The 72,089-nt window shown below is 32.4% G+C and overlaps 2 protein-coding genes across 3 annotated transcripts; both read right to left on the reverse strand.

Annotated features, from left to right (window-relative positions):
• Window positions 1-18,116: 18,116 nt before the first annotated feature.
• LOC139484301 (putative nuclease HARBI1) lies at window positions 18,117-22,077 on the reverse strand. The gene is made up of 2 exons (XM_071268036.1): window positions 21,886-22,077; window positions 18,117-18,434 (listed from the first exon to the last, which is right to left on the reverse strand). The coding sequence occupies exons 1-2, from the start codon at window positions 22,075-22,077 to the stop codon at window positions 18,117-18,119; spliced, it is 510 nt and encodes a 169-aa protein (XP_071124137.1).
• A 3,464-nt stretch (window positions 22,078-25,541) lies between these two features.
• On the reverse strand, window positions 25,542-55,452 carry LOC139486132 (sodium- and chloride-dependent glycine transporter 1-like). 2 transcript variants are annotated; one of them, XM_071270850.1, is made up of 16 exons: window positions 55,202-55,452; window positions 52,571-52,603; window positions 45,326-45,446; window positions 44,466-44,597; window positions 43,805-44,029; window positions 43,361-43,526; window positions 41,110-41,248; window positions 37,731-37,865; window positions 35,529-35,632; window positions 34,467-34,591; window positions 31,441-31,553; window positions 30,331-30,462; window positions 29,595-29,694; window positions 29,265-29,374; window positions 28,057-28,209; window positions 25,542-27,152 (listed from the first exon to the last, which is right to left on the reverse strand). In XM_071270850.1, the coding sequence occupies exons 1-16, from the start codon at window positions 55,214-55,216 to the stop codon at window positions 26,949-26,951; spliced, it is 2,007 nt and encodes a 668-aa protein (XP_071126951.1). In that variant the 5' UTR covers window positions 55,217-55,452; the 3' UTR covers window positions 25,542-26,948. The 2 variants fall into 2 exon arrangements, with proteins under 2 accessions (XP_071126951.1, XP_071126952.1); XM_071270851.1 differs by lacking the exon at window positions 52,571-52,603 and having other exon boundaries at window positions 55,202-55,386.
• Window positions 55,453-72,089: the final 16,637 nt, after the last annotated feature.

Raw genomic sequence — 72,089 nt, forward strand, 5'->3', positions numbered from 1 at the left:
GTTACCTGTCGAAAAGAAAACGTAATTAGCATTTAATAGAACTCAACAATGTCAACATTAGCTTCAAAGATTTAATTGATTTCATTAGAACAACTACAGAAGGTCCACAACAAATCACTTAAAAGGTTGACATTGTAAACTAAAGAAGTTAGTCAATGTACCACAACCAAACATCTTTAGCATGCTCAAGTTGTTGAGACAAGAAGAAGCCTTCCATGCTCTCAGGTTAGAGGGAGGAGTGGCGCCTTCAAACGACTTTAACACCACCACATCCTGAGTTTGCTTGTCTCAATTCAGTGGTTGCCGTTTGTTGCTGCGTAACGTTTTGTTCATTATTTTGTACATAAACTAGGTGATTAGTTTTCTCGTTTGAATTGTTTTACATTTGTCCTTTCGTGGACCTTTTAAGATATGTTATCAGTTTTGCTCATAGTTGACGGCCATCTGGTGACCTATAGTTGTTATTTTCTGTCTCATTTTGGTCTCTTGTGGAGAGCAGTCACATATGGAATCAAGCCACATTTTCTTATTTTTGTATTCAAACACTGAAAACAAGGTTACAGAATGATGAATTTACACCAATCTAATATGTAGATGCTGCTTCTCATCTACTTGACATTGATTCAGACTTTGTATTCTCTTGTGTTTTTAATTAAGAGAAATTCATTACTGAATAAGTGCTCTGCTTTAATATAAATCTGATGTACTTTTGGTGCTTTATTTCAATGAATATGTAGCTCTATATAGTGTAACTCAAAATTTAGTTCTTTGTTTTAAAAAAAATACTACATGTATAATTTTGATACATATTTATACATGTATTGCAATTGATACCATTTACTTGTATAGATTAATGTTTTTTCACCTAAATAGTTTCAAATACTAAATTCATTTTGTATTTTTATTATTATTTTCCCAAAATTTGCCTTTTAATTATTTTATGAAATATTGTAATAGAAATTATTCTTTTTCTTTATTTTCAACAAGATTTTCCTGGATCTACCTTGGTTCATTCGTTGATTGTTGTTACAACATAATCCTACATAATCCCATTGTTTACATACAAATTATGGGAACTCCTACATAAAATTTTACTGTTTTACCTATAAAATTCAAAATGTAGGAATAGCCAGAATAAACCGGTCACTGATATATGACCACCGTTTTTATTTATTATCCATTTGCAATTAAGCACACTTCTGTAACGAAATATATTCTTGTTTTACTAAAATAATGCGACAAAGTTAAATTTTACTAGCTTTTCATACAAAAAAAAAATCAATTGAATGATATATCTTCAATGATTGCAATTATAATTTACTACTAAGAAGACAATTTGTGAAACAAATATACATTGAAAAACACACATGCTATTTGTTTTTAAGATTAAGTATAGCTTGAATCACAGGAACTTGTTTAGTTGGTCGAATTAAATTCACATAGCTATTAGGCCAAACATAATGTCAATTTACTCAGACACAGTTTAATACTAAAAAAGCAATCAGATTTAATAAAATAGTGTTTATTAAGTGTAAAAACAACATAATCATAGTTTCTTTCTATTAAGTTAAATGATGTGTAAAACATGTTACTAAACATGTATGCCATCATAATTTTATTCTTCATTTTAGAATAGTGTACTGCATGTGTTTACCACAACTATTGTATTTATATTGACTGTTATGTTTCTCTGTAAACTTGTTATTAGTTTTTAGAGAATAAGATATCTATCTATTTATCTATGTCAGGTGTGGTTAGTCTATATCAGTCGCTATCCTATATAAGACACATTGACAGTAAAACCTTGTCTGACCAACTATACACGTGCTGGAATCCAGACTTATAGCAGTAGGCTTTACAACGCCTAAGTTAACCAATATTTGTGCTATCTGTTCTTATAGAGTATTATCAGTTCACCTCATCTTAGGAAAATTGTGCACATTTCACGTGAGGAATAATGCTCTCAATACATAAAAGTTGTTAAAGTATTGCTAGATGAAATCTAATGAAATAGATTTTTTTTCAAGAAATAAGTTAACAGTGTGTATGGGTTTGGTTTAATAAAGCTCGTGCAAAACAATGTTTGTCTCTATCTTATGAGGAAAAACATGTCTTAATTCTTTAATAATTAGGCTATTATTATTTACATAAGGAATTTAAAGGTCGTCTTAAGTAAATTTGTTATCGCAAATTCGTGTTTTTAGATATTTAAAAATGAGAGTGTTTGTTCTTAAGGTTTGCTATGTCTTTATATGAGTGCAAAATTGTCAATGCTTTTAGTTAAGTGGATATGTTTGAAGCAAAATCAATCAATTGAATACAAAAATTAAATGATGTGGTATTATTGCCAATGATACAACTCTCCACAAGAGACAAAATGACACAGAAAAAAAACCAACTATTGGTCACCGGACGATATTCCGACAACAATCAGGAAAACCAATACCGCATAGTCAGCTAGAAAATACCCCGAAATGACAAATTTTAAATAATTCAATCGAGAAAACTAATAATTTGTGTACAAAATAATGAAAGAAAAACAAATATGATACACAGTAACAAACGACAACCACTGAATTACAGGTTCATGACTTCAGACATGTACATACATAACGTGACGGGGTTGACCCAGATTGTTGCCGCAAAAACATTTACCAAACTATGGACATTGGCGTAACGGCACACAACATAAGTATACAAACTATGCAAAGCAATAAACGAAAAACAATTATGAGAATAAAAAAAAACGACATCCACTCAATTATATGTTCCTTATACTTGGTACAGGCACATATACAGTATGTGGATGGGTTTAACTAGATTGAAGAGGACAACCAAATCCCTAACCTTGGACCGTGGTGTAACATCACAACATAAGAACACACTATAAAAATCAGTTAAAAAGGCTTAATTTTGTCGTCAGATGGATACACATAGAAATACATCTCACAAAACCAGAGTGAATGTGGCAGGGTACTTTTACATCCCAAGAACAAAAGACGCAGAGTAAAGATCTGAGAGTAATTGCAGTTACTGACAGCTTGTTCAAAGCCTATAACAACTTATAAAAGGATAATGCATATAAGACTAAAATATCAATTAGTTAGTCTGTACACATCTAACATCCAGTGGATTTATTAAAAAGACGTCATTATCAGTCAGAGAAAACGTGTCCTTGTGCAATATTTTTAAGACCCCGATTGCATATTTAAAAAAAATCGATCTAAAAAAAAAGATCAATCTTTAGTCTATTGTAAACGGGAACTTGATATCGATCCTCAATCGAACTAAAACGTGCAAGAGGTGGTTTTAAAAAGATCGATCTTATTTGAATCGATCTTTCTTCAAGTGTAAACGCTTAAATCGATCGCGATCGATCTTTCTTCAGGTAAATGTAATATATTTAATTAACAACAATAGTAACAAAAGATATTTTCATTTGACCAAATAGGTCAGATATTCAATTTTTTCCATTGCAGTTACCACCCCTCAATTTAAGAATTGACTAAGCTCGATGAAGTCTCCATGAAGTATTTATACTTCATCATTAAATCGTCATCATTATGATGGAATTTAATTAAAAAAACATGCTTTAATAGTGTTTTCTCCCCTTCCGTGATTGTCAAACAAGGTGTGTTGGTGTGTTCTCATTTCGCCTTAACTGTGAATTCCAGGTAAAAAAGGTAAAAAATATACTAAGGCCAGGTGGGAATTGAATAAGGCGAAATGTGAATTTAGATAAAAAAATACTAAATAAACGAATTAAACCTCTGTGTTTTATAGCAATTTCAATTTAAACAACATGTTATTAGGTAATTGTTTCTCTTGACTGATTATTTTAAATAAAAGTGACCATTTTTTCTTCTTCAAAAGTTGTGAAATCAGGAAAAATCTACAATAAAAACATTTTTGAGTAGGAAAGTTGCTTCTCTTGAAATATTGCCTAAAAATCTAAATAATTTTATCTATCCTTTACATAATGAAACACACAAAAAGTTTAATAGAACATGGTGTCTCACCTTCTTTTGCTGTTAATCGAACTCAAGGCTCAACAAAAAAAAATGAGGAAAAAAATAATAAAATATTCCTCTCTATACTATCTTTTGATTGAAAGAAGCTTCTGTCCAAGTTTGGTAAAAATCAAGGATAGTTTAAGAATCTAATAAATGTTTTACAAACTTTAACTGCAAATTATATGCAATGTAACTGGAAGAAAAGCTTAGTCCATTTATAAGTAAAATACGGAAGAAGAAGATTTTTTTTAACTAAATTTCTTTCTAGATATTAGCTTTTATTTGATCATGAAAAAAGCTTCCGTCCAAGTTTGGTACAAGTCCAGGATAGTTAAAGAAAGCCATTAAAATTAAAAAAAAAAACTTTAACCACAGAGTGAATGTAATGTTTCTTGGCAGAAAAATTGAGTCCATTTTATCAGAAAATACTGAAAAAATGGAATATTTTATTTTACAAAATTTACTTCTGTATACTATCTTATGATCATACACATCTTTTAAAAAGTATTTCAAGGCAGATTTTGACATTAAAATCACAAATATCAAACATAAATGCAATACAAACAAAGAATAACTTAATTCCATTGTTTACACATTGTCAAGTTCCCATTTCGCCTTAGTTTTTTTCTTTTTAATCTGAAAATTTGTAATAAGGTGAAATGGGATTAATTTTATATAATAATTTTGACAGCTGATGCTACGTTTGCGCCACCTGCTTTAAAATTACATGGTATCATTTGCGCCAAAAATAAAATATACGATTGCGCCAATTAGAAGAAAAATGACTTCCCTCCACCTTTATTCTGACTTAGAACCGGCAGTTTACACGGTAAATGTTTCCTTTTCTGAAACATATCTTCTTCTTACTGTTGCTTCTTGGGTATACTTCCAAAATTATTCTATGTAGTTAGTAGCTTGTAACTTCACTTTATTGTCCAAAAAACACAAAAATAGAAGGATGAAATGCATAAAACAGTTCAGTGTAATTCTTGTGGAATGCTTCTGCTCCATCACTGATACATCTTGCGGTAGATACACGCAGTTTCAGCCCATACGCATGGTGTCATCAACATATGTGACTATAACATAATCAGCAAATGCTTCTATGTTCTTCTCTTTTGGAATATCTTGTATTCAATATTCGGCAAAGCAATAAGTTGTCTTCTCCCTCTGTATATGGACTGTCTAATGCATTTTAAGTCTTTTCTCTCCAGATGCTCATCTGCATGGTGAAATATCTCCGAACATATGATACTTTTTAAGCCAAAAATAAGAATAAATATATATTTATGATAGATGCGTGCATGATGTGTACAGGTAAATTGGCGCAAATGAACTCCGAATATTGGCGCAATTGATACATTTGGAAAACAAAATTTGGCGCAAATCATACCCCTGAAAAACAGTAATTGGCGCAAACGGACTGCTGCCGATGAGAATAAGCCGGTGTGTTTACATACATAATCCTTTCTGTTTATATTTTGATAGACTATACCCCCATTTGAGAATCGACTAAACTCTCCACACTGTAAATCTAAGTGTTAATAAATAGAACACTGCTTGAACGCTTTTTTGGTGTTCCAAGTGTTTACACCAGTGTTCATCAATTGAATGTGTGGTGTTCAGTTTTTAATGCCTTTGTGTTTCATTTTTGAACACTTGATGTTCGAGTTCTTAACACTTAGTGTTCGTCAATTGAATGTGTAGTGTTCAGTTTTTAATGTCTTTGTGTTTTATTTTTGAACACTTGATGTTAGAGTTCTTAACACTTAGTGTTCAGCTAATATACGTGGATGTCAAAAATCATCATTTATTCTGTATAACAGACAGACGATCACAGACTGGTTATTCATCAGTTTAAGAAATCATCAGAACAAAGCTGACATTATTTACGTTTTATCTAAATCCTGTTCTTTAATTCGTCTCACTTTATGTTGAATATTGAAAATTTGGATATAGGCCTAACAGTTATGAATATTTGACAAATTATATCTGAAATGAGAAAATAACAAAAAAGCCATCGAACTACCTATGGAGATTATCCTAACGTGTTACTCACTTCTTTCGTGTTCATATGGGATAGAAGTCCCTTCTCCAGTTCTCTTCCTTATGTGTATCCATTCTTCGTTTAACCTCCTAAATCACCAGCCGATATCTGTTTCCGGTATTTGGTACCCTGGTATATTTTTTTTAACGCGAGGTGTTCAAAATTTCGAGCGATTTGAACACTGATTGAACATGTAACGTTAATAAACTGAACGGATCATGAAATAAGATAAACATCGACATATTTTTATTACGATATTATCATAACAGGCCTCATTGATATGCATAATTATGTCACTTATAAGTCAGTAAAACTAGTAATAATAATAAAATAAGTTCATTAACTATACATATATGCCAGCTTAGAAGTTTAATATTTCATAATTACTAAAATATTAGTAAAAAATTCACAAGATCATCATCCTGCGTATACATTCATATTTTTTAATGAATTTCTTTGTAAATTTGCCAATTAGAAGGAAAGAAAATCGGACAAACAACTAACGTTATCTTCTTTTTTAGATCAAAATTTGAACATCGGTGTTCACTGTGTCTGAACACACGTTTTAATATTTTAAACACAAACGTTAAAACTTTGAACACGTCTCTAAGCATGAACATATGACGTTAAAATATTGAACATTCGGTGTACAAATTTTGAACGCGTCCGAACGCGTCAGGCGTCAGGTATATTTACAGTGCATCAGGGTTACTTCCATCGTAAACACCCCTTCATTATCGATTCGACTCGTCTGTTCAGTGATGTATGAAATTCTGGTCGACGGCAGGTGATAGAGGTCATATAGTATACAATGGTCAAATGCTGAATATGGTGTGTATTGCATATTATAGATTCCCTTTCTTTTTACTTTTTTACGACCCTGCATAGGGGGAGTTATGACTTATGACGTTATGTCATCAACAGGTATCATAACACCAGTAGTGTCACTTCCATGATAGACCATTTTAAATGGAAGTCATTGGAAACTCGCAGAAACATCAATCCGAGTAACAATGATTTATAAAATCACACACCAACTTAAAGCAGACGACCCAAACCTTTACCTCTCACCAAAAACACCAGATTCACTACAATATCAAACTTATAGCACCAGAACAGATTATTTTAAATACAGCTTTTTTCCATACACAGTTGTACTCTGGAATGCACTTCCAAAAAACATCATTAGTGTTAACTCTTTGGATCAGTTTAAAATACTGATCCAACGTCAGTATATTTAGTTATCCACCCTGTTTGTACATTAATGTAAACTAGATTAAATATCTACATTGACGGACTAAGCATCTGCAGCACTAGTGTTTGATTTTTTCCTAGTAATATTATATATTTTTTTTAAATTTATGCGTGCAAACATAAAATCTACGACACTGAATTTTTGTAGCTTTTTGGGCTTTGTATCGATTGAAAGAGTTGATCCCTTTTCAAATAATCTTTTTAGTGTCTTCTTATGTTGTGCAGTTACACCAATGTCCAAGCTAAAAGGGAGGAGTGGACACCCGCAAACATGTTAAACCCTCCACATTCTGTCCTCATTCAGGAGCATGTAATTCAATAGTAGTCGTTTGTTGATGTATATCATATTTGTCTTTCGTTTATTGTTTTGTAGATTCAGATCGTAAGTTTAATCGATTGAAATGTTTTACATTATGTTTTTAAAGCTTGCTATGTGTACTAGGTTTCACTCATTGTTGAAGGAAGTGTTGTACCCTATAGTTTCTAACGTCGACGTCATTTAGTCTCTGGCATAGAATTTTCTCTTTGGCAATCATATAACAGCTTTTTATAAATCACAAAGAATCCGTTTACTTTAACTCAGTATGCCTAAAAAGAAACGACTGCATAGTTCGTACTTATATAAAAGGTCAATAAACGCGTTGAATCCGGAAGCAGGTGCAATTACAGACATAGACCTTTAGTCGATATTGCATATTTACACAAAAAGTCGTTCACATAAAATCTTTTCCGTGTAGCTTTCCCAGATTTCGTGATCTATAAAATATTGATGTTAAAATTTTAATGAACAAGCAAAATTATTCTGCAACAATAAAGAATAATGAAATGTTATGCACAGTTTTATAATTTATGCATTACACCCTACTGCGAAGTACCAGGAACAGTTAACTTTCTATAGCAATAAGGCCAAATATGTTGCACGCTGTGTTTCGCTTGTTGCTAGATGTATTATCATGGTTTAAGGCCAATATAGATTTGATTGTATATGTCGTGAATGTCAAAATATCAAAGCAAGTTTTTGCTATACCATCTTACAGAAGTGAAGACGAAAAAAAAGAAAAAGAAAGGTTGGCGTTGATAAAAAGAAAAACGCAAAACTTAATAACGTACTCAAGGAAAGGTTAGATAAAAAGAGTACAGACTTTTTTTTTAGAGAAACAAAGAAGAAACAAAATGGAGAATCAAAATATCAATAAATAGTATCGAAATTGAAAAGAAGGATGAAATGAAAAAAAAAAGCAGCACAACAATATATCAATGTCAATATTAATGTCGATGAAAAAAAAACAGAAAAGAGGAAAAAAGTAATAGCAAAAATATGTCATTGTGTTGTATTCATTAAGAACTAGAAAAGGGTATGTAATTTATTATAATCTGTCTTAGTTATAAAACAAATATCTTATTATTATTTAAACACTGCTTTTAACTTTTATGGCCCCGTTATAGCGGGAGGGTAGTTAGTGTTACCCATGTCCGTCTGCCCGTCCCGAACATCCCCAAAATTCGTCTCCGTTCTCGTAACTTTAGTTTGCCTCAACTAGGTACTATTAAACAGATACACAATATATATTATCACAAAACACAGTTCAAGTGCGGAAATTGATATCTTCACTTTTACCGTTCATGAGTTATGCCCCTTTATTAAATACAAATTGCTTAATTTTTCGTTCCCGTTCTCTGACTTTTAAGTTAATTAGTTTGCCTCAACCAAGTTGTATATACACATTTGCATGTCACAACAACACACAGATCAAGCGAAAATGGATATGATAATCGTCACTTTCACTGTAAATGAGATGAGTTACGATTTTTTTTAAGATCGAAGAAATTTTTCTCTCTCGCGCAAATGGTACCTCCAAGCACAAAAATTAAGATTAGGCAAAATAGATGTTTTCAAATTTTTCTATTTTTGCTGAATTTATTTAACAACAATAAATGATTATTTATATATATTAATTAATAAGGACTCGTGTGGCGTTTATCATCACATAAACTCATATTCTTTTGTCATTTCTTTTTAAGTTCCTATCGGAGGGCGGTTTTTACCGAGCACTCCGGCTCCCTCCGCCAATAAAAACTAGCCGCCACGAAATAGCTTAAATATGGCGCTTAAAAGTGGCGTTAAAACACCAACAATCAATTATAAATCATTACAGTTATATATAAGATTGGAAATTTATACAAGGTGATATTATTGCATTTTGTTTGTTCTTGTAAGATATGAAAATAAATCTGTGCATGTTCGGCGGCAAAACGCGCGTGCCTAAAAACGATGGATGGAACCAGAACATTAATATTGGGATCATTCTTCTGAATCAGTAAATTATATTTCTTTTCTGCAACTACTGATCTTCAAATGCATTGACTTTTCATTTTAAGTGATAGCTACATGTAGCCTTCTCACATTTCTTTGTTTAATAACTTATGACAATCGAACCAAAAAGATAATTTTAAAATAACTGAATACAAAATTCTAATAATCAAACTATTTTCTTCATGATTTTGAAGTGTGTGAGTGTCCTTGCGAGATGCACACGTTATCATACTATTCCATGTTTACGACTATTTGTTTACAAAATGTTAAGTAATCATGTTAGAGACATCTGAGTGGTTCTTTTTATGTATGAGTGTAAACTTGCTGGATCGAATGAAGTCGACCTCATGATCGATCTTGCTTGTGCTATGTAAACGAGAACCTTTTAAGATCGATTCAAATAAAGTACAAGTGTAAACGTAGACATGTTTGCTTTCTTTTAGATGTTGTTTTGTACCCTCTTGTTCTCCTATATTTGACAATTCGGTGATTAATGGGCAAAGGATTATTGCAAACAGTGAAACTGCTACCAATGATTTCCGTAAAACAAGTAAATAAATAATGGACATTTTCAAGTACACTTTTTATTGTGCGTTCGACTTAAGCAGGCTATGGCAGGAGCGAATCGATACAAACGTTTCTTATATAAAATAGCGGTATTGTCTCATATGAATTGTAAATATGCAGATACTACATACGGGAAAAGTTTTTTTCGTCAACACAAAACTAAGAAAATACCAACTTTTAAACACATTCTTCAAATACAAACAACAGTTAAGTCTTAAAGTTTATTCAATAGTTAGCCAAAAGCAAGAGTGTATGTCCGTGTAAAATTTGAAGTGCTGTGTTTTTCTTATGTACATAAATAAACAAATGCTATAAATTCCAATATGAATGCGAGACTTTTAAAATAAGATAGTGGCAGTATTTTTTAATATCAATACAAGTAACATTGTACGTAAATAAGCAGTTTTAAGGTCATTGCTAAACGTCAAAATGCTTTGGTAGTATTAATCCAATTTCTTTATTGTTTTTTTTTTTAGCAAAATCAAGCAAAGTAAAGGTTTTATAAACGGTTCATTCCCTCTATTCCCACTTTTTATAAATCTGGTAAGAAAAGGTAAAATTTCATGTGGGAATAGAAGGAAAACTTGTGCAAACAAAGGATTATACTGTACAAACATTTTTTAATCAACTGTTGATTGACCAGTGTTTGTTTTTATTAGAACAGGTCAACAAACGTTTTGGAAGAAGATAGGTAAGATAGGAATTGCTTCGGAACGCAAAACTTTAATACCAATGGAAGTTGTAGACGCAAATGGTAATGTATCTTCAAATGTTGATGATGTTTTGTTAAAGTGGAAATCGGACTATGCCGATCTACTTAATCAAACAGGTAACCAGGTTACTACGGATAGGAACATTCCAGTCGATCAAAGCCCTGTCGTTTTGACAGAAAGCGACTTTCTTTTAACAGAAGAAATTTCTTTTGAAGAGGTTTTTAATGTCGTATGTAAAAGCAAAAGAGGCAAAGCCTCTGGTGTAGATAATATTCCAGCTGATGTTTTATGTAACCAGAATTGTATTATATTTTTACATAGATTGTTTAATTGGTGTTTTAAAACTGGTAAAGTCCCAGAGATGTGGAATAATATAATTATTAATCCGATACCCAAAAATAACATGTCAGATAAAAGAGACCCCTTAAATTATAGGGGTATTGCTTTAGCCCCAGCTTCATATAAATTATATTGTAACATATTAAACTTGAGGCTGTCTCAATGGGTTGAAGATAATAAGTCCTTAGTTGATGATCAAAATGGGTTCCGGAAGGGAAGGAGTACCATAGATCAAATATCTTCACTTACTAGTTTAGTCGATGTTCGTAAAAAACTACGAAAATCCACCTTTTGTGCATTTATCGATTTTAAGAAGGCGTATGATACGATTAATAGGACATTGTTATGGGAAAAACTCACATCTCTGGGGGTTGATGTAAAAATGTGTATGGCTATTAAGTCCCTTTATAATGGGGTCAGGTGCTCGATCAGAGTCAATAGCTTCAATACAGATTGGTTTACTGTGAACTGTGGTTTAAAACAAGGTTGTCCACTTTCTCCTTTATTATTTAACATTTTTATAAATGAATTAGCTGTATACTTAAAATCATTTGATTTTGGTGTTGACATTGGGGGAGAAAAAGTATGTATTTTATTGTATGCTGATGATATCGTACTGTTAGCAAATACTGAGAATGCCGGAGTTACAAAACCTCTTAGATGAGTTATATCATTGGTGTACTGACAATAAAATGACTATTAATTCATGTAAGAGTAATGTTGTCCATTTCAGACCGACCTCATTTGAACGATCAAGTCACGTCTTTAAGTGTGGGGATATGAATATTGCTACTAGCAGCGAATATGCTTATCTAGGCCTTGTTTTAAATGAGTTTCTAGGCTTTAGTATTACTGCAAAAGCAGTTGCTAGGTCAGCAAACAGAGCTCTAGGTCTGGTTATAGCTAAGTGTAAAGCTATTGGTGGCATGTCATATGACGTCTATAAAAAAATATTTGATGCACTTGTAAGTCCTATTGTTGAATATGGTGCCGCGATTTGGGGATGCAAGAATTTCTCATTTATTAATGCGATTCAAATGAGAGCGTGTAGGTTCTTCCTTGGTGTTGGTAAATATACACCTAATCCAGCTATTATGGGAGACATGGGGTGGATTTCAATTTACCATACTCAATGGAAAGTAATTGCAAGACACTGGCACAGATTAGTAAATATGGAGCCAGATCGTATTAATAGGAAAATATTCATATGGGCAGATGAGGTCAGTCTGAATTTCATTGTTAAAAAAAACATTTCACGGAACTTGAATTGGTTGACTTTTGTAATACAAACACTAATATTAATAAAAATATGTTTATTGATACAGTCATGTCAAGAATGTTTGATATTTATATTGAATAATGGAAAAGTATTGTTAGTTCATCCTCTTCCAGACGGGGAAATGGGCGGAATAAATTGAGAACCTATAATATTTTTAAGCAGGAGTATGTTGTAGAAAACTACTGCAAACTGTTAATGCCTTTTTGTGAAAGAAGCGCCTTTGTAAAATTTAGATGTGGGGTGGCTCCTATTAGACTGGAAACTGGGAGGTATGAAAATTTGCCGCTGGAAGAGAGATGTTGTTTTAATTGTTTTAATACTGTCGAAGATGAATATCATGTTATTTTACATTGTGCTGTTTATAATGATCTTAGACAAGTTCTTTTTACTGAGTCTCTTAAAATTGATGAACATTTTAATAGTTTTAAAGATTGTCAGAAAATGGTATTTTTATTTTCGAATCAAGATATTATAAGATTATGTGCCAAAACCTGTAATTTTATTCTTAAACGACGCCGAGAAGTTTTATATTGTAAATAATAATTAAATACTTTTGTTGTATAATTTTATCATTTAGGTTTAATATTTATTATGTACATATACATATTCTTTTAAGTGATTATCGTCTCTCATAGATCTGTACAGATTGGCTTATGTATACAAAATGTATCTTTTATAAATGTATTGTGTAATTTTATACATAAGGTGAGACGTAAATAAAATATTGAATTGAATTGAATTGGTAATAAGTTATTTTTGCATCTGTATGAATTCTGTTTTTTTTTTAAACAAAATAAATAATGAAGTAAAGTTAACAGTTTTCACCCATTATTTTATATCTTTGATTATTGGTCCAAGTAATTATATTTTAAAGTATACTTTTATTCCACATCTTAAGCCAACAGGAATCACCAAAAGCATTAAATTATCGTTTATTTAAAGTTTAACTTACTTTCGAGTTTCAGAAATATTTATTTTGGATGACCGGCAGATATCCTTATTTATATATCTCTATCCCTTTCTGTAACTTGGTTTGTGAGAATAAAGATATATATGTTGTGTACAAGTTGTAATGTTGTACAAATTATAATTTGTACAGAATTTTTGTACAAAATATCCGTGTTTTATGACCTGCTGAACAAAAATGGATGATGCAAGCACACAGTCTTTTGCTCCGCATATTTCTGTAAATTTTTCACAACTTCATGATACAGTCTAATACTGAGCATTGATACAAAAACATTATAAGACCTCACAAAGATTTTGTATAGATATGAATATGGTATAAGGAAAAAAAGAAAATTAGAATTTAAACCATTTAGGTATCCTCATTTCCAGTTTGAAGACAAGGAGAATAGCACTAAATGTTAGGCTGACGTATACTTATTTGAATTTAAAACATTTCACTGGTACATTTTATAAGTTAAACCTATACCACCTGTTGCAAGATGGTAGGTGTCAAAAAACTTATAACTTGTACAAAAACCCTGTACAAATTATAATTTGTACAAACTTGCATCTTGTACACAACATATATATATATATATATATATATAAGATTATACTTGGTTATAATATTATTTATATCATGCTTTATTAGTAAAGCAGACAATTTTTTAAAGTTACAAATTCAAAAATTTTAAAATAAATCTGACCCCAATCTATTTATCATAATTTTTCTTTATTTTTAAGTACAAATTCAAAAGTTTAATCATAATTTTTCTTAATTTTTAAGTACAAATTCAAAAGTTTAAAAATAAATCTAACTCCAATCTATTTATCATAATTTTTCTCTATTTTTAAGTATTTATTTGATGAAAAAAGAAACATATTACAAATAAACAAGGTATTATACCTAAACAGTGTACCAAATACGTTATGCTTTAAAAAAAAAATACAGGTAAATCTTAGGTGAAATTCTAATTAACCCTGATTGTTATAAAAACAAATTATTTATCAAAACATCTATTGTTATTTGCAAGTGGGAATAGAAGGAATAGTATTTTTAAAAAGTGGGAATAGGAGGAAGACACCTTATAAACATCATAGTAATTAAATAGTTCAGTTTCAAAATTATTGTTCACATCTGATGGTACATTTGTAGGTCTCTAAAGTGCGATGGTCACGCTAAAGTGTGATGGTCACGCTAAAGTGTGAAGGTCACGCTAAAGTGCGATGGTCACGCTAAAGTGCGATAGTACTCTAAAGTGCGATGGTCACGCTAAAGTACGAGGGTGTCTCACGCTAAAGTGCGAGGGTGTCTCACGCTAAAGTACGAGGGTGTCTCACGCTAAAGTGCGATGAAACAATAGGATAATGTTTAAAGGCTAAAACATTACAGTACAGAGATGGTAAAAACAAGTCTTTTTGCAAAAGCTAGTATGCTAAAGAAATAATTGATGCAAGCTATTATACTTTATTGCAGTTTTAACATGGAAGGCAATATATTCGTGATTATTTTGCCCGAGCGATAGGGAGTGCTAAAATAACACGAATGTAATGCCTACCCATGTTAAAACTACAATAAAGTATAGCTTGCATCAATTATTTCGATTCTGATTAGGACATTACGGTAATTTCTATGTCCAATGTGTATAAGTGTACAGCGTTTGTGTAGGCTCTTCTATGAACCTTTATTAATCTAAATTTAGAGGTTTGACCACGTATTAAAGATAAATAATGTAATAGTTTAAACTTTAATTTAAGAGCGAGAAACGGTGGTGTTCGCCAAGCTTTTCCCTTTTCGTAGCGAATACAAATACATGTTATAATTTCCTACAATGAACAAACTGATGTTATAGTCCATAATTTACGCTTGAAAAAAATTACTTTTATTTAACCGACGTTACTTTTAAAAAAAAAAGGACAATATTTTAATGGAGTCTGCAAAGTAACACAAACAATGATTTTAATATATTCGTTCGCTTTCAATAAAAGCAAGATACAGGATATTTATGCGAATACTATATTGTATCTAAGTAGTAAAATGATCGACTATATCGCACTTTAGAAAATTTGTACCGTTAATTTTATTACTACCACTGGGTTGATGCCTCTGCTGGTGGACTATTAGTCCCCGAGGGTATCACCAGCCCAGTAGCCAGTACTGGCATGAAAATACGGATTTTTTTGTGTTATTAAAATTTGCTGTTACAAAATATTAGAAATTATTATAAATTAAGGAATGTATCTCCCTCATGCAAAGCTCTGATTCCTTTCACGGATTTTTCTATACTTTTTGGCCCTTTTGGATTATGGCTCTTCATCTTTTATATAAGCTTTGGATTTCAAATATTTTGGCCACGAGCATCACTGAAGAGACATGTATTGTCGAAATGCGCATCTGGTGCAAGAAAATTGGTACCGTTAATTTTATAAGAGTCCTACACATTTAACGAGTTATTCATTGAATTCAATGATATTCTTGCACCGTTCCTACGGAAAATATCCAATAGGATATTAGCGTCAGGCATTTTTCGAAATCTTGGGCACTCGCAGTGTTAATTCCTGTTTTTAATCAAGTTGACTCGTACGATCGTGAAATCAGTTTGGTCAGTAATTAAGGGAACGTGTTTACATACTATAAATTCATAGCTAATGAAATAGTCTGAAAATAATAATATTATCATCGATGCGCCATTTGGATTTCACCCTGGTAGGAGCACTGTTAATGCAAATTATTGTTTGTTGACACTTGTCCAGAAGGCACTTTTCAAGAGAAAAAAAAGCCGTTTATATTGCTGCTTCGTTGACTCCAATAGTCATTTGACTCCGTATCAAGACTTAACTTATGGTTGAACCTGTCAAGAGTTGGTATAACAGGCTAATTACTGTCTGTTTTAAAATCAATGTTTTCTACAGTAAAAAGTGTGTGAAAATTGAGTGTTTTTATTATCAGCATTTAACAAGTTCAGTTGGTTTTATGCAAGGGGAAGTTCTTTCTGCTTTTCTTTTTTCATTATATGTCAATGACTATATATATATGAAATGTAATTCCTACGTAACAGTATGAAGTACAAGACTTATCATTATTTTAACTTATATATAAAAGAAGAAGATGTGGTATAATTGCAAATGAGACAACTCTCCACAAGACACATAATGACACAGAAATAAACAAGTATAGGTCACCGTACGGCTTTTTGTTAAAAGCCCATACCGTCATCTATAAAAAGGCCCGGAAATGGCAAAACAATTCAAACGAGAAAACTAACGGCATAATTAATGTACAAAAATTGAACGAAAAAAAACCATGTAACATTTCAAACGACAACCACTGAATTACAGGCGCCTGGCTTGGGACAGGCACATACATACAGAATGTGGCGGGGTTAAATGTGTTAGCGCGATCCCAACCTCCCCTCACATGGGACAGTGGTATATCATCACAATATATATATATAAGGACGAACTATAAAAAATCAGTTGAAAAAGGCTTTACTCATCAGATGGATACAAATAGAACGTGGACGTTTCTGTACATTAAAAGATGACCTGTTGGTGGGCGTTTCTGTACATTAAATTTAAAGATGACCTGTTGGTGGACGTTTCTGTACATTAAAAGATGACCTGTTGGTGGACGTTTCTGTACATTTTACCTTTTGCAGTTATACTTCATCTGTTGATGTATACTGGGAACTTTTTGTGCATATTTAAATATATTTACTTATGTTTAAAGAGGAGCATTTGTATTTAATGTCAAATACAAAAAATACAAATTGTTTTATATCTAAGAAAACATGTAAGATTTCCGCTGCTACATTTACTAAATAGGTGCAATTAGGGTACTCGGTGCAATTTGGGTCTAGTACTTATTAAATACCTGTAATCGCACATTACCAAAGAATAAAAAAGATTCAGTAATTTCTCATGATTTCTCGATCTAATCTGATTCCACCTTCGATTTTCAGATATATCTAATTCTGGCATTGAAGATTCAGCCCAATCTACTATAATAACAGAAGCTATTGTCCATAGAAATGACAACTCAGAGAATGAAAGCGTGCTATTCTTTCAAGAACAACCACCATCTGAATGTAGAACCGGGAATGAAAGCGTGTTGTCATTTCATCAGCCACCACCTGCATGCAGTACACTACACGCTCCCAATTGAGAAAAGAAAGACGGAGACTGTTACACCACAAATGCTCATGCAAAAGCAGTACGACGTTTTGACTGTGCAAGAAGAGAAATTTGTGCTTGAAAAAACTAAAATTAAACTGGAAAATATTAAATTAGAGTTGGAAATTAAAAGACTTTAGCAGTAGGTAAATCAGGAAAATGACACATATCTCACCTTGCAAGCTTTAAATGATAATTAGTCAATGAACGCAATCGTTTTGTTTGATTTATTTTTATATGTACAGAAGATCTTTTTTATATACTAGCATTTCATCAACTTTTTAATTGTTACACTTATAAATCTATGAGAAAAATCCCCTGGCTATATGATCTCGTACAATGCGTCCTTCGTCGGGTCCACGGAAACAATGTTTAAGTCATCATTATTTACAATCTCGTTGTCATACTCGTCCATTGGTTTTTTCACCTCAGTGGCTAAGTTATGCAAGACTGCAATGCCATTATTATCTTACAAACCCTTTTCTGGGTGCATTCTGATTCCCTGATGTAGACAACTGAACCTCTTCTTCCACCAACCAAATGTCCGTTCAATGCAGCATCTCGTCTTCATATGAGCTTTATTGAATTTCTCATGACATGGCTCTGTTGGTCTCAGATATGGTGTCATAAGAAAACTCCTACACGCATATCCACTGTCACCTAGGATCAACCCATCTTGCACTGACAGGTGGGATTCTTCTAAATGGGTGCACACTTGCGAACATCTCATAATGTGACTGTCGTGTACGCTTCCTGGCCACATAGCTACAACGTTTGTAAATCTACTCTGAAAAACAAAATTTGATTTACATGTAGTTCAAGCATAAAAAGTCAGTCCCATTAAATGTATACGATTCCGCATCTTCCAAACGGGTAACGTTAACTACATAATAGTTATTGAAAAACACAGTCTTACGGGCAGTTAATATATCACGATAATGACCAGTTTTTCAATAACTATTGTGTTTATTTCCTTGAGGAACTATCTATAATACTAAAATGACGAGGTCCAATTTGTCAGCCGTCATCACGTAAAAACGGCAAATCAAAGAATTCAACTTTATATATAACTAATATAGTACAAAGGTGTAGATTAAAAAATTACACCACTCCAGGCCCTTTTGTTTTCCACGTAATTAATATTGCCAATAATTAAGAAGTTCCGGGTCGAGTCCGATACCGATACCAATAGTATATTCACCTGTTACCTATTACCTTATCTGTACGTTCCGCATCTGACAGGCGCACCACCAAACGGTGTATTCAGGATTTATATGGTATATACACGGGTCATAATCACAGGGTTGACACTACCAAATTGTCAAATTGTTACCTATTGTAGTATTTTAATCAGTAAGACTTTCTAAGATAACAATACGAATACTAAAAATCTGGACTAAAAATAAGGCGTATAGCCGGTACAATTTTCAATTTGTTAGCGGACATGACGTAAAACAGCGAATCAAAGAATTCACCTTTATTTATAACTAATATAGGACAATGTTGTTGATTAAGAAATACTCCATTCCAGGACCTTTTGTTTTCCAAATAATTAATATTACCAATAATTGATAAGTTCCAGTTCGACGGGTTCAAACAGAAAGATTTGAAAGCAGTGTATCTTAGGCATGACTTTATCAGATCACAATACTAATACTAAAATAAGGCTTGCGCATAGTTATATATTTTAATTCAGTCACGGACCCGCGATATCACGGGTGTGTTCTAGTGTTTTTAAAAATTCTCATAAATTCAAATTGTTCAAAACAATCTCGAGTTATTGTACGATTTCAATAGGAAAAAGTGAAGACCAGTCAAAGTGATAACTATAAGTCACTACCATTCATATAAGTGCAATTTTTCAATTTATGAAAACAAAATAAAGTTTTCTATCATTTTATAATTAACGAAAACATATGTAAACAATTCAACAACTTCAATATGAAATTGAAATCAGGAAAATGTTTTATTAAAGGGACATCTTTCTAAACAGAGAAAACGCGCCCAACCGGTCTTTAACATTTTACATCGCAGGAAACCGGCATATTACTGTTAGTATATATTTCCCGGCCCAGTACAATATGCTCAAAATGCAAATGCTACAGGGAAGATGCAAATGCTGTTTGTTGAAGCGGGTCGTCACGTTTAATTCATGATATCATAAAGATTCTTTATTAGCATTATGTTGTATAAAATGTGAATGATGAGGATACTAAATTGTAAAATGTCAAAAGAGGGTAGTCCATGGACAAAAAACAATTATCGAAAACACAAACAAAAACGACAAACAAAAAGAGCATCAACATTAATATGGAAAAAAGACATATTGAAAAACTTAAAAAATTATGGGCCGATCGTTTTTAGTAGAAAAAAAAGAGTGGAGTATTTTTTTTTTGGCAAGATTTTCCCCTCAAAATTCAGGATTATTTATTTACGTAATGACGTTCCAAGTTGTTGTCAGTGAACTGCATCCTTACTGTTTCAAGTCGTATAGATATATTCAAAAGACTAACTATAAGCACTGTGCTTTTAGGGTGGCTGAAGTTATTTAGGAAATTGTAAACGTTTGTGTACCTTCATGATCACATATTGCTTGTGTGTTAATGCTTTCTGTAGACGAAAGATGGTTCGTCGTGACTAGGAGCAGAAATCCTCACATGAGTTCATTAATGCAACCTACAACTGGAAAGCCTCCATTGTCAAAGAACCCTTTGTTGATATCCCCTTTCCTCTGGACTGACGGCCAGTTGATAAACTGGTCAGCCTTGGCATTAAGAGCATTCAAAACCTTCTGCACGCACCTGCTAACAGTTGATTTATCGATGCCTAGGGTATCACCTACAACTTGCAGGAAACCTCCACAAGCATAAAACCTCAAGGCAACAAGCACATGTTGAAACGAAAATAAATAATAATAGATTATGCAACTTAATTTTGCTCAAAATGTTTCGGAATCAGGTGCAAAAAACGGGAAAAACTAGATATTTCTGGTCAATGGACAATTAAGACAATTTAAAAGCAGTTTAAGGGAGGTAATTCTAAAACATTTAACATACAATATGATCGAGTTGTTAACACTGTCAACTATCGATAGTTTTCTTCGACATGATTAGAACACGTAAGCGTGAATTTTATTACAGGTATGAAATTTTAGTGATATTTGGCCTATACCATTAAATCTGGCATGAACTATGATTGTGAATTATGTTTCAGGTTTTCTTGACATGCATTGCGACTTGATATTTTATATGAGAAAACTATCGCATGAGAAAACTATCGCATTTATATTAGAAAAATATCGCATTCATATTATAAAATATAGCAGTATTATTGAATTAATATAGGTGATTTTGTTTTAGAAAAAAATTGAAAGCATCAAATTTGCATTCCACTAAATTTTTTACATGATAGTAACTGATTATGTACATCTACAAATAATAAATCGTGCATTTATGTGTCAATCAATCAATATATCGATTTTCTCGTATTATGATACTAGCTCGTTATTATATTACACAATTTATGAAAAAATGCAGGCAGACGTTTGTTATGTTAAATGGTACTCTGTTTGAAGAATATTAGGCCATAACTTACCAAGAATTCTTCCTTTCTTCATAAAATGTAAAAATTCGTCTGAGATTTCCCACAATGCAACTCGTTCACATAACACACTATCGCTTTTTAATATAAGAAACGTTTTTATTGATTCGCTTCTTCCGTAGACTGTTAAGTGAGCTTTTAAAGCTCAAAAAGTTGTTATTGCACAATATGACCGGTCGGCTCCTTGGCCTAGTAAACAATGAAATCAATGACCATAAATGTCCCAATAGATAAAAAATAAAAACGCGTAACTATTTATGAAAACATACATTTAAGAAGGGAGCATTTATACCATAACAAAACCGTAGTGATAGTCCGACGCTTCGATGGTCCGACAGTTCAATGGTCCGACGGTTCAATGGTCCAACAGCTCGATAGTCCGACATTATCTAAGATTTATCAAGTTTTCATTTGTTGAATATATCAGAATTCACCAATCGTTTTTTTATACAACATATATCTTCCCGCCATGTCCGTTTCTAATGCCCATGGATAGAAACTTCGTCAATATCATAAGGTACTGCGGGTATGTAAGCTAGTCGAGTGCGTGTCATTATGGAACGGACTCGGTGAAATTCGAGAATATGTTCTCGATCTCCGCCTCCTTGTGCCACATTTCTAGCAAAGTTGTTATATACCCGCTTTACTGGGACGCTTGCGTCTTGTTGAATTGCACTCCGCAAAGTCTCTAATGTTGTATCATTTACTATAACCTGATCGTCGTCTTCGTGTGTATGTGGACAAGCCTGCGAAATAGCTATATTAGGTGCTATTCTTCTATGTTGAATACATTTGTTTGTAGATTGACCCTGCACTCTTTCCTCCAACATCGCCAGTATATAGCATGAATTCTCTGTCGGTTTTTGTGGTATTTGAAACCGTTGTATATTACAACTTTGCCTCCGCGATTTCCAGCAATGACCCTAGCACCCATTTTAGAGATATAAAAGAAAAGGACAGCAGAGTCCTTTATATACCATGTTTTCATAGGAACTTTCAACTTACACAAGGAAAACAAAATTGACATTGTTGATACTTCCTGTGTTTGCATCACCAACTTGGTAACGCACACCATGCAACGTTCAAGTATTTCACGTGAAAAGTGTGAAATTTCAAAGTAGTTTAAATAGCTTAAAATATAGGTTGAAATATGAAAGAATATTTTATTATGAAAATTAAACAAAAAGAATAAATAAAGGAAGAGGGGTATCCGCGGCATACGTGTCTGCCACTGTATTTGATTTCATGATAACTTTAATAAATATCAAACAACGATTTTAAAAAAAAAGAAATTATATTTTTATAGAAAAGATATTGAGCGCATTTTTATGTTAATATGGAGCATGGAGTTTAAAACCGACCAAAGGCGGAATCAGGGGGGGGGGGGGGGGGATTTTCTGTGAAACAATAATGGGGATTCAATTTTGGAAAAGTTAAGACTATCGCGTCTAGAAGGCCTGGTAGAACGTCTTGTGCCTGTGATTAGTCTATATCATATATCTGGTTGTATATGTCGTACTATAGAACTGTCGGACTATTGAACCGTCGGACTATAGAACTGTCGGGCGGACCCCTAACAAGACTAATCAAACTTTTAAAATTAACACTAAACAAATGGTTTCAGAAACATGGTGCAAATAACAATTCAAATACACTAAAGGCCTAATTTACGTACAAAATAATGAACGAAAAACAAATATGATACACAGCAACAAAAGACAACCACTTAACTACAGGCTCCTGCCTTTAGGAGAGCTACTAAATCGTGTCAAAATAAATTTTCTAAAATGTGTCACTAGATATTCGATCGTTTCATTTCCTTCACTTTTCGAAGGGTTATCTTCGTGAATAAAATATGCTTAAAATATTTGTCTCTGGAGCATACGCATTTAAAAAACATCATCTATGATTCAACCTATAACTCTGCAAAGTTATATTCTTTTATCAACATCTACTGGACTAAATACCGATCTTTCAAAAATTTGATCAATTCTGTAAACAAAACTAAAATAACAAAAATACTGAACTCTAAGGAAAATTAGAGACAAAAATCAAATATGTAAAGGACAAATATCATTAGACGATCACGATTCTACAACCAAACAAGTACACGTTGTAACCTATCTTTTTGCAATCGAAATTAAAACTTTAAATAAGCCAAGCGTTCGAAATAATGCATTTTATTATTTTTTAACGAATAATTTCATAAAAGAATGCTTTGAATTATGTCAGTTCAGAATCTCGGACTACTGAGCTTAAGATACCCTCGGAGATTAATAGTCCACCACTGAGTTATTGATACCCAAGGCATTTATATATACACATATCCATAAAATGACAATGCAACTTAGAGCTGTTAATCGGTATCACCAGCCCAGTAGTCAACACTTCGGTGTTGATATGAATATCAATAATGTGGTCATTTTTATAAATTTCCTGTTTACAAAACTTTGAATTTTTCGAAAAACTAAGGATTTTCTTATCCCAGGCATAGATTACCGTAGACGTATTTGGCACACCTTTTTGAATTTTTGATCATCAATGCTCTTCAACTTTGTTCTTGTTTGGCTTCATAAATATTTTGATTTGAGCGTCACTAATGAGTCTTATGTAGACGAAACGCGCGTCTGGCGTACTAAATTATAATCCTGGTACCTTTGATAACTATTTACACCATTGGGTCGACGCCACTGCTGGTGGACGTTTCGTCCCCGAGTGCATCACCAGCTCAGTAGTCAACACTTAGGTGTGTTGACTTGAATATCAATAATGTGGTCATTTTTATAAATTTCCTGTTTACAAAACTTTGAATTTTTCGAAAAAAACTAAGGATGTTCTTATCCCAGGCATAGATTATCTTAGCCGTATTTGGCACAACCTTTTGGAATTTTGGATCCTCAATGCTCTTCAACTTTGTTCTTGTGTGGCTTTATAAATATGTTTGATATGAGCGTCACTAATGAGTCTTATGTAGACGAAACGCGCGTCTGGCGTACTAAATTATAATCCTGGTACCTTTTATAACTATTTACACCACTGTGGCGATGCCATTGCTGGTGGACGTTTCGTCCCCGAGTGTATCACCAGCTCAGTAGCCAACACTTCGGTGTTGACATGAATATTAATAATTTGGTCATTTTTATAAATTTCCTGTTTACAAAACTTTGAATTTTTCGAAAAACTAAGGATTTTCTTATTCCAGGTATAGATTACCTTAGCCGCATTTGGCACAACTTTTTGGAATTTTGGATCCTCAATGCTCTTCAACTTTGTTCTTGTTTGGCTTTATAAAATTTTTAATATCAGCGTTACTGATGAATCTTATGTAGACGAAACGCGCGTCTGGCGTACTAAATTATAATCCTGGTACCTTTGATAACTATTTACACCACTGGGTCGAAGCCACTGCTGGTGGACGTTTCGTCCCCGAGGGTATCACCAGCCAAGACATGAATATTAATAATGTGGTCATTTTTATAAATTTCCTGTTTACAAATCTTTGAATTTTTCGAAAAACTAAGGATTTTCTTATCCCAGGCATAGATTACCTTAGTCGTATTTGGTACAACATTTTGGAATTTTGGATCCGCAATGCTCTTTAACTTTGTACTTCTTTGGCTTCATTAATATTTTGATTTGAGCGTCACTGATGAGTCTTATGTAGACGAAACGCGCGTCTGGCGTACTAAATTATAATCCTGGTACCTTTGATAATTATTGATACTTATTTGACATCCTTGCATGAATTAAATCGTACCTGAAAGACAAACTCTTTAAAAAGTTTGCCTTACTTTGGGTCACTTTTTATTAATTTATGCAATACATATTAAACTATTTTTCGCAATTTGTCAAACTATCAGTCAAAGCCATCTTGGAACATTCATAATTTTGAAAAGCATTTAAAATACGCTTTATGTTAAACATAAATGAAATTTTATAAGCAGGAAATTTAAACATTCAGTGCTGGCTAATGCTCTATCTGCCTTTAAAAGATTTGATCACTTTTATAAATAGTTACATGTACATATACTGGGTGTTTCCATTGTATTTCGTGTCAGACCATATATACTGTAATTTTGTCAAGGTTTGCTGGTTTACTGACGTATCCATTGTATTTCGTGTCAGACCAGATATACTGTAATTTTGTCAAGGTTTGCTGGTTTACTGACGTATCCATTGTATTTCGTGTCAGACCATATATACTGTAATTTTGTCAAGGTTTGCTGGTTTACTGACGTATACTCATATAATGATGCTCAAGTGTTGACAGAACTAGGCAAATAAAACAATGTCAATAAAAAAATGATTTATTTGCAAAAGTAAGTTTTCTTAAAAATATATATGCATTAGACTACAAAATAAAATATAGTTAAAAATAATCAACTCTCCTTCATACTTTTACTTAGGTAATGGATTTACAGTGCTTTTTATAAACAATGCGTTTCCATATGCATTCTTTTCAAGGCTTTCATCATTGTTAATAGGTTTGGAAATTCATTTTACAACAATATTGTCAATAGATTTTACCATTAAAAACCAACATGTATAAGATTAACACTAGCACAGTTAATATACCATTTTTAAAGTTGAAGGATTTGGAATTTCATTTTTTATTAGCTGTAATTTTTCATTACATCTATATGACTTCAATTTTCGTTCTAATCATTGTCTATTTGAAATTTATTGCACACTTTCAGCATAACTTTAATCTCAATAAATTTGATGTGTTATAATTCTGTCATTTGAATACGTCTAAGTATTATATATATTGAGTTCATAACCTTAAATTGATAGTTCAAACAATTGGAATCTAAAAAAAAACATATATGTAGTCTAATATAGACAAAAGTAATGGGAACATTTTACAAAATACTTATTGAGGACCTCTCTGAACAATCATAACAGCTACTATTAATAAATGTAATAATTTCTTAGCTATGAAGCATAACAGTTTTTTTTTTTAATTTTACTTAATATAGTTTTGTGTGTATTGATCCGGAATGTGTTTCGTTGATGACACATTGACGACAACTATCCAGACTTTAAAAAAAATAAAAATATCAGTTATCATAAATTATATCTATTCATTTCCAAATATTTCATATTCAAAGCTAGAAATTATAAATTATTGAATGTAGTCCTCAAAGTTATAAAGAAGTGATATAGTATTGTTATGTCCTTGCAATAAAATAATAACATATTGCACTAACAGTTTGTACATGTGTAGTTCACCTGAGGAAGGAATTCAACATATTATACGTTTCAAATAAACATTCCAATGATACTAAAATATATAAAAAAATATCAAAACAAACTTATTTTCATCTAATAATAACTAAAGGCAACCAAAAAAATAAAACCCCTTAAAAATTATGAAATGCACAAAAAGGTGCCAATTAGGTTATTTTAAAATCATAATTATGTTCGTGTATAGATTTTACTCGATGAATATCTTTTTTTGCCAAATAAGAGATTGAAAGGAACTACACCAAAAAAAAAAGTTTGGCTCAATTCTTTCGTAAAATGATAAAATGGAAATATAGAAAATAAAATAGTTCCTCTTTCATAACTACATACAAATGATAAAAATGGAAATATACAAAAGAAAATATATAAATAAAATATGAAAAATAAAACCAATCTATTTTGTTATAATAGTATTTCTTATACATTAGTTTTAGAGTTGTGACTCTACTTATTCTTACATTCTGTTAGATTCAGTTGCTACATATTTAACTTTTTCATCACCAAGATAGGCTATATTTGTTTGACCCTCATTATCATTATAATGGCCGTTTGGTGGGATCTTGTTCTCCCTAAGTGGTCTGTATCTCATTGGATCTAAAGCTCGGTCTTCATCTAAAGCTGGACCCCAATGTGGTTCACTCTGTACTGCTCCTGATAACTGAAAGTGGAAAAAAATCCCGATTAAAAACGTTCTCAGGAACAAGAGAGGTTATCGGTCTTCGAATCACAGAAGAGAGTTGATATGCAGTAAGAGTCATGGTACTGATAATTGTCGAAGGGATAAAGGATAATTATTAATAGATATGTTTTAAAAAAATATTTTACATGAAAAGAGATCAGTTGCAAACGTTTTTTGATTAAACTTAAAACACTTAAGGTACAAAAAAAGACATTAAATTATGCGTTGAGGTGTGCAATTAATTTGCATTCTTCTGGTTTAATGATAGTGAGCTAGTTTCAATGCGGGTGGTTTGATCTTCCACCTATCTTTGAAATTGATATTTGCTACATCTCAGCTACTCGCGAAGTATATCAGAGATAAATTAAACTGTATTTGAATTCAAATCAAATGATCTTTTTGCGTACTAATGCCGTGTATGCTGTGCCAAAGCCTTCAAAAATAAAATTTTACATGACTATCCAGTAAAAATCAGGGAAACTGTGTGTACATATGAAATATCGGTTTTTATCGCTATTTTGTGCATTTTTCCTTGGATCTTTTTTTTGTGTGATAATTTTCATATCTTGCTACTCGCTTGAGATGGAAAATTATCGCTAGAAACTAAGCATGCACGTGTCGTTGCTAACGAAATTGACATGAAATTGACAACGTCGCCATTGCCTTTCTCGCTTTCGCGTCCCGGCTCAAGCGAGAAAAATCAATCTCGTTGAGATGATCACCGATAATCTATAAATATTGCAATATAAAGAATATAAAGGATATGCATATAAAAGCGAATATTTATCATGGAAAGATAACAAATACAGCGAGAAGTTGGATAATAGGAGGGTACGTTGTTGTTGACAGTTCTATCAACATTGCTAAGTGATCTTATACATACCCCTTTTCTGATTATCTGTGCAATCATTACGATAATTATAAGAGCCAGCGGAGAACACACCATTAACCATCCCATAGCTTGAGCATAGCCTGGGAATTCATAATCACCATAGTAGGCTGGCGAATAGTTAATTGCTGACATGATAACGATGAACTAAAAAATAAAATCAATAATTAAAAACTAAAAAGGTTTTAGCATGAATGGTACGAAAAAAAGGCAAGATATACATTCTTACTTCCAAAATGTTCTAATTACATTATATTATGTCAATTTAATAATTTAATTTACCGAATTCAATATTTCAAAGAAATACATAAATCGTCAGTTGCATTTTGATGGGACCGTGGAGGTCGAACCCCGTATAGTTGGGGGAAAGTGTTGACACTCCAGTCCAGCTTGATACAATTCTGAATTTGGATAATGATTAAACATGTGACACAGCATACGTTTCTGACTTAATGCAGTCACAGAACAGAACACCTTGAAATTGGACTTTATTAAACCTCTTATATTCCTATATCCCAAATATATATATACATGATTTAATTCCTATTTTGGTTTTCAATGGAATATTCAACAAAAAGAATCAGCAAATTTCTTGGTAACATTCAAAATTAAAACGACTGCTTCTCATAAGCATGTCTGACACCTCAGAGATAAGACTAAAATCTAAGCTTAAATATTATAAGAGATGCAACTCTAAATGTAAACATACAATTATCAAACAAAAAAATGAATCAAAGTTAATGCTGCACCCAATAATTTGAACCCGCTGGTAACACCACTCAAAATAAATTCTAAATATACGGTAAGATTCAGCATAATAAAGATTTCATGATTAAATGTCATTGAAATAAGACAGAAATAACCATTTCAAACAAAGTTTCAAAAAATTGTTTGTTTGTTGTTGGTCCCTTATTTTTAAACAGATATAACCCGAAAATACAATCCATTCTTCCTTGTGGTACAATTTCTATGCTTATAAAAAAACTTATTGTCCGCAAACTAGATCAATATTTGCTTTTGGCATCTTTCTGTTCTACAATTCTTAAACGGTAATGAAATCAATTATAACATTCCTTGTTTTTAGTATGGAACCTTGTTGAATAGTTTGACAGAGATACGTACATTTCTTTTCAAGTTAACTTTTAATAAGTAGTAGTATGCTCTCTTGGTATAAATTAAAAAGATATTTGAAAAGTACATACCCCAATAGAAACCGGAGTTATAAAGCACCAGGTACAATACCAATAAATCCAGAAAGCCGGGTGCTGTTTTCCTAACATCATCTCAATATCTCTTCTAAAGTTGTTTACTCCTATAATAGTTATATAAAGAAATTGCTATATGTGACCTACAATACACAATCATTTCTTTGTTTTGAATTTTTAGACAAATAAATTCCAAGTTAGTTATATTAAAATGATTATTATTAGAAAAAGATAAATAAAATCGATTACTACTTGTGTAATTTAGAGATGTAATCGAAAATACTTTAAAAAAATACGATATGAAACTTTATTTCACAGTAAACTTACCATAAATGTAGCATATACCAATTAATTCCGCCATACTAACAAGCATAAGGTTGTAACTTCCTGCATACCAGTCAACTAATGTCAACAAGTAGATACCACCCTACAATATACAAACAGGTAAAACTAAATTACAGAATACAAAGATAAATCCAAAATGGGAAGTTAATAAAACTGACAAACTCAAACATTATCCACCAATGAAACGAGTGGAAACAACTGTCATACTCCAGACCTGGTACAGGCATTTTCCGAAAAATACGGCTAGATAAAACTGGTTTTAGAGCTAGCCAAACTTTTCACTTGTATGACAGTTAATAAATCCGTTATATTGACAAAAAAGAGTGAGCAACCGAAAAAGACAAAATAGGCTTAGTTTCTTTTCTTACTTTTTCTGTCAACGGACTCGGACTTCTTTTATACTGAGTTTTACTGTGCGTATTGCTGCGAGTTTCTTTATCATACATTGACTAGAGGTATATGGGGAGGGTTGGGATCTCACAAAAACACGTTTAACATTTTTACGCCTGTCCCAAGTCAGGAGCCTCTGGCCTTTGTTAGTCTTAATAATAGTACAAGCCCTGGAATATATCAACTGGGAGATATATCTTCCGTAGAATGTTGCTACATAGATGGAAAGTTCACAATTGGGAATGCATCACCCCATCAGTATATATGTTAATATCAAGTGCAAAATTCTAACTCTAACTCTTCTGTAAGACTATATTTCCATACATACCTTTGCAACTTGCGGCAATCCTACTAAAAACCCAATTAGACAGCAAAACAAAGTAAACATTTGTTTCTTTGGTCTGAGGAAGGTTGGGAAGGCATCAACAAAACCACTTATAACCGTCTCCATCATAGCAAACTGAAAAGGATTCCACATATTTAGTTTTGGAGTCTTCTTTACATGCATTTGTTGATAAAATTGTCGGCTTTTTTGCATGCAAATTTTTATACCAGTTTTTTTAATGTGATATATATTCACTTTCTAAAGACCATTTTTCTTAAACATCTATTTAGCCACTGAACAAGCTTTAATGAAGAAAGAGGATACAGTTAGCTACCTATCCTAATTATGCCCTATATCAGCTGCCCGATTTTCGAATAATTGATAAAGACTTCAAACTTCAAATATAGAGAGAGCCTTGAAATGATATCAATGGATGTGAGGACATCAGTTTATCATGGTTCGTTAGATGTATTGATCTTTGAAAACAGTTAAGGGCATACGATACAGTTACAGAAGAGGTAATGATGTTGACAACGTAAATTGTTATTTTTTGCGAGGTCTTACTGCCACATAACGGGAAAAGATGCAATGTCGACTGATTTTTATCATTCAGACTGATTAAACGAGTTCATGGACCCCTCTTTTTCTAAAATGACAGTAAGTTTGATTACGTACGAATATGCTCTTAATATGTACAACTGTTCTATGGAAATAATTAAGATTTTAGGAAATTAACGCAATTTTTTGCGTTGTATTTATCAAATTAAAAAAAAAATCATATTGACTCTCTCATTAAAATTGGTACAAATAATCTTCATACATAATCAAATCTAACGCTATTTTAACAAAGGGTGGTTCATGTACTAGTTTTCAAGTTAAATCAGTTTAAAGCATATAGAGATGTAATGTATTTTTATACGTACATTTTGCGATTGCAGTCTTTTATATCAGATTGTAGATAAATTTGTTAAGTTTTTAGTAGAAAATTTTTCGCATATCAGATTATGTCGTTTTCAGATGAGAAGTGTCTATGGAAAGATTATCAATAATCAATGTCTGGTTGAACAGCAAATTTATTTCTATTAATACTTAATATTACTTTTTACTACTAACCTGACTGTCAAGTCCAAGTGTAAAGATCATGAAGAAGAATAGAAAAGCCCAAAGTGGAGCTACGGGCATTCTAGCTATTCCTTCTGGGTATGCAATGAAGGCTAGCCCAGGACCTGGAAATCAATAAAGCAGACATACAGCAAATGGTAGCGATTGGTTCAGTACTTGACTCGTGTATGGGTTGATATAAGGTAAGAATTGTAGCATATGGATGAAGGAGATGTTAACTGTACACATGTGCGTCAATAAAACCATATCGATGAAGGAGATGTTGGTTGTAGACATGTACGTCAATGGAACAGCAACCCATCAACACACATAACCAAAATGAGCACCTGGTCCAAGAGCACATGACACGCCCTTATTAATGATGCAAAAATAAAATGAAACATTCAGGAAGAGTTAATTAGAAGTTTATAAAATACGGAAGCGTATGAGGGACATAGTAAAAATAAAATTGGCAGTGAATTTTTTTTCAAAGTCTTGACATTTCAAATCTCGAAATTTTGACTATAACTTGAAATTTTGACTTTTCAAATCTCAAAATTTTGACTTAAACTTGAATTTTTGACTTTCTAAAATCTTGAAATTTCGACTTTAAACTAAAAATTTCGACTTTTTTAAAACTCGAAATTCCTTTCTAAAATCTTGAAATTTTTATTTTAAACTAAAAATTTCGACATTTTTTAAACTCGAAATTTAAACTCAAAATTTCGCCTTTTTTTAAACTCAAAATTTCGCCTTTTTTTAAACGAAATATTTCGACTTTGAACTCAAAATTTCATCTTTTAAAATCTCGAAATTTTTATTTTAAAGTTAAAATTTTGGCTTTTGAAATCTCGAAATTTTGACTTTTCTAAGTACTTTTAAAACTTTGATGTTGGTATTCAAACACAGTTATTATTTTAGAAGGAGTAGACATGGACGCAAATTATTAGAGCGTCATCCACACATTTTGGCAATTTATATTCAGAAATTGGTTTGTTCTTAAATTAAGACATGGATTAGCATTTAATATTCAAGAGTTTCATTCGGAAAGAACATGCATGTTGACAGAAAAAAAATGTTTCCCCATATTCCATGTTTCAGTTTCCACGACACTGTCATAGGATCGTCAGATCTGAGAACATTTGGCATCACAGTTTCAAAGGCCTGTTTGATTTCCCAATAGCAAGTCACTGACTTTGCCTTATTTAAACAATGGTAAATCAAGTAGCCAAAAATGCCATGCATATTCAGGACGACCAATGCTCAGTTTTCTAGTTTTTGAATTTTGAAATGTTGGTTCTCTTTTCTTAAACATTCTCTACAAGTTAGCATTCTTATGACACAAGTATTAACCCTTGCCTTTATATATTAGACTGTTGAATAAAAGTATGTCGTAATATAGGTGTGTCGGAATAACGGGGTTGTCTTCATACACATATCTGAAGTCCAGACTTGAAATATGTATTTGAACGTGAAACATATTTTATTTATTCTTCGGCAAAAAAACAAGATATTCTATCTAAAATAACCTCTTGAAAATGATTTTAAAAGTTTATTAAAATATGCTTATCAAGTTTATGATGTATATGGCTCTCCGCCTGCTGATATAAATGACTGTGAATGTGATAATCGCAAACGTATAGATACTGAGGAAGTTTAAAAAAAGTCAAAATTTCGAGTTTAGAAAAAGTCGAAATTTCGAGTTTGAAAAAAGTTGAAATTTTGAGTTTGAAGTCGAAATTTCGAGTTTGAAAAAAGTTGAAATTTTGAGTTTGAAGTCGAAATTTCGACTTTTTATAAAGTCAAAATTTCGACTTTTTATAAAGTCAAAATTTCGAATTCTAAAAAAGTCAAAATTTTGACTTTTTAAAGAGTCGAAATTTCAAGATTTTAGAAAGTAAAAATTTCAAGATAAGAAAAGTTAAAATTTCGAGTTAAAGTTAGATTTGAAATGTCAATTTCGACTTTGAAAAAAAGTTCACTGTCAATTTTATTTTTTCTATGTCCCTAATACGCTTCCATAATAAAATGAAAAAAAATAATCTAAAAATATGATTATTGCGTCAAATATTACTTTAAAAACTCCCACAACTCTGAAATGACAAACCCGAACATGTTCATAATCAAAATCAAACATAACAATTCCGTAATAGCAATTGGATACCAGTATATCAAAGGTAGTATATAACATGTAAAACTACCTTCACCTAAATAACGGTCTTAATCCCATAACTTATATTATTTTATTGTATAAAAGCACTGTGCGGTATTGTTCTAAAACTGTTTATGACACTGCTAAATGAAAGCTACTAAGTAGAATTCAACATCCTAAGTGTAAGATGATATAAAAGAAACTTGAATCTGGAGTCACCTCAGTGGTTGTCGTTGATATATCTATTGTATTTTAAAAACTTAGTCATGGGGTCAGATTTTATTGCTGATTAATCAATTCACAGCTCTAATAAATGTTTGGGAACTGGTTCATTTCCACAGGCCGAAAGTTTACCTTCCAAATATAAAAAGAAGATGTGGTATGATTGCTAATGAGACAACTCTTCACAAGAGACACAGAAAGTATAACTGTAGGTCAACATAAAGCCTTCAACAATGAGCAAAACCTATACCGCATAATCAGCTCTAAAAGGCCCCGAAATTACAAATGTATAACAATTCAAACGAGAAAACTGACGGCCTAATTAATGAACAAACAAAATGAACGAAAAACAAATATGTAACACAGCAACGAATTACAGGCTCCTGACTTGAAACAGGCAAATACACACAGAATGAGACGGGGTTAAACACTTTAAACGTCTACTAGTTTTTTTTCTCTTATGGTGTTATCACATTGAAATAAATGTCATTTCTCGTTTTAAACAAATGTTCACATTTCTTAGATATATAATACTAATTATGAAAAAAATATTTAATTTTCACAGATATTTTACAATGTTTCTCATTTTGGTGAATATTCTTTGGTAGGAATTATGGTAGATTCAGATTTATATAATTTGTCATTAACACGTGCAATACGTTACCTGCTTCAACAACATCCTTAACATCCCTGTTCAGCTGAGTGGCCATAAATCCAAGGAGAGAAAATACAGCAAACCCAGCAAACACACTGGTTCCACAATTAATGATTGATACTATAAAGGTGTCTCTAAAATTTAATTTAAATAGGATAATTTAATAAATTCCCATTCAAATTGGCCAAGTTGAGAAAGCTTAAATATTTATTTGTCTTCTTTGCATGCAAAAGGGTAATAATTTGATTTCAATGTGTTTATTAGAGAAAAACAAATAAACATTACTTTAATCGTCTTTTTTGCAATTTTGTGAAATTCAAATAAACATTTTTTTCAGACAACATACGTTTTCAACAAAAATTTCAACCTGAATTCCGTCCTTTTTTCTTTGATTATAACATTAATATCGACAGAGGTTTTATCATCGAATGTGTACTCCCGTCCGTCTACTAACAAAGAACAAGATGACAGGTGCCACGTGTGGATCAGGATCTGCGTATCCTTCCGAATATCAACCATGGTTTGTACTCCGGTTCGTGTTGCCTAGCTTAATTTTTCTATTGAGTGTTCTCTTGACTTGTTTGTGTTTTCGTCGTTTTTCGTAATTTTATATGGAGTTATAATTTTAAAGTTTCGCTGTGACTTATACATGCACGTCTTGAATCAATTTACCCTTGTTATCTTTCGTCCCAGTCTCCCTCGATCAATAACTTGGTTGTGATTCCATTATACTGAACAACATAGAAGTTGTTTTACAAGTTGTTTTACAAGTAACATAAACAAGAATGTGTCCAAAGTACACGAATGCCCCACTCACACTATCATTTACTGTGTTCAGTGGACCGTATAATTGGGGTAAAAACTCAAATTCGGCATAATAATCAGAAAGGTCATATCATAGGATTCATGTGTTCTAAGTTTCAAGTTGATTGACTTCCAACTTCATTAAAAACTACCTTGACAAAATCATGACTTTAATCTGAAGCAGGACAGACGGACGGACGAACGGACGCACAATAAAACGCCTTTATGTGGGGAATAAAAATACTACAATGAAGATTTTCTAATTACCTGACAGTGTTGTTTTTAAATCTGTTATAGCTTGACATTGTAAGAAGTCCACCCCATGCCGGGCCTAGAGAGTAAAAGATCTGTGTGGCAGCATCTCCCCATACCTGTAATAATGTGTGTTTTATGATCAAAATGATTTTAACTTGCTTATTGTTCATCTTGATAACGAATGGATCTTTTTTTATTCGAGAAATCAATATAATGTTATCAAAGTAAGTCAGAGCCTATAAGTTTATAGAAACACATACACACATATTAGCTTAGTAATGCGATACCGTTTGACACAATGTACCTGAACAGAATATTTTTATCCTATTTACATTCAAAAATATTCGTGTACAATAACAAAATGGATTAAGTACACGCGTGGGTACTTTCCAATTTCATATGATATTCAATGTTTATCTGTTATAAAACATTTTACAGTATTATGCATTTTCGTATAAACCTGAGCTCCAAAGTAAATTAAGTTTGAATATAAGTCTTATGAATAGGTTCATTTGATTTATTCAAACTGTCACTAAGCTCAATGAAAGTTTTCATTTTTTTTGTTATGTAATTATGTTTTACATATAGAGTGCACTGTGTTCTGTGTGGTTAATAAGTAAAATACCTGCATAGTTCTCATTTAAGAATTGAATTCTCTTTTTTGTAACTTTATTGGGGTGTAAAAGCGTTAACCGAAGTACATTTTGTATGAAGCGCACGGTCAACGCTTTTACAACCCTATAAAGTTACAAAAAAAAAGCATTCAATACTTATAATTACATTTTTACCTATAGGATCATGAAAACACGCCTTTTATCAAGTTTTTATTTCATTTACATGTGCACTTTATTGTGGGACCTCGTGTCATCATGAATGAAAAGTTGCATTGTGTAATGCAATTGATTAAGGAATATCACGAGATTTCTAGTTAGCCAATCCGAATAACGTATTATAATGAAACATACATCTAATGTAATTATTTAGCCATGACAAGGTGTCAGTATTCTGTGATATTACAGGATAGGAAAAAAATACTATTTTGAATGGAAATTATTAAGTATTAAATGACTATTGTCTTCCCCGTTAGTACCGGGTATATCATGAGGTGTCCTCCTCGAGGATATGACTAACCCATGTTGAAGTCAGCACTTCTATGTTGACACGACTCATCGGTGATATGTTTATAATTATAAATTAATTGTTTTACATAACTTTTAACTTTTCAATTTACTACGGATAGTTTACATTATCTGTCATTATCTGTCATTGGCAAAAAAAAATCGGAATTTTGGGTCCTTAATTCTCTTCAACTTTATTTTGCCGGTTTAACTTTATTTTATTCGAGCATCACTGATAATTCGGTCATTTGTAGAAGAAACGCGCGTCTGACTTCGTGAACAACATGTTAATTCTTGTAACTATATATAATGAGTTTATTGGCCTCTATAGTATGTATGTTGGTTGTGTCACTGACGTATACCCCTTTTATTCAAATGAAACGACAAGTATAAACTGTTATTTGTATTGAACCATAAGACATCCTTTTGCACAAACAACTCATTTGTCAGGCGTTACCTTTGGTCCTTTAGTTTATGTCAGGCTTTACCTATGAGTCCTTTAGTTTATGTCAGGCTTTACCTTTTGGTCCTTGAGTTTATGTCAGGCGTTATCTTTGAGTTCTTTAGTTTATTTCCGGCTTTACCTTTTGGTCCGTAAGTTTATGTTAGGCTTTACCTTTGGGTCCTCAAGTTTATGTCAGGCGTTACCTTTGGGTCCTTAAGTTTATGTCATGCGTTACCTTTGGGTTTTTTAGTTTATGTCCGGCTTTACCTTTGGGTTCTTTAGTTGATGTCATACGTTACCTTTGGGTCCTTTAGTTTATGTCAGGCTTTACCTTTTGGTCCTTTGGTTTATGTCATGCGTTATCTTTGGGTTTTTTAGTTTATGTCCGGCTTTACCTTTGGGTTCTTTAGTTTATGTCATACGTTACCTTTGGGTTCTTTAGTTTATGTCATACGTTACTTTTGGGTCCTTTAGTTTATGTCCGGCGTTACCTTTGGGTCTTTTAGTTTATGTCAGGCGTTACATTTGGGTCCTTTGGTTTATGTCCGCCGTTACCTTTGGGTCTTTTAGTTTATGTCCGGCTTTACCTTTGGGTTCTTTAGTTTATGTAATGTGTTACCTGTGGGTCCTTAAGTTTATGTCATGCGTTACCTTTGGGTCCTTAAGTTTGTCCCAATCCGCTGTCATATAGAATTCAACACCTTTCTCGTGTCCTTCAAGAGTAAGTCCTCTTATCAACAGTGCAATCAATATAAGATAGGGGAAGGTTGCCGTGAAATATACAACCTGAAAAATAAAAGTTATCATTGTTTATATTCAATAGTTTCTAAAATTCCTATAAAAAGATTCTAAAATTATTACAATTTGAGTGTTCTGGTATCCCCGTCAGTCTTGAAGTTAAATTCACAAACTATCCATTGACAAGCACACTCTTTCCATCTCAAAACCTTTTGTAACGTTCATTTCGATTGGAAAACGCTACAAATTTCAAGGCAACACATCTAAGATTGCTTGCCTGAAATAATGCGTGCAAGTTCAGGCGTTATTTGCATTATTTTGGAATGTATGATTGACTCGAGAGTTTGTCTATTCAATTGCAATGAAATTTAGTGTCAAATCGATTTAAGACCTAAATGAAATCGCCAATTGAAGCCTTCAAATCTCCAAATAGTCTTGTTATCTTCTTATTATTGTTATAATGTTTAAGTTTAAGAGGGATCTTATAAAATAGTTGAAAACAAATTATTAATGAGAATTAAGTTTGTGGATACAAAGTATAGCAATTACCATGACAACGCATGGGTAAGGTTAATCCCAAAATGATTCTAATAAAATCACGAAATCGACAATAGCATACATGTACCATAGTTAAGATTGTGAAGAAAACTTAGTTTGAATAAGTTGTAAAAAGGAGTTTTACCGATACAAAATAGGTTTTCTCAAATAAAGCAATAGCAAAGTCTATGCTTCGGTAAGAGATAGGGTATAGTGTAAATATTGTGAAAAAGGTTTACGCAAAATTGTTGAATAATAGCAGATTATAGATGTTCACATGAAGCAAAACCATGACTTTGTCTAATTCCGCCGAATTTTAGCGCATGTCCCAAGTCTGGAGCCTCTAGTCTGTGATAGTCTTGTATGATTTTTTTTATGTTAGTTTCATTATATATTTCGGAGTTTAATATGACGTCAATCATCACTGAACTAGTACACATTTTTGTTTAGGGGTAAGACGAAGCACACCTCCGGTACGGGATTTTCTAGCTGTATTGTAGGGCCATTGGTGGCTGTTTTCTGCTCTTTGGTCGGGTTGTTGCCTCTTTGACAAATTCCTATTTCCTTTCAAGTTTATTGTTTAAATGAATTTTTAGCGAAAACGATTTGGAGTATTCATTGAAGTCCTCATTGTAAAATATATAGACTTAGTCACCACAATCTCAGAATTGCGAGAGGCAGTTGAGAAAGTTCTCGAGAATGTTTGATAGTCAAGGAAAAATGGTTGTATTACCTGGTCAGGATAAAATATGCAAGTTTTACCATATCAACATGGCTGAAGATGAAGCTCATTTCTTACTTACATGCCCTCTATATAATAATTTGAGAATCATAACTTAAGGAAATTGAATAAAGATAAAAAAAAAAATTGATATGGATAACGTCAAATGATGACATGCAATGTATATCAGAATTCAGAGATTATTTTAATTCTTTATGTGAAACAAGAAGGGCAAATTATCTGTGAAAAAATATAGCATGTACTTTAAATTGAATTATCATGCGTCAAAACTAGTAGAAATATAAAGATTAAATATAAAATATAAAAATGAAGATGTGGTATGATTGCCTTTGAAACAACTCTCCACAAAAGACCAAAATGACACAGAAATTAACAACTATAATAGGTCACCTTCTACAATGAACAAAGCCCATACCGCATAGTCAGCTATAAAAGTTCATATTTCTCGTAAAATCCTTTTATTCACAACATTTTATATTTATGTTGATTATCTTCATGGTGTGCTGATATTCAGAGTAATTATTTATATTCATATGGTATTACAGTTATCAATATCTCATGTGTAATAGGAGTTATCCTCCTTTGTATACTGAATAAACTGACAATTATTATGAATTGTCTGTTATGTGTATACTATAAATATGTTGCCTGTTTTTGTAACTCGATTGATATGCTTGTAATGAGCCCTATGATTAGGAAGACATTATATTTATAGTATGAGCCCTAGGAAGACATCCTATATATAGTTATTAAACCACATGCCGATCTGTATTATCTGTCATTTACAATGTACAAACATGTAAATTAAATTGTTAGATGTCATTCTTATAAGTCATTAGAAATTCCCAGCTACTACTGTTTAGACTGTGATGTCTCATTGTAAATTCCCAACACATCACTTTTTTCAAAATGATTCAATGACATCCATTACATATATACTTGCTTGAACCTTTGGTAATAGAAACACGCCAAATGTTTAATAAAAAGGTTTTTACATTAATAATTTTAAAATACAACAGTTAAACAATTGCAACACATTTCAATTTTAAAGTCATCTAACTAATTTTTATTATGAAAAAGACCACTTTCCATGGATTTCAACAATATTGCAACTGCATTTGGTCATTTAATAATTATTTTGACACTTCTATTGCTAAATCGATAAATGATACGAGCATATTGTGATAAATCACACAGCCTAGTGATTGTTAATGAAATTCTCACCCTAGCGACTGTTTATATAACACTCAGCCTAGTGAATGTTGATAAAGCACATAGCCTAGTGATTGTTGAGGAAACTCCCACCCTAGCGACTGTTGATATAAAACTCAGCATAGTGAATGTTGATATAAAACTCAGCCTAGTGAATGTTGATAAAGCACACAGCCGAGTGATTGTTAATGAAACGCTCACACTAGCGACTGTTCATATAACACTCAGCCTAGTGACTGTTGATAAAACACATAGCCTAATGATTGTTGAGGAAACTCTCACCCTAACGTCTGTTTATATAACACTAGTACTCAGCCTAGTGACTGTTGATAAAACACACAGCCTAATGATTGTTGAGGAAACTCTCACCCTAGCGACTGTTTATATCACACTCAGCCTCGTGACTGTTGATAAAACACACAGCCTAGTGATTGTTGATGAAACTCTCACCCTAGCGACTGTTTATATAGCACTCAGCCTAGTGACTTCATAAAAAAAGCCTAGTGATTGCTTATGAAACTCTCGCCGTAATGACTGTTTATATGTACTTAATATCGTAATGACATTGTTGATATAGCATGCATTATCGTTTGCGTATCAACATACGTAAAGGAATGCATACTTATAGATAAAAGTTTACAAATTCTGCCTAAATATAGCGATATTTTTTTTTGTCTAATGACAGCTAACAATTGGCAATCATAACCGTACTGGAAGTAAAATTTTTTTTACTTGTTTACATTTCCATGGATAATTAAAGTTAACAGACACATTTAAATAACTATATTTCGTAGCGTTTACCTTGCCAGATGATTTAACTCCTTTCATGAGACAGAAGAAAATTATAATCCATGCTAAAAATAAACAGATAGTCAGCTTAAGACTGAGACCACCAATCGCATCAAAACCATCAGATTCGTGGAGACGTAAAACAAATCGTCTGTGGAAAGAAAAATAACAGCTATTAAAACATTCATTTGAAGTTTCTTTAATGCTTACACAAAGATGTCGTTTAATGAAATTGGATACCCTGCATTTATCATGCTTTTCAATAACATGATTGAATCGCTGAAAGACCCCCCGCTCCCTTAAATCATTTAAACTAAACGCTGAAAGACCACCCTCTCCCTTATATCATTTAAACTAATCGCTGAAAGACCACCCTCTCCCTTAAATAATTTAAACTAATCGCAGAAAGACCACCCTCTCCCTTAAGATCACCCTCTCCCTAAAGACCAACCTCTCCCTAAAGACCTGGCCACCTCTCCCTAAAGACCCCCTCGACCTAAATACCCCCTCTCTCTAAAGACCACCCTCTTTCCCTAAAGACCACCCTCTCCCTAAAGACCACCCTCTCCCTTAAGACTCCCTCTCCCTAAAGACCCCCTCTCCCTAAAGACCACTCTCTCCCTAAAGACCACTCTCTCCCTTAAGACCACCCTCTCCCTAAAGACCACCCTCTCCCTAAAGACCTGGCCCCCTCTCCCTAAAGACCCCCTCGTCCTAAATACCCCCTCTCCCTAAAGACCACCCTCTCCCTAAAGATCACCCTCTCCCTTTAGACCCCCTCTCCCTAAAGACCCCCTCTCCCTAAAGACCACCCTCTCTCTCCCTAAAGACCACCCTCTCCCTAAAGACCACACTCTCCCTAAAGACCAGAGAGACCCCCTGTCCATAAAGACCACCCTCTCCCTTAAGACTACTCTCTCCCTAAAGACCACCCTCTCCTTAAAGACCACCCTCTCCCTTAAGACCCCCTCTCCCTAAAGACCCCCTCTCTCTCCCTAAAGACCACCCTCTCCCTAAAGACCACACTCTCTCTAAAGACCTCCTCTCCCTAAAGACCAGAGAGACCCCCTCTCCCTAAAGACCACCCTCTCCCTTAAGACCACTCTCTCCCTAAAGACCCCCTCTCCCTAAAGACCACCCTCTCTCTCCCTTAAGACCACCCCTCCCTTAAGACCACCCTCTCCCTTAAGACCACTCTCTCCCTAAAGACCCCCTCTCCCTAAATACCACCCTCTCCCTTAAGACCACCCTCTCCCTAAAGACCCCCTCTCCCTAAAGACCACCCTCTCCCTAAAGACCACCCTCTCCCTTAAGACCACTCTTTCCCTAAAGACCACCCTCTCCCTTAAGACCACTCTCTCCCTTAAATCATTTAACTTATCGTTCTGCATTGACAACACTATTTTTGGTGTAAATTAAATACATTTTGTACATCCATTCGGGATAACGCTCTCGAGGTGTATACAATACATAGTATCCGTAAAAAATTCAAACTTGTAATATGAAATAAGATGTAGAAAGAACATATAACAAGAAATGATAACTTTACATTGCAAAACCTTTATATGTGCAAAATATATACTCTTCACTCAAAATAAAACAAAACTCTATCTAATTTATTTCTCATTTTTGTTTTTTTTTATTTTATATATTCAAATAAAAGGGGTCTTATGTGTGACAGATATGTCATTTTTTCTACTCAGTAAAATTATACCAACCATGCAAACGATTTAAATGTACAACTTGTAATTATTAGGCTTTGATATAATCAATAAGAACAGGGTGTTGTTCGTTACGACGTTGAAAGTTAAATTTAATAGCTTCTTTTTAAGTGATGTGTAAATATTTAAACATACTTTACTTAACTTTGACACATAAAACGTGAGTCTAGAAGTATTTTGATGTTTAGGATGTCTATATTTGTTTTGACGCTTTAAAAGGGTTTTGTGTATTGTCCCCTTAAGGCGCTAAGCACCGGGCTAAGCATACAACATGATGGTCACAATGTATTCCAGAAAACACGTTGTCAGGCGATTAATAATATCTGTTAAATATTTCTATAATTTATTCCAAGAAAAGCCAGAAGAACGTTTTTTTTTTTTTTAGAATCAGCAATAATAATGTCAGTTAACTCTCATAAAGTTGTATATTTTCCTTGTTCGCAACCTTACGTTTCTGAGTATGAAGTTATTAAAGAACTCATTTATTCTAAATAGTTAAGTATAGCTGTGGACTTCTGCTTGAATGAATTAATTGTACTCACGTCCAATACTCATCACTAGGCACCTTAAGGTCTAGATCACATGATGACGTGTTATGAACCAGGAGATTACTAGGTATGTCCATTATTGTTGCATATGCTGGCATGGCACCTGCTGCTTCGGAGATGTTTGGTAACAGTTTTTCCAAACACATTGTGTCCTTTAATCCTATAAAAAATACAAAGCTTTTATAATGTAATGTAATCTTATACAACTTAAAATAACAAACAAAAAAATATTACCAATACAAATTATTGACGACGCACCGCAGGCACTCATCTCAGAATCCCCCCTTTATATACCTTTATATAACACCACCTTGAGTGCCTGTGCGACGCACTCATTTGTTAGTTAGTAAAATAGGTTCCTGGTTGATATATTAAGAATTGATTCAATTATTTAGTGAAACTGGATGAACAGACTGTTTGTAAATTTATATAACTTACTGAAAGCTTCTTTTTTAATTTCTGAATCATTTGTCATAGAAGCAAAGTTTGGATAAGCCTCTTGTCGACAAAGATTAGTTGCCCATTCAGGATCGCATTCTGCCCATGGTAACTTTGTATCCAAGTTGACGAAAGACACCATCATGTAGTATATAGCGTACATAATAATGACATTATAGTATGCTGAAACCATGGCACTAATCATAACCATGGCCCATCCAACACCTAAAAACACAAACAAATTATGCAACACAGCCAAATAAACATCTCATAAATACATAAACCAATCATAGAAAATCAAATGTATCTAATTATCTAAGATGTATACCTAAGAATAAATACAAATTAAGCGTTTTTAAAAAGAGTTTCTATAGTATCTTGAAAAGCACAGTAGTAAGAGAGACGAACAAATAAAAGAACAAAACTGTACAACGTCTGTTATCTCTAGTTATATTCACAAGAACCAAACCAAAGCATGTACGTGTATACATGTAATAATTACATTAACCAAGTCAGTTAAGATCGATTTGGGGTAACTGTTGTTCTTTGTTTAGGTTGGTATACACATGTTTTATAGTAAATAACAAATAAATATATTACTTATGTTTAAAAAAGTGAACAATTCAGTAAACGGTGGTTACTTTAATAGCGTAGAACTTACCCATGAACATTGGATTTGCAGCCCAAACTGTAATTGGTCCTTGAGAAGCAAACTGCCCAAATGACAATTCAAAGAAAAACAAAGGAATTCCAGCGATAAACAACATAATAGCATATGGAATAAGAAATGCACCTGCAATACAGTAAATACAATCATGCTGCATATTAAATATACAACATACTTATACATTGGTCTTTCAAGTTTGAAAAATAATGAAAATATAATGATTTATAAATAGAATGAAATTCAGAACAGTGTGGCTGTGGCCATTGATTGACACATTAAATTCATCCATTGACTGGGACAATTTATTGAACGTTTGTATGTAACAACTACTGCTCACTATGTACTTTTTAAAGACACCTAAACTATGGGGTCACCAAAGGTTCTCAACACCTTAATAAAGTAATTTGAAAAACTAATCAGAAATAACACGATGTTTTGATTTATATCAATTATATAAATCAAAACATAAAGGTTATTCCTGATTAAGTTTTTGAAATATTTTATAATTAAAGGCGTTAAGAAACCTTTGGTGACCCCACAGTTTAAATGTCTATCGTAGGTACGTCGTGAACAGTGGTCGTTACAGACAAACGTTCACGTAAATTGTCCCAGTCAATGGATGAATTTTAATGTGTCAATCAATGGCCACAGCCACACTGGTTTGAATTTCATTCTAATCAACATTAGTACTTATTTAATTTAGGTACCTTCAGCTGAGTGTTTTAATATTCTTGATAATACGGATACATGCTTCTCGTTTAAAGACAACTTGCAGTCATTTGAAAATTATTTTTAACTATTATTATAGTACTTTTAATATCTCCATTTTTTAAATTTTCTATTGTTGTACTCACCGCCTCCATTTCTGAAACAGAGATATGGAAATCTCCAGACATTGCCCAGTCCTACAGCATAGCCTATACATGACAGTATAAAATCTAGTCGCCCAGTCCAATTACCACGTTCAATTATCTCCTACACAAACATTAATGCAAAAAGATATAATACATATATATATAAAAACCATTCCAATAAACATTAACTTTTAGAAAATACCAGCTGTAAGACTCTCTACGGTAAGTATTATATATGCGAAGCGTGCGCTGTTGTAAATTGCATTAGTTGCAAGTCATATAAAAAAAATCTACCAAACAGATATTTTTGCAACAATTCCAATGAACGAATTTTCATTGATATATTAAGTGTTTTTTAATTTTATTTCTATATTCAGAAAAAAACCCCATACATTATCATTATCATTAAAACCACAAAGTGTGTCTTTATATATGTGTATGTCATTGTTATCTTTAACATGTGTCATATAATATTAGAACAACAAAGAACCTGAATATTTTATATTTTAAATCATCTATTTTATAAAAAAATAAAATCGGAAGAAGTAAGACTTTCTTAAAAGCGGGGCGAACGAAACCAGAGGGACATTCAAACTCATAGATGAAAAAATCAATTGACGCCATGGCTAAAAATGTAAATTAGACAAACAGAAAAACGAGATGGCACAACATAGGGTAAGCAGATCCTGCTCAATATGTGGCACCAGTCGTGTTGCTCTTGTTATTACAAACCCGGTAAATAGTAAAATTCGGTGGTTTACATTTGTGGAAAGGAAACTGGATTGTAATTACGACATAAGGAACATATCCGACATCATCTGTGAAACGGATATTCCGTAACGGTCACCCAACTACGTGGTGGCTTCTGTAAAATTTACGAAGGGATGATTTCAAATTCAACATTTAGAACTCTTGATTTACTAGACAATAGACAATACTTTATTAATAAACCTCAGACACATAGGTGTACAAGAGGACATCATATATACACGTATACACATGTTTATACTCAATACATTCACACTAAACATAATAATGCTACATACATGGTAAAATATAGCAAAATGTCAATTTACAAACTACCATAACATTCAACTCAAAACAGACTAACATAAATCACAATTATCGTGTAAGAATTTTTAAAAATATTGCTAAGTTTTTGTAAAGTTCTTAGACTACATGACAAAATGTAAAAAGCTGTTTCAATTTGTACTCCGTTTGATTTGCAGTATAATATTGTGGTATATATCTAGTTCTAAGCAGTTTTATTTCTTGTTTTTGACATTTAAAAAGATAATGAAATTCATCTCCTATTCCATTTCCACAGATATGACAAATTCGTGCATTTTTTGGAATTCCGGACCATCTTCACGTTTCTACAGGAATTTTTAAATTTGAACATCTGAGTTTTGCCATATAAATCCTGTCACACAGCTTCAACTTTATCAAATAGGTTTCCAAACGAAATTCATCTTTATAAAATGAATAAAATGTACCTCTTGAAGAGTTGTTCATTTGTGAAAACCAATGTTGGGTGAATTGGTCATTCAGTTTTTGTGAAATTATGTTCTTTAATCCCAGTTTATCCAATGGAAGTTGATTTTGCCAAATAAAACTAATTCCATTTTCGTCAAATATGGATTTAACGTACGTAATCCATTTAAATTTTGTGGGGTTTTGAAAATGTAATTTGAGCATTAATTTATACACACTGGAAGATAACTTGTTATTTTCCGATAATAAGTTATTCCAAAACAACACCATTCTACGTTTAACAATGGTTTCCAAAGGGAATCTTCCGAGTTCCCCATACACCATATGATTTGGTGTACTGCTTCTTAATTTCAAAATGTTTTTGCAAAATTGAAGGTGTATTTTTTTCAATGCTTTCTTTATTTTCAAATCCCCGTACCTCTGAAGCATATAATAAAACAGGACTAACCAATGAGTCAAACAGTTTTAGCTGCAAATCGACGGGAATACATATATTTTTTATTTTTCGGTATAGAGCATACAAAGACTTCTGTCCCTGATCAAGAAGTTTTTTTCGTGCAGTACAAAAGCTACCGTTGTACACCAAGGTAGCAGTAGGAATCAACTATTTCAATTTTTTCACCATATATCATAAAATTATGATTTCTTTTTACATAGAAATGGAAAGTTCGCAATGGGGAATCTGAAATTACTCTTTTGTTGTAAAGACCGACTCTCAATGTCAATTTATAGATGTTAGTCAAGATATGAAGCAGACTTAACTGTGGCTGTTGTATCGTTTATCTCTAGTTCTTAAATTAGTTTTGATACCAAAACTCAGAACTGAATTAATAAAAAAAATCGGCAAGGCAATAACAACAAAGGGAAGGATGTCTTCCAAGAATATACGAGTAAATCAGAGAAAGTAGTTGTTTACCAATTTTCAAATCTAACAAACCTTTTTTCAAAAGAAGGCTAAAAAAAACTTAAATTGTACGACGTAAAACCTAATTCCGATGCTGACTTACTAAAACACGGATTAACTTCGAGTACACCATTTAGAATAAGTTCCTAAAATTTAAACCACCCGTTAAATGAAGCAGGTTTCGTTTGGTTATAACTAAGATGTACAATTTAAAGCTTAAGATAGTGTCCGCCAATTATGGTATTGACCCTAATTGTATAAAACTAGTTTCTCCTAAAAGTAAAGATCAGTTTTCAGTGAAATCATCATCTATATACATATAAGTATATAAGTACATGTATATGGTATATTTGTTTGTTTATTAAAACACGCATTTATTTTAACGACATTCATCGCAACGAGTTGATACCATCAGTTAATTAAAATCTACAAGCTTGTGGCATTTGTTTTTTCTTCATTTTATGATTTATTTACCCGGAACTTATGCATTGAACACCATTTTAACTTTTCGTGACGTCAAACGGATAGAAGAAAAGCGAACACCCGACATGATTAAAAGATTGTATTCGTAAGGTATAATGCTCTGAAATTTGGTCGGTTGACCAAACCCCACAGATGAACAAAATGTAATTATCAATCGTAACAAAATTTGATGAAAAGTGTAACGATAATCACGAAATAAGCAATAGTTGATTGATTATCAATTATACAAAAAAAAGAACTCTTGGTTAAAGTTCAATATCGTAGCAGCTATACGTAGCTGCTATCAATATCTATGTAGCAGCTAGTCTATAACTACACGTTCAATAGTCAAAATCTACGTAGCACTACGTAGCAGCTACGATATTGAACGCAGCCCAGTTAAAGTGGAATTGTTTAATAAAATGTTGCTTCTTTTATAACACAGTCACACGAACTATAAATAGAAAGCGGATATACTTACATGTGTGTTCTTTATATTCTAATGGTTATTGATCTATAAATCGTATAAACTATATAAATATGTGACAAAGTCCAAATTATGCCAATAAAGATTCAGAATTAGCTGGTTATTTGTATGGATATGAAGTTTTGAATTATTCAGGAAAAGTTTACTGTGAAAATACCTTTATTTTGTTGATGTTTCCTTTAAAATATTTGTTTAAAATTTGATCAATTCTTATTTTTTATGGATTCAATTTATCAGGAGAAAACATCTCCTCGGTAGATAAATTTCAAGAATTAAAAAACCAGCAAAATTTGAACTTCACGCATGGTGATATTATCAACGTAAGTAGAAATAAATATCTCCAAAGTATATGCACTTGATGTACTAGTAATATGCACTAACATTTTAAAATATTAAAAGCTATTCAATAAAGCATTTCATAAGTAAACACATTTCAAACATAGAAAGATATATTAATAACCTGTCAAGCGGTACGTGAAATCAGAGCGATAGATTATATGTCTATGGTGCAATATACTCGAATCTTAAACCATGAGATTTCTATTTTATTCCTATATAACTGACAAATATGATAAGCTGACAAAAAGTCAGAGGAAATAAAAGTCACAAATATTGCTTTAAAAATGGTTTGAAAAAGTTACTGGAACAATTATTCTTTATTAAATACATTAATTTTACAGCTGAGAAAAATACATTAATTTTACAGCTGAGAAAATTGTTATGAGCCTTGATAAATGAAAAATTGTTGAATTTTAACCATGCAAAGGGTATATTTCTTGGCACCATAAACATGATAAAGCCAATCAAGTACCGAGCCAATTTGTTTTATAAATTAGTGAAAAAAATAAAACTAAGAAGACATTTTGTTGACAAAGTTGCCGCTTTTATAAATAAGTATTATTATAATTAGTTCTATAAAAAATACATTTTGTGAATTTTAGTCCCGTGTCGTTTTGACCGCGACTTTTCTTACAACATTATGAAAATATATTGGTTTCAGAAATTATTTTCTTGATAAATGAAAATAAAGGAAAACTTTTCAAACTTACGTTCTATTGGGCTTTATATATCTATAATTATTATCATTTATCGTATTATGCTCAACCATCATCATGAAATTAAAATGTTGAATTTCTCAAATCCTAAAAAAAAGTAAGAAGGAAAAAAAACCCGACAGAAACATATTGTTGGTGTTTAGGCTACTTAAATTTCAATTGGAAATATCCTACCAATCAGTGTTTATTTGTGGAGGCAACCAAAGTACCATGAAAGTGTAGCAATCGACCTTCGATTGAAAGCATCAAGCACTATAGTCCAACACATGTACAAATAACGCGACCAACACATTAATGTCGTTTTAAAATATAGGACCTCCTAACAGTATCGCTATTTTGGCACACGATTTAGAAATCGAATGTTAAATAAAAGTTACAATTTAAATGCTGTTTTAATATCAAGCGGTACCGCTGCAATCGTTTATGAGGGTCGTTTATATATAAACTTTATGTTTTGGGTGAAAAGGAAATGAAAGCTCTTATCTCGCACTACGTTTGCGCGCATTTGGGGATTAAAATGTTTTACGTTTGCGCGCAGCTTTTGATTACATTTGCGCGCATTCATTTTACAGGTAAATTCAGGTAAAAATTTAAATTAAATTACATTTGACTATATATATTTTTCATGTTCATAATAAACATGACTATCAATTATTAATTTTGAAAATATTTCTTAATTCAAATTATAATTTGTTCATATAAAATTGTAAAACAAATTTTAAAGTGAGCATTATAAACTCCGTAGTATAGCTTAAGACACACATGTAACTTCATTGCGAATGTTTCAGAATAAAAAGTGTTTCAATGAATAGTGATCGTTTTTAAAATTAGTAAATAATTTAAGTTATTTTTTTAAAGTTACACCAAGGCACAAACATGGAGTTTCGGCACGTAACAACATGTGAAGTAATGAATTTATCAATTATACCTTTACCTTTTCAAGATTAGCTATGTTTAAGCATTTTAACAATTTTATCTGTATAGATTTCTAGGATTTAGTGCTTGTGCAAAATAAAACGGAATTATCTTGCTCGAAATCCCACTTCCACCTCATCGTTGGTGAGCAGGGTAAATAATTGAACAAATTATAAATAAATAAGTATTATTACCTGTATTTTACCTGGGTTTACCTGTCAAAAAAATGCGCGCAATTGTAATCAAAAGCTGCGCGCAAACGTAATGATTTTTGCGCGCAAATGTAGTGGTAATGCGCGCAAACGTAATGCACCGAGTCTCGCAGCCTTCAACTGTCACACAAAAGAAAAGAAAATTGTGTATTGTGACGACAGGTATTAACAATACTTCATAGGCATTTACGATACCTGTTAGACATTAACAAGGTCAACGTATCATTAAAACATGAACTTAACCTATTCACTATATACCGTTATGTCATCTAGTTTCAAATTTAAAGATATTCCCAAAGTCATTAAATTTTAGTTTTATAATACATTCAATACAACAATGTATATACCTCAAAAGAATTGAAAAGAATGCATTGTGTAGTGAGTTTAATTTAATCCGAACCAGCCAGTTACAACTTCACCAGTCAAATTTGAACTTGATTTGACTGACATTAAAGAAATATTTTCACAATATAAAACTTTTAAAAACTTTTTCATTAAATTGATATGAGACTGGAATACCATTAGGCCAGAATACACTTACTTATGAAATAAAACTTTTATACATTCAGAAAACACAGGAGTACATTTCTTTGATGTGCATCGAATTGAAACGAATAATTATGAAGTAAAGGAGAAAAATGTAGTAAATAAATCATCTCATAACTTGTTAATATAAGCATGATATATTTTCCTAGTGTTAAGATTATTTTTTACATACACAATACGTGCGAAAAATAATGCACTTATTCATCATAGTTTATGTCATAGTTTTCAAAATTACTCTTCTTCGTTACGAAATAGCCCCCTTCATGACGTTTATTAATAACACCCGAGACTTTGGCATGCTTGGTTCAATATTTGAAAACACAAAGAACGAATAAATTGAAGATTTCCTTGTATAACATCCAGTGTCAAATAGTTCATGCCATTTAAGAACAATAACAAATCAAACATCAAAACAACTTGAAAGTTTCTGCAGAAGGGCGAAAACTTTAGACAGCCACTGCAAAAAGGTGGTATGTCTAGTGGTATAACTTTCGGTCACTTTAAAGAGCTTATGAAATCCATTCTTTTATAATTATACATAAACACTTTCCTTAAACAGGGCATTGGAATCTTATTTTTATTCCGATCAGACGCGGATTACGAAGAATAATAATGTGATAAGTACTTTGATTTGATTCGGATGATCACAAATCCCATTCCATTAATCAGGATGACGATTAAGTAATATTTGATAGGAAATCCGAATCAACGTAATTTCAGTGACTTTAAAACTTTGTTGTGTCGAATGTGATCGTAAATAATTAGCTCTTACAAGTTATTTATATTAGTTCGTTTTTTCTTTAACTGTTACATTTTTAATGTACAATGTTTACATTTCATAAATCTTATTATTTACCAGTGTCATTTTACCAGCAGACACAGTGGATGACTTGACTCCGCCGTAGGCTTGAATATAGTTATGTAGCAACATTTGATTTAGTAAACAGTTGCAACAGTTACTGTATGTAGAATTACAACTCGAAATGGGTGCGTCTGAAAGATTGGATACCCTCGCAACGACGATTGATATTTATTCAATTCTGTAGGGAAATGTATATTGCTACTTAACAACTCAAGCTTTGCTAAATCTATTAAACATATAGTGAAAAGATCATCATGTTAATATACAAAAATAAATAGCATTAAAAAGTCTGCTGGTGCAATTCTCACCTGGTCGTTGTAGACATCCGCTTTTTCAGCTTCCTATTTTTTGTGTATAAAAAACAAACCTATATCACAATGACTAAACGAAAGCTGGCAGATTTTGAGGGGAACATTAAATATATTTGCTTTATGGCTTTGACGATTGACAGAAATCAGCATTGGGGAAAATTATAAATTTTATCTGGATATCGTTCGTGTGAAAATGGTGAAATAAATCTGTTTTATGGCATATGAAAATCACATACTTTTCTGATAGCATTAATCCGTCATCAATGTATGATTAGTTATGTTTTCGTTACAATACATATTATCCCATTAGTGGTATGAAAACAGATGAGAATAAATTGATACATTTGTACATACATATATTTACAACGAATGCAAATTAAAATTTAAATACTTTTTTTGTGAACGATTTCAGCTACAATGTATATAAGGCATTTACAAGTTTCATATTTAAAGTATATAAATATTTAAGTATCCCATGCCTATGATTTGGTGATATCATTATACAGGAATCAATTTTTCTTGCCTGTTATAGTGTTTGAAGGGCTAGTAACTAAATACTAGTATTTGTTTTTATCTGGTGTCAAATTTGTAATTTTTTAATTTTGTAAGAGATAGAACTAAGTTGTCATCAAACTTCACATTTTGTTCACAACTTTCGTTCACAATTTTCCTGATCAAGGCTGATCTAGAAATGCAAATCAAATGAAGCAAAAAGTAGTTCGTGTACTCAGTAGTTTCAGTAACCAGATTAAGAATATAGTAACCATCACTCTCATCAGTTTTTCATTTAGCGACGGATCCGGTTTTGAAATCTAGATTCAATAGCAAATATTTAATTACTGCAACAATTCGTGGAATCGAAATGTGAAATTCAATTTTTTAATTTAATGCAGATTTTGGTAAGCTGCTTATCGAATCTTTTTTAATAGATAGCAACACTGAGCTCAGTTTAAAACTTGTGTGTGCAAATATGAATTTAATGGCTGTATAATTTTGTTCACACATACTAGGTATGTATACCTTATAAGCTGTTAATAAGGCGTTCGTAGATTTGTGTATTCTGTAAATAATCAATGAATACAGATTAAGTTTTGAACTTGTTTGTTCTTTTCCGGTTCACGAATTTTCGGTATCCCTCGGGCGTATTCTTGCCGACATAATTTTGAGGCGTTAGATGAAAAACAAACATATTTTATGATTTTGGTTTGTTTAACCATCATTTCGTTTATATATGTAATTTTACTTCGACTCCTTCCAAAGTAAATCAGAGCCTATAAGTTTATAGAAACACATACACACATATTAGCTTAGTAATGCGATCCTTTTGATACAATGTACCTGAACAGAATATTTTTATCTTCTTTACATTCAAAAATATTCGTGAAACTCTGTACAATAACGAAAAGGATAAAGTACACGCGTTGGTACTTCCCAATTTCATATGCTATTCAATGTTATAAAACATTTTACAGTATTATGCATTTTAGTATGGACCAGAGCTCAAAAGCAAATTATGTTTGAATATAAGTCTTAATAATAATTATTAACTGAGTTAATATGAATAGGTTCATTTCATTTATTCAAACTGTCACTAAGCTTAATGAAAGTTTTCATTTTTTTTATTACGTAATTATGTTTTCCATATCAAAGTGCACTGTGTTCTGTGTGGTTAATAAGTTAAATACCTGCATAGTTCTCATTTATCCATGACTCAAAGTGTCAGTATACCGCGATATTGAAGGATAGAGAAAAATACTTTTTTGAATGGAAATTATTTTTAAATTTACAAACGACAAACTTTTTTATTTTTATTCTATGTCTTTTATTTATAAAAAATTTCCATAAAGCAGAGCAAACCTATGAAACTTGAGGATATACGGTGTAGCTACCAAGAGGTCAAATACCCTAAAAAATTTCCTTAAGAAATAAAGTAAGCGGCTGTTTTCGTTTGACCTTAAATAGATGAATACAGATCCATTTTGCATTTCCTCTTACAATAATAAACCAGTTGTTAGAAGTTCATACCTAACATACATGTACATGAGCTCGTGTTTGTTCTTTGGCAGAAACGAGACGATTAATCAATTGTTTAAGGGAAACAATAATGATGTATCACATTACACTCGAGCCACTCTGTTCTGCTCTACAAAATCTGCCCGGGGAGTGGAAATTTTGGTAATCATTGTGCAGCAAAAGTCGCAATCAAACAGTTTTAATCAACGTTTGCATATATCTTAATAGAAACATATAAAATGCGTGCCTGTTGACGAACCAAATAAGTTTATATCCATGATAGATTACATTGTAACTGTAACAGATTACTCTTACACCAAAATGATTTTTAAATTTAAATTCAAACCGGTTTTTTTTTCTATTGACCTTAAATTTTCTATTGAAAAAAAATCATTCTATTTTTATCTATAATTATAACTTCTTGTATTTTAAAATAACTTTTAATCTTGTAGGAATTTTGTTTGTTTTATCTTTTTCATAAAACAAACTTTATTGCAATTTAACTTTTTTTTATATCACAATTAATTACAATTGTTTTTACATAAATTTGATATAATATGTAGTATGTCAGTACTAAACTGATAGAATTACGACAATAAACTTTGTATGACTTACCGCTTCCTTCCCCATGATTTTTCTTTACCAAAAATCCGTTATTCTTTATTGTTTCACTCAAATTTTGTCACTCATAACAAGTTTTAATTTTCATGTGTAGAGTTGTCACGTGATTGGATAAGGTTCAATGATTTGACGGAAAGTTTTCATCTTTTGTACCTGGTTTTACAGGTCCAAAAACAAGGTGACAACATAATAAAGATATATGTATTGGCTTATAAAGAGATGACGTCTATTTAAAAGGAGAGTACAGGATAGAAACACTTTGACCAAAAGTTATATACTTTAACAAAGACATGTTTTTATCGTTTGTTTTCTATATTTATGACATTTATATATCTGTCAAATTTATTGAGCAATAATTTTAATAGTTTTGTGTATTCAGTTGAAGGCGTAATTTAAAAACTTCTGACAAATGTCGCACATACTATTCAAGTTATTAACTATAGTGCCTAACAAGATTTTGTGAGGTAGACGAAATTGACTTTAAAACGATCGTATTGACTTTTGATGTGCAGAAATAGGCAGATCGGACATATTTTGACTTTAGTTACTTACTTCTTAAGTTTGGGATTAATTGTAATCAACATATTCCAATGAGACTGAAAAATGCTTTTTTTTTATTATGATAACTAATAATTTTACCTGCCGTAGTCGTGCGTAAAATATATTTCGGTATTTCTCTTACGAAAATGACTTGTTTAATGGAACAAAACGTATTATTTGTAAACTTTCTATTTACTCTTCACAATAGGCTTTTAAAAAATAAACTTTCCAACTGTATATTCCGAAAATTTTGTGAAAATCGAATAAGTGGCAATTCTTACCTTTCATACCTTAACTTTCATTGATAAAACATAATATTGACTCGTCCAGTGTCCAGTTTGAAGGTCATTTTAGTTACCGGTCACATTCATGCACGTTCTAATTAATCAATAGTCATGTATGAAAAGCATAAACAAGTTTGAAGGTAAACTAATAACAACTTAATCCAATCAAATTGCCTACGATTCAATAACAATGACCAGTCCACATCATAAAAATGTATAGGGGTAAACTGGGTAGGGAGAAAATGTCAGATATATTAAGTTCATTGTTTTGCAATAACGAGTAAAAATTTGTTAACCAATAGATTTGTTATAATTTCATAATCATGTCGTTATGTATTGGTAAAGTTTTTGGATCTTTCATTAGCGTATTTAAGGCTGTAGACGGTTTGGCCTTCAAAAGTCAACATAATCATTGACTTTATAAAGATAATTCGCCTTTTTAAAACATTGAATGTTTCACAAATAATACGCGACAACAAAGCAAAATCATTTCTTAAAACACTGCAAAAAAAATAATTCTGATTGATGCAGTGGTATTGTCATAAATTGCACTGGAGTGAACAGTGGTACATCAAACGTCGAATTCCCTCACACAATGTTATCACACACTATAACCACATTGATATAATAAATGTATATGAAATACAATTCTGGAAAAAAGACCCTTTTCACAAAATATTCAGAAATAATCAGAAAGTTATAAATGTGAATAAAAGGCGATGCAATTTGAAACACTGTCAGTGAAATAAACTTTGACAGGAACAGCCATTAACAACAACTGTTTAAATATCAAGGCAATCGATATCATATTAATTGGTGTAGCCCTTCAACACATTAATCGATTGACGTAGCCCTACAACACAGTAATCAATTGGTGTGTAGCCCTTCAACACATTAATCGATTGGTGTAGCCCTTCAACACATTACTCGATTGATTGTTGTTTGATCTACGTCCAGTGGCAAATATATCACGCATGTCCAGAACAAGAATAAAGAGCGGGAAATATGGACTGCTGCATGTACTTGAGAATTAGGATATGTTTGTTGGATAGGAACATAAAGTTTGCAGACCCCTCAGATGATTATTTCAAAGGTTTTCTAACGTGCAGGTACGTGGCACTCTCTCTTCACGAGTTATCGGACGTGGTATTCAGTGGCGGCTCCAGTATTTTTCATAAGAGGGGACCCACTGACTGCCTAAGAGGGGACCGCTCCAGTCATGTTTCAGTGATTCCCTATATAATCAACCAAAATTTCCCACAAAAGGGAGGACCGGGCCCACTGAAAACCCCTCTTAATCCGCCTCTGGTACATGTATTACTCAGGTTGGTTAGAAACCCTTAAATGAGAGGTAACCTCTCAATGTAATGACTATCCCTTTTATGAGGGGTACATTTCAAGTGATAATTTTTGTTTGTTGTAAAAAAACACTTTTTAGTACAAATGAGCAAAATGTTATGTTTATATTATTTGAAGGAACTTTCCCAAAAGAACCATACATCTATCTGGTATTATATGGTCAAAACATGTCCACGAATTTTGTAATATTCATGGACTTGCATTTTTATATCGACTTTGTTATTAAAAATAATTTGATCTCTCTTTTAGAAAAGATGGTCCAAATATAATGAATTTCCCCCCATTGAAGATATCTAAGTTTTTCTTTTTACATCGTGATGACCTTGAGGTGTTTTCATGATCATAGATAAAAAATTGTAATTATAAGTATTGAATGCTTCTTTTTGTAACTTCATAGGGTTGTAAAAGCGTTGACCGTGCGCACATTTTTAGAATGAAGCGCTTCTTAATGGCATACAAATGGATGGAAATCATATATACATGTAACTGTTATTTTAATATAATATATAACAATAAATCAGTGTATACTGATTTGTATCACTACAACATAACAGTTATTACGATGAAGATGAATTTCCTGTCATTTATTCGTCATCCACACACAAACTTGTCTCAGAAAAAAATAATTTTCTGTACATTAATCTCAGTTTCAGGTAAAGAGATATGTGAATTTTTTTCTGAGACAAGTGCTTTTGACCATCCACAAGAACTTGCAATTGTGTTCATCCGATGTTCAGTACTTCAGTACTTTGATTTCTTTTCTACAACAGTAAAATGACCCCTTGTCTAAGGGATATCCCTCATTTTGGGGGTTGTTCCCAACCTGTTTCTGTCGGTCGGAAGAAGACCAAGGGATAATCCGTATTTCTAGACACCAGTCAATCATTTTATCTTTATTTAGTGTTTCGGTCATTTTTTACGGAATCCCAAATGGTTATATTCATTATTCCCTAAAAATAAAATGCATTATGTTCTCATTTGATCCTCAAACGAACATAAAGTATTTGATCCACAACACTTAGGCTAGTAAATAAATAAAAACACCATATCATTATGGGATAAGCTCGCCAGTTGTGCAGCTAAGTTTTTTTAGTGAATAAAAAAAGAGATAAGACATCTTCACTGACCTCTGCCATGTTGAAATATCTACAAAGACAAAACAGAAACAGTCAGTATACAAAAAAAACCAAAAACCGAAAAGTACATACATTCTCCTTATTCCTAACTATTGGTGGGAGGGTGGTTTAGCTGCACTGAAAACTGAGCTGCAAATGATTGTATATTGTAGTATGATAAACAAAGATCACTTTTCCCGCTTTTGAAATGCATGCAACATAAGTTGAAACTTTAAACTCAAAATTGAGCATATATATTAAGTTAAAGGTCCAATTCGGACCAATGGTCAATGTTTATTAAAGTAAATAAACAATTACACGTGAATATACACGTGGATAAGCAACATAACCACGTGTTTTATATATCAGGAATAAATACATACGGTAAATTTCAACTGCATTTTAATGTGCGTATTGTTATGCGTTTACTTTTCTACATTGGCTAGAGGTAAAGGGGGAGGGTTGAGAGCTCATAAACATGTTTAACCCCGCCGCAATTTTGCGCCTGTCCCAAGTCAGGAGCCTCTGGCCTTTGTTAGTCTTGTATGATTTTTAATTTTAGTTTCTTGTGTATAATTCGGAGTTTAGTATGACGTCCATTATCACTGAACTAGTATACATATTTTTTAAGGGGCCAGCTGAAGGACACCTCCGGGTGTGGGAGTTTCTCGCTTCATTGAAGACCCATTGGTGGCCTTCGGCTGTTGTCTGCTCTATTGTCGGGTTGTTGTCGCTTTGACATATTCCAAATTTCCTTTCTCTATTTTAAGACTCATAATGATGCACGGAGCTCCTAAGACTACCCAAACAAAAAAAATTGAGGAACAAATCATGGTAACAAATGATAAACAAATCGTATGATTTCTTTGTGATTTTAAAGTGATAAAATTTCACATGCAAATGAGCTAACAAATCACAATAACAAATCACGAACAAATTGCTTACAAATCATAAGCAAATCAGGGTAACAAATGATAAACAAATCGTATGATTTCTTTGTGATTTGAAAGTGATAAAATTTCACATGCAAATGTGCTAACAAATCACAATAACAAATCACGAACAAATTGCTTACAAATCATAAGCAAATCATAAACAAATTGCCAAGAAATTGTTTTGAAATCATTTACAAATCAGAAGCAAATTGTTTTCAAATCGTTAAGAAATTGTTATCAAATCTTTAACAAATCAGAAGTAAATCATATTCCTACCTCAAGCAAATCACAAGCAAATCGTAAATAAATTGGCATTCACAGATTATATCATTAACATCCAGATCAAAAATAAGTTCTGCCCCTGAAACCACAAAACTTTGAAGCGCAAGTGTCTCCATTTTACCTTTAATAGCTACTCCACTAATTGTAAAAAGAAGTACTATCTTTGGATGAGGGACAAATTGTTCTTTGTGAAGTTTCTCTTACTTTTTACCCGAAATTTGAAAAAAAAACCATAGGCAACCACGTGTACTTAGTAGAATATAATGTCGAATAGGTGATGGGTCTTAGTCTTGGTCCAAATCTGCTACATTGTAATATATATAGATTTGTCCATTTTGCCCGGGACCTGGTCAGTAAACAACAATTAAAACATTAAACTTGCCAGTAAATTTTATCTGCTGGCGCGGGAAGATATAGTCTTGAAATGTTTTGATCTGTTTACACATCTTTTACATATTTTACACATTTTTATATTTAAAATTAATCCTAACATCACTAAACTATCATGATTATAACGGGTTACTGAAATGCACAGTTTCTGAATTTTAATGGTTAACATTTGAATAGTATTAGTTAAATATGTGAAATTATAAATATAAAGATTCCTTACCACCGTCATCTTTCATAGACTGAATAAAACTCCCCATCTTGCAACCTTCTTTGTTCAGTTAATATAGAACAGTATTTGAAATTTAAATTTGACCTCAACCGGAAGTCAGAGAGATAGATAAACAAAGAAACCTGGAATGCATTAACATTTTATGCATTGTAGCAAATCATCAATGAATCACACCAAGATAGCTAAGAAAGTTAACAAATCATGTTCAAATCATTTTATATGATATTCAAAGTTAACAAATCATAACGAAATCACACCGTTCTAGCTAACAAAGTTAACAAATCTCTTTCAAATCATTTCATACGATATTCTAAGTAAACAAATCATAAAGAAATCACACAAAAACAGAAACAAATGGCTTACAAATCATACCAAAGAAAGAAATCACATAGAAATCAGATTTAGGGAATTTGGAAAATTCTGATTTGTCTATGATTTGTTTAATGAATCGCAAGCAAATGGTACTAACAAATCGCAGAATCACGATTTGAAAGAGATTTGAATACGATTTGAAAGCAATTTGTTCATTTATTTTTTCTGTTTGGGTAGTTTAAATATAAGAAAAATTGATTAAGGTAACACGATACCGAATGCCATATCTCCCGATTTCCAAAATTTTTGGCATACGTGTACTTTGAATCGAGTACGTTACATCGGAATATGTGATAAAAAATGGTGGTCACCATTTTTGTTTTTTTGTGATTTTTATAGGAAAACGTTTAACGTAGGACCCTATGGCTAAAATGGCCGTATTTTCACCTCAAAATTTACTCTGAGTACAGACAAACCTGCGCATCTGTATAAAATTCCAGGCATATCATGCCCTAGATAAATAAATTTCAAATATGTTTTATGTTTTAGAAAAATAAAAACTTACCAGGATTTTGCCGTGCACTTTTTTTCATTCCTCCAGAAGGTGCCAAAATAAACTAATTTGGGAAACAGGTTTGAGAACTTCCCCACAGGTAATAATTGAAGTGAGCTGTACTGCTTGACATGAACATGAGATGGACAATAGATACCTAACAATAATTGGTTATTTAAACTGTGTACCTGAGTGGACCATATCAAGGTAAACTGTTTGTTAATTTTATCATCTTCTGCAGGGACGAAAACAAGTGTACGGCAAAATCCAGTTAAGTTACGAATTTTCTAATTCATAAAATGCATTTGAATTCTATTTATCTAGGGCATGCTATGCCTTAAAACTTTTTCAGATGCACAGGTTTACCTGTACTCAGAGTAAATTTTGAGGTGAAAATACAGCCATTTTAGCCATAGGGTCCACATGAACCTTAATCACCGGAACTTTGTACACGTTAAATTCACGTAAATATTTGAAATAAAATTATTTAAATAATATCTTTGTTCTAAAATTTGATTAAAACCATAACTAATACCTTCAGATTTTTGTTAAGTTTACGTGAAAATTAAATGAAACATTTCACGTGAGATTCATCCGAATTACTGATTTTTAACTCCATCATATTAGACAATGGTGGTATCATCACTGCATCCCGTGATGCAGAAATATAGTATTTTAAAAGATTTGATTCATTTGTTTTTTAAACAGTTTTTAAATTGCTCGGTTTGATGGGTGTTTAACGTTCAGTGGCAAATAGTTCATGCATGTTCGGGACGATACAATACAATTTTGAAAATAGTTGTTTATAAAAGACACATTTGATGCACCAGTCAAAAAAGGTTAAACATTCTGTTATTTGTGAAAATTATGAGGAAAAATAATGATCCTGATAAAATACACATTCCAAAAAATAAAATAACAAAACTCCAAGAAAAATTCAAAACGAAAAAAAACCTTATAAAATGACGAAATCAAAAGCTGAAAAACATCAAAAGAATGATAAACAGCTGTCATATTCTTGACTTGGTACATACAATACATGTGGTATAGTGTACTCTGCGTGGTGTAAATGTGTTACTTGTTTGCTCAGCAAGTCGGACAAACCTTGCAAACTATTAACCCGAATAATTCAGTCGATATATTCCGCTTACTACATTAAGTAAGTAGGAGAGATCGATTACGTCGTTAACAATGTTACTGGGCAAATATAATTAATTGTTGAATTATTTGGAATTAGTTCTTAAAGATAAGAAGTTAATTTCACCTATTGATTTTTTTGCCACAGTATACACATAAGGAGATGTGGTATGGTTTCAAATAAGAAAACTATCCACCAGAGTTAAAATGAAGCAAATGCTAGCAATTTTAGGCAATAATGAGAAAACCCATATAGCACAGTCGGCTATAAAAGAAGATTTAGATTATATTCCTCACTTCGAAATCTTGCAATATCTCTGTCGAACGAAGTTTTATTTTGCTAAAAAAAATGCTAGTGAATAATTCTGAAACATTACGAAACGTTTAAATACACCCAGTCCATCCACAATTTTTCGCACTTCTTTAGATATCATGAAGTACGGTACTACCTCCCCTCACAACATTTCTATATTGTGGGGCAAATATGTTTGTAATCCCCCTAGCAAAATTTCTTGCACCAGAAAAGTGTTTGTGGGGGAAAATGCACTGCCGGAATACAAATCAATCAAAAGTTCATCAGATCCAGAAAATGAATGAGTAATGCAAAGAAAGCTGAAATGAGGACCAATAAATACACATAAAAATTAGAAAAAAGTTACGAATGATTAATAAATATTAACATAACATCGTTTAAAGTTGTGAATTCATTTATCTTAAATATATTATTTGTTTTAAATGCCGAGTTCGATTATCGACTTAAATAATTAACAAGTTAATCCGATTTTAGTAATATAAGTGTGATAGTCTTTTTATACTCGTCCGCATCAAAGAAGCAATTTAATGTCGCTTTTTTATCCGATTAATATTATTCCTGTTTTCCCGGAGCCAGTTTTTTCTTATACGATATGCCATTAAAGGTATGTTAATTTTTTCCTGTACAAGACATCATAAAGTGTTGCTTTGACATGTAATGATTGTCACTTTATTTGAACTTAAAGCAAAAGAGCTGTGCCTGCTTGAAATTGAGTAGTTTAACATAGAAAGAAATTCTGAATCGACGATAGATCTTATTTACTTTATGCAGCCAGATAAATGAATGTGGAGTATCAGTGGCACGATGCATGTTAGTGACAATGCCCACCTCTCCTCTGATAATATGGTCTAGGCGGAAAACAATCTTATTTTGGCAAGGTGGTTGAAAAGTTGATTTTGATTATTAGGCGTACTAGATACCCCTCTCGCCATGATATGCTGATATAACCGGGAAGGCCGTTGGATATCTGTTTTACGATGCACAGTTATTGAAGTGCTTTTTTTTAATTTAAATATATTTATCTATACTCAAGCAAATTCGTCTAAACATCAGCCCAACAATGTAAGATCTGTAAATTTGCTCTCGCAAATGTTTTGTTCTTCCCTCGCCGGGATTCGAACTCATGCTACTGATATATAGTGACACTGCACTTAATCCGGCGCGCTAGACCACTCGACAACTTGGCTTCACAATAATAAAGCTTTCGGTGGCCGGTAGTTACCTTTCCTCGTCAGTTTTATTCTAGCGTCGTAATACAGTACATGATATATAAGGCATGAAGATGTTATTTTTACAGATCAGCTAAATTATCTATAGTAAAGGATCCTACAAATTAATGTAAGATACGGTCACAGAAAATAATTATATTTATAAGTACGTCTGAACCAGTGACAACTCTACAACATCCGATGGATAAATCTGTTATATATATATATATATATATATGAGTCTGAAAGATTGTGTAACAATACCGATAAATAGATGGAAAACAAAACACTAAAAAGTGTCAATTTTGATGATCCAATACCTATTAAGTTTACTGGTTGGTAGATTCTTATAGACTCTATATATATAGTGGAAAACAATCTTATTTATGAAATCTTATTTTATGAAACCCATGTGGTCGTGTGGTCTAGCGCGCCGGTTACAGTGCAGGCGATTTGGTGTCACGATATCTCAGTAGCATGGGTTCGAATCCCGGCGAGGGAAAAACAAAAATTTGCGAAAGCAAATAGACAGATCTAACATTGTTTGGTTGATGTTTAGACGAGTTGTATAGTCAGAATGTACACAGCCATGTTTCACCATCACTGCTGGGGATCCGATGGATAAATCTGTTGTAGAGTTGTCACTGGTTCAGACGTACTTATAAATATAATTATTTCTGTGACTGTATCTTACATTAATTTGTAGGATCCTTTACTATAGATAATTTAGCTGATCTATAAAAATAACATCTTCATGCCTAATATACCATGTACTGTAGTACGACGCTAGATTAAAACTGACGTGGAAAGGTAACACCCGGCACACCGAAAGCTTCATTTCTATGAAGCCAAGGTGGTCGTGTGGTCTAGCGCACCGGTTACAGTACAGGAGATTTGGTGTCACGATATCTCAGTAGCATGGGTTCGAATCCCGGCGAGGGAAGAAACAAAAATTTGCGAAATATATCTCGATCTGCGAGAATCGGCGGGTTAGTGTATGTTGCCATGATAAATGATTTGTAAATTTATTTATGAACTGACAGTATATATGTCGGTCTAGCGTTAACAAGAAAACAACCACATGTTATGGCAATTGTTGTCCATTCGTTTGTTGTGTATTATCATTTGATTTTGCCATTTGAGTAGGGACTTTCCGTTTTTGAATTTTCCTCGGAGTACAGTATTTTTGTGATTTTACTTTTTATAATCAATTATTTTGATTACGCTAAACAAGGATGATTTTCTTATCATGTCACCAGTTTCTCTCTTTTTTTCAGTTGAAGCACAAATTTCCACACTAAACTTTACAGAATACATCTATCGGATTGAAAATGCATGAAACACTTGCCACAATCATCTCAATCGACAAAAAACAACCAAGATTATATCGCAGGGTCAACTTGCATCAAGATAAGAATATATAGAAAAAGTGAAGCGAAATATTCCAAAAGGATCATTCACACTCATAAGTCGAAAATAAACTGACAAAGCCATGGATGAAATAGGAAAAGACCAACAGTCAAACACAAAAACAAAACACAACCTGGAAAACGAGAGACTCAGCAACACGAGGCCCATCTAAAACTTGGGTTGATCTCAGATAATCATGAAGGGTAAGAAGATCCTGCTTCACATGTGGCACACGTATTGTTGCTGTTGTTAGTACAAACCCGGTGAAAAGTATAATTCGGTCAGTCACATTCGGGGAAAAGGGGACAGGACTGTGTAGTTACAACATTTGGAACATATCCGCTATTATCTGTGAAACGAATATTCGATAACGGTCAATCAACTTGTGTTTGCGTCAGTAAAATTTACGAGGGGAAGATTTGAACTTTACCACTTGGAAATCTTGATTTAATAGCTTCCTTGTGAGCAGCAACCCTCTGTCCTCCTTTAAATAAGGAGACACAAGGTACAAATCTGACAGATCTCGCAGTTATTGAAAGCTAACAACTTTTACAAAAATCATGTATCTAAGACTAAAATATCAACCAGGTCATGTGTATTGAATTTTTGTTTCTACAGGTACAGCCATACTTCCAAACTGATATGTGGAATGATGTATTCATGGAATAATTTAGTAAAGGATTTGAGTATTTTGTGGTGACGAATACCCTGACTTTTAATGACTAACCAACTTACTCCAATATGTATAGACTACAATATGTATAGACTACAATATGTATAGACTACAATATGTATAGACTACATAATGTATAGACTGCAATCTGTATAGACTACAATATGTATAGAAATGTCCACGCTTTATAAACGGAAAAACGAGAGAAATTGCTACAGCCAGTATTTACGAAATCTCAGTCATGCATTACGAAATCACAACCGTGCATTACGAAATCACAGCCATGCATTATGTTAATTCTTTATTTGCAAAACAAACAAAAACCAATTTTGGTCATGGCAAATACATAGACAAAACAAACAGAATGAAAACTCGAAAATATTATAATACATTTGATAAGAACAGTTATTGGTCTCCTTTCCTCAGTTCTAATGACTCTTTACGTAATAAAAGAGACAACTGATTTTACATCATTTGGTGTTGATGAACAGATGAAACGGGACATCATTAAAATCAAAATGTCGTTGATTTCTTTAAAAAAGTGACAACTTTTTTTAATTTCACTTTAACTTATCATAAAAAAAAGTTTAAATGATGTTCAGTTTTTTGTAACGACTTGAAATGGAAATACTTCACAGCCTTTTCGAGAACGACTTTCCATTATTATCACTGTTTCATTTCTGTTGATCAATCATCAAAACGCAGACTACTCAAAGAACTGGGAGCAGTAACTCTGTTTCTGTTAAAGAGTTAGAATAGTTAAATTGTCTGATTTATTCTTCCCAGCTACTTTATATTTGTTAGATGAAATGAATTTTAATAGCTTAAAATTAAGTACTTAATAGATGAGAAATCAGAAATTACATCTGACAATGTTGACCAAAAATCCATTGTGAATGTGAAAAGACAAGTTCAGCTATAAAATTATTCCTATGCATCTTGGTTGACCAAAAATCCATTGTGAATGTGAAAAGACAAGTTCAGCTATAAAATTATTCCTATGCATCTTCTTCACGGTAAGGTTTTTACTCTTTGTTTATTCGATGAATTAAAACCATTTTATAAAAGTGTTTAGAACTGGCTTTTCTGTAATGGACCTGTTATAGATTCGTGGTTAGCTTTATTTGGATTCGAGACGCAAAGACTGTTCAGTGTTCTTGAATGAAAGTATCAATGTATGGACTTTTTTCATATTGGCCCTGTAACATGTCCTTGATATTAATAATGGCCTCGGGGCCATTACAACAATCCTTAGCCATTATTAATATCTAGGGCATGTTACAGGTCGAATATGAAAAAGTCCATACATTAATATTATAGAAAATAAAGACAACAGTAGTATACTGCTGTTCAAGATTAAAAAATCGAAAGAAAAAAAAGCAAATCCGGGTTACAAACTAAAACTGAGGGAAACGTATCAAATATAAGAAAACTACGACACAACAGAAACGCAACACCGAAATGTAACACACACAATAACGAACTATAATGTAACAATTGCCATTTTCCTGACTTGTACAGGGCATTTTATGAAAAAGATAGTGGGTTGAACCTGGTTTTGTGGCATGCCAAACCTCCCACTGTAATGGCAGTGTTAATTATAACATTACAATGACAACATTTCACGACAGGGTTACAACAAATAAACAGATAAATGGAAGAAAATATAAGACAGAGAAACAAACGAATAATAGCCATCAAAATTTAACAGGTTAAAAAATATATTTATACGCCCGACGCGCGCTACTTCCACACAAAACTATGGTCAGATGTAAAAAGTTTGAAAGCCATAACAATTACAAAGTTGAAGATCGCTTAGGACCAAAAGTTCCAAAAAAGTTGTGAGACCAGGGTTATCCGCTTAGGACAAAAACATCATTTTTATCAAGAATATTACATAGTTTTGCAAACAGTAAATTTTATAAAATGACAATATAATAGATAAACATGATTAAACTGAAGTGATGACTAGCTATAAAATAAAAACGAATACCTTACAAAATCACTGCCCTGTTAACCATAGTTAATGCAACGCACAAAGCCACGTCATATTTAAATTTCTAAAACGTGTTCCAAAAATAAGAAAGAATTTGAATGAAATTCATGATTAGATTTGTATGACTTATCCAACTTATATTAATAACAGTGAAAATTATACTAATTAATATTTAATTGTAGTAGTAATTAGATAATTAATTGTATTATTTAGCTTTGTGGGTGTTTCTTTTGATCTAACTGCAAACAACATTTATCGTGTAAATTTCGTCGATCCAAAATTATATCTAACAAATGAACTGGATGAGTAGTTACAAAACACACGAATACAACAGAAAAAAAGATTTACAATTACAAACGTTAAGACATTTGACAAAATCCGATGACAACAACAAACACAACATCAAAACCCAACAAATTAATTTTGGAAGGAAAAGTACCGTGCCACGTTTTAAAACAATACGAATTCACACTCAGCAAAACAGTCACATTCGAGAATAAGTCACGTTCGGTAATAAACAGATCAGGCGACGTAACCTGACACGTGGTAAAAATGTCCAAAGTTAGTTTGGACAAAGATACATCGTATGGGTCAACCAATTCGTGATGGTGTCCGTAAAATTTACGGAGTGTTATTTTTAATCTGTCCTCCTCATAACTTTGTTGGAGCAGTTTCTGCGTTAGGAGCACACTCCTGTATATGAAGTCCTTATAGTGTGAACATGCACGGGAATAACGTATTAATTGAGATATGTAAACACCATACAAAGGGACAGAGGGTATTTTGCTGCTGAGAAATGGGAAATTGATAATTGGGAAGTTGAAATCGTCCCGTTTATCATAGATTTTCGTGTGAAGTCGTCCATCTGTGTCAATATTGAGGAAAAGATCAAGGTATGAAGCAGTCCTTCTAGTATCAGTAGTATCCTAAATTGCAAGTTCACATGCAGGGATATATGAGGTGCAAGTATTGGCTGAAATATGGGCTATTAAGTGATAGGACATCATCAATATATCGGAAAGTGAAATTAAAGAATTACGTAAGGTGCTTTTTCTGTTTGTCTTTTAGAAGGGTTTGAATGGATTCTGCTTCATACGAGTACAAAAACAAATCGACTAGTAGGGGTGCACAATTAGTACCCATTTGAATACCGGTAGAGTCGATCTTTCAACTGAGCATGGGCAATAGTAGTGTAAAGGGTCGAAAAATCAAAAGTCTTTATGTTGCTGCAAAATTGCAAAGATTGTGATCGAAGATTAAGCAGCAGATCTTTCGAATTTTTGAGAATCCATATCTGGTTAACACCACTGGTAGAATATATCTCGTCACAATATTTTTGAAGCCCATCTTTAACTGTAGAAAGCATTTTAGAAAGATGTTTAGTCGAACATTTTGACGATCCAGCTATGTATCGTTCTTTATATGGAGTTTTGTGTAGTTTTGGTATCTATAATAATGGTAAATTTTCTGTATTTTCTTTGATGTTGATACCAAAAGAAAGATTTGTGATTTTGTAAAATCTCGTCCTTGGTAAATGATAGGAATATGTAGGATTACCAGTTGTTTTATTTATTCCAAGCTCTGTTGTGAGACATTGCAAATAATGGTTTTACATATGAAGACTATTTTATTAGAGTCTTTATCTGCTGGAACAACAACATATTTGTCATGCAAACAGGATAAAGCCACAACATCCGGATTCTTGAAAGGGAAAGTAACTCTTGTGCTCATAGTACATCGTTTCTTTTGAATGCGCTTCTGAAGGCACGATCGAATAGCTTTGATCCATTCAGACAAAGTGTCCAGTTCTGCTTCATCTGGTTAACGCTTTACCCATTTTCTTGAATAGTCATCAACTGCATCCATCAGTAAACTGAAGTTCCTTTTCCAGTTGATGGTCTGGGGAATTCTATATTTTGGTCCCTTGGCTAACAACTCTCTTGATGTTCATTGGTAACGATGCCAAAGTCACCAGTAATAACATGACCAGCTGGACTATAATTGTATTGTGATGATGCACATGAGCAATCCAAAGGCTTGGATTTCATATCTTTGAGGTTAAAGGCCTCTAAAACCCTCTTATGGTTGAAAAATCTTGGATGCAATAGACTTGGTGTAAGTATAAGAAATAACAGGTGTAGCTTTATTTTTGAAGTAATCAGGTATAGTTTTTTGTACAGATTTCTGAAGTAAAACATACCGTAGATTACGCTCATTGAAATCATCACGCAACGAATGGCATGGGCATATCGAACGAGTTTGGATATATTTTCTTATGTTTACCAAAGGAACATTTCTGACGCAGACTCAGAGAATCCTTGATTATTTAACAAAAAAACCCAAAATTATTATCAAGATAGCGGCAGGGTTTATTGAATTTATCAATGAAATGGATTTTAGACAAATAATTGCTGCTTTTTGTCTTAAACTATGACCCACAACAGTACATGATCAATTCTGCTATCAAAAGGCCAAAATTGGTGCCAATAATAGTAAACGGTACTGTTTTAATCATCTGACCACACATGCAGTTAGTATATCTAGCGTATTTATCTTTCTAACGAAAGAAAAGGCTAAGTCAATTTGAGGACATCGAAAGGAAATTATTTTTGAAAGAGCAATTTGATAATGCAAAACCGAGAAAAAAACATGTCAACACCAATCGTACATGTATGTATATAACCAGAGACATATAGTATTATATGTCTCTGATATAACATAAAAACTTTTTTTTTTAACTTCAAGTAAACTATTTTAATGATAATTTCTAGTCAAAACGTCATTTACGTTCAAACAAAAATGGTATTTACGAAAATATTTCGCTTGTATTTTTGTCAACAAATTTATGACAAAAATTGTTATATTTGGGGAACATTTGAATTTTCTGTAACGATAAAGCATTTCAGTTCTACATTGATTGATAAAAGGGCTGTCACATTGGAAAATGAGATAACGATGGTAATATGTAATTATGCCTGCTTTTAGTTATGTATCGTATGCATGTATTCATTAACATTTATTATTTTACATGTAATTTACATTAGTGCATGTCAGAAAATGTGAATTATTGCCATGTTAGATTGACATCTATTTTTGAACTTAATTGGCCTAAATGTTTGGCATTCTATAAAGGGGAGATGATAAAAAAAATTGAAATATGATTTGTTATTGTTCAATCATTAATGAAAGTGAAATAGTGAAATAATAATTCGATATTAGCCTCCAGTTTGATTCAATTTTGCCAAAAAAGACTAGGAAACATCGTTGATGAATAATTCACTTGAATAAATTGACTTTAATGAATCCTTCAATTCAACTCCTTAGGTAAAGAGATTGGTTACGCATGTATTAAGCTATCAAAAGGAAAAAAAATGTCAACATTGAAAGTGAAAAATAAAAAAAAATAATTGGTAAACAGATTCGATACGCAATTTATTTTATTTTATACAAGCGAAAACGATGAAATTAGATTAAACAGACCTAGAAAAATCAAATTGTACGTGATCACTTTCTATTTCTATTTCTATATGTTTTTATCGGGTATTATATAATCGTCGGCAATCTGCGGGTGTAGTCTCGTTGTTAGTTGGATTAAGTCTAGACAAAAATACACACACAATGCTGATACATATTATCGTTTCAATCCATTTTTAGTTGTTTATTTTATACTTTTTGTAATTGAAATATATGTTTGAGTATGTTATAAATCAAATAAGAGAATCTAAGCCAAATAGGTGAACATGAATTTGTCAACTAATGCGCATGCACATTAATGTATTTAGGAAAAATGCATATTTGTTTTACAATTATAACATAAAGAGTATTTAAAATTTGGGCAATTATAAGTACATCAAATATCAAGTAACTTTAAAGTGCAGTTTGAATCTAAAGAAAGCATTCAAAAATATATTACATAATGATATATCATATTTCGGCCTTGCATTATATTTAACATAATTTAAACCTAGCATTAGATATCAGATTTTTCTGAACAAGAATCAACAATAAAAAATATAAAACAACACGTGTAATAATTTATTGCGTCCGAAGCGCTTTCTGGATTTACCTTCATCAGGAACGCTCAAAGCCAAACATTTGAAATCCGAAGATGTATAAGTACCGAAAATCGTTGAAGAGCTATATGTT

This window comes from Mytilus edulis, chromosome 8 (genome assembly GCF_963676685.1).
Source record: "Mytilus edulis chromosome 8, xbMytEdul2.2, whole genome shotgun sequence".
In the NCBI taxonomy this organism is placed as follows: domain Eukaryota; kingdom Metazoa; phylum Mollusca; class Bivalvia; order Mytilida; family Mytilidae; genus Mytilus; species Mytilus edulis.

Excerpts from the sequence above, each read along its gene's own strand:
- LOC139484301 (XM_071268036.1), bottom strand. The coding sequence starts at position 22,077 with ATGTTGGAGGAAAGAGTGCAGGGTCAATCTACAAACAAATGTATTCAA. Across the intron at positions 18,435-21,885 it reads CAAGCGTCCCAGTAAAGCGG|AGTAGATTTACAAACGTTGT; the intron begins GTATATAACAAC and ends TTTGTTTTTCAG.
- LOC139486132 (XM_071270850.1), bottom strand. Across the intron at positions 34,592-35,528 it reads TTTAAAAACAACACTGTCAG|AGACACCTTTATAGTATCAA; the intron begins GTAATTAGAAAA and ends ATTAAATTTTAG. Across the intron at positions 31,554-34,466 it reads TAAGGATGTTGTTGAAGCAG|GTCCTGGGCTAGCCTTCATT; the intron begins GTAACGTATTGC and ends ATTGATTTCCAG.